The 72,089-nt window shown below is 47.4% G+C and overlaps 1 long non-coding RNA gene across 1 annotated transcript; it reads left to right on the top strand.

The window, feature by feature from the left end:
• Nucleotides 1-39,314: 39,314 nt before the first annotated feature.
• LOC118351030 (uncharacterized) lies at nucleotides 39,315-55,535 on the top strand. The gene is made up of 4 exons (XR_007402687.1): nucleotides 39,315-39,721; nucleotides 39,816-39,893; nucleotides 52,052-52,677; nucleotides 55,252-55,535. It is a non-coding gene; the product is annotated as an uncharacterized LOC118351030 (long non-coding RNA).
• Nucleotides 55,536-72,089: the final 16,554 nt, after the last annotated feature.

Here is a 72,089-nt window from a genome sequence, read left to right as displayed (position 1 = left end):
CTTACTTAAAAATGGAATTAAATCTGAAATAAACCACATGGAATCTTTGCTTTTGTTAGATGCCCAGCGTAGGCCTATCATGTTAGGGACCGCGTGGATGCTGGCGGATGGCTGGCCTGGCGGATTGCCCGATTGGGAGCAACCCTTGTTCAGGGTGGTCAGGTAGGGGAGGCCCATGCAGCTGCCCCTCCACCTGTCCTGTTTGCCACGAGGACGCCAAGGGTAGTGGCCAGGGCAGGGTGGGAGGAGAGAGCCGCTGCCTGTCCCTGGCACTGCAGCCGGGCCTTCTGAGGGTTTGTGGGTCTCGCTCCCCCACAGTCTCTGATGCTGTGGACCTGGGGCTGGAGAGGGGGACAGAAGAACCAGGCAGCCTGGCTCACTTTCTGCTGCGGCAGAAAGTGACTTGATGCTCTACTGGTGGTCCTCTGGTTCACGCTCCAGATGACCTTGAACGCCGCTCCTGGCCTGGCTGAGCCAACGGGGAAGGTCCCAACAGAGGCTGTGGCTCAGCTGGGAGCCGTCTATTTTTAGGTAGGCACCGTGAGTCAGGTGTTGACTTCACGGAAATGACGCCTTCACAGAGGTTGCCTAAAGATGGGCTCCTCCCAATCTAAACCCATTTCTTATTGACTGTGTCATACCCTCAGAGAAGGAAATCCTACCCTAATTTCTGACTGATTTCCCATCAGCCTCGGCTACCAGCACGCCAAATGTCTCTCTGCCTGATTTTGAGGACGAATGATTAACAAGCTCCAGCAAATGCTTACTGACGCTTAGAGTTATCTCAAGGGGAGCCTGAGAGACCCATCTGGCCAAGCAGAGGTCTCTGCCTATTTACTGGGGTGGCTGGAGGGGCAGCCGCAAGTATGGGACCTTGCAGGTTACATTAAATTGATGGATGATCATCAGGTTCCTGCTTTGTTCCTCTCTTTAGCCCTGGACTCTCCATCTTTGGTTTCACAGCCTCCGGGGGCCCATGGCCACTGTCCCCCAGTGTGAGTCTCTAACTCTTGTGTTGCAGGCTGGGCCCCCACAGAGCCCCCGTCCCCACCCCAGGGCAGAAGACCGCTTCAATTGCCCCACCTGCTGAGACAGGACCGGCTCCCCAGAGCCCGCCCGGGTGTCAGGGGCCTAGCATTTCTCTGCTGTTGGCTGTTTTGGCCACCTGGTCCATACGGTTACAAGCACCATATTCCCATTTTAAGTGTCCTCTCCTGCGCAGCTGGATCCCTCCTTCCCCCACGTTCAGCTGTTTCTTCTCTGCGATGCCCTCATCTCCACCACAGCATCACCCCACTCAAAGACAGCTTTATGAGTGTCTGCTCCCTCCTAGGACTGGAGCACGGGGCCTCTCTCACCTGCTGGTGCGAACCTGGGCAAATGTCTGGCACATAGTAGATTCTCGATAAAGATTTAAAAATCAGATGAGCTTCGATTGGTGCAGAAGATCCACATAGGTGCCCCTTTGCCCTTTGTTTCCAGAGGATGCGTCTTCACTTGCCTTGAATCTCAGATGCTGAAGGTATCTCTGTGACCCTTCTACACTGTACCGATATTCTTTTTATCTTAGCAATCTTAAGTGTAACCTCTGCTCATTTTAAGTAATAGACACATCTATCATTAAAGTCTAGCTGTGGATAATGAGCAGCCATTTATGGCACTAAGCCCTCCATTTTCAGATCTTAGGACTCATTACATTTGATGGTTATTAAATATGTCTCATAACAATATTTTAATATGATTAAAAGTGCCATGCTGCCTCCTCCAGGATCTCGAGAAAAAGCATAGGCAGATGTTAATGTGAAGCGAAAGGAGTCACTTCTCCACACTCCCTCACCCCTACATCAGCCCTCCCTGCTCTTGGGGCAAGTGTTCTGTCTTCCTTGTAGGGAGCCAGAAATTCAGGGGCAGCCCTGGGGATGCAGTGGGTGAGGAGGCTGCAGTGCAGGTCTCTTTCCACAAACATGGGTGGAAAGAAGGACAGGTGTCCTGTGTGGTCAGCTCCTCGCCCCAGTCAGGCCACTGCAGACCTCGCTCCAAACACCTGAGGTGCCCAGCTCACCCACCTGCTCCTCCCAGTCCCCAGTCTTCTCCGTTTTTGCAGGAGCTCTGACCAGATCTGTCTAAATGTGGACTGTCCCCGAGAACGTCAGAACTCAGATTTGTCCCGTCCAAGAACTGATTGTAAAATAAAATATAAAGCAATACCCACGTAGACTTCAATACAAAAAGAACAGTAGCTAAATCACAAGAGGTGATCCCTGAGACAATCTGAGGCACAAAAATATGGCAAAAGGAGAAATATGACTTTTTAAAAAAGAAATACTATTACCGCCAGTGCTCTAAAAACAATATATAAAAGAACATTGTACAAAAAATTGCTTTTGTCGTGAATGTGGGAAGAGTCCCCTAGATAAAAAGGTCATACTTCTAAGTGTCCTATTCATTTATTAATTGCAACAGGATCTGGTTGTACACCTGTTACAAGGAAGGCCGTGTGCTGGCCCTATAAAGGTGAAAAGCTACTGTCCCTTTTAGTCTGTGGGATTTTAGGTAAACTAGAAGTACGGGAAGGGGCACAACCAGCGTTGCATATGTAATGCCAGGTCATTTCAATGACAGCTCCAGTTAGTAGACATGTTTGCTTCCACCCCTCCTGTGATGGGCCCTGACTGCGTGCTCAGTGCATGTGTGACTTGCTTTATTATGCCGCCCTTGCTTACACTGTGCCAAAATGCGTGCTCCCTTATTTCTACTTACTGGTTCTTCCAGTTCTTTCTCTTAGAGCTACATGGAAGGCACCTCAGGATTTTGGAGAAAGGCATTATGACTCCATCCTCCCCAAGGGTCCTCTTTGCCATTTCCATCAGCCATTTCTGTTGGCGATGAGTATTTTTGCATGATGCGCCGTCACTATGAGCCTGGATTGTAGGCTCACCTGTAGAACAGTGATGGGAATGCTTTGTTGTAAGATTGTTCTGAAAATGGGCAAGGAACTCTATGTGAATATGCCAGCGCATGAGCCGTCCAGCGCGTGGCTGGACAGATGCCTGCCCCGTCTGTGGGGGCCTCTGTTGTCCCACACTAGACTCATCCTAGTTGCTCCCTGGCCTCTTCCAAATAAAATATTCAAATATGAGTGTGATTCTTTGAATATCAGTCTGGGAAAAAGCATGCTGGTTTATATCATGGTTTTATCTGAACTTTTTGCCAGTGGAACCTGATTGTGGGGATTTTAAGCAGCCTTCCGTTATGTTGTATGCATTGCAATGTAGGCTCTTTGAATTTGTCATTCTACCCAAAACCTCAAGTTTCTGTTTGTTTGTGGCAAAACTAGGTTTCCTGGCCCCAGAGTTTGGCAAATGATTTATAATTATAGCCCAGAAGCAAGATTTGTATGCTCTTTCAAGCTGGACTGCAGGCTTGCTCACAGGCACCCATCTCACATTTTTGAGATACGGTGGAGTCTTGATTCACCATTGATTTTATTGCGGCCTCTCCTAACTTTGTGTGTCAGTTGCAGTTTGGTTGAGCATATTTTATTTTAAAATTTGAGGCTTATCTGGCTGCAATTTCTTTGCTTCATCGATTACCAGGGTCGGATCAGCGTTTAAGGATTGCAAAGCAAGCATCCCACACCTCTCCTCAAATGTGCTTTCAGTTGAAGAACATGACCTTCCAGCTTGGAGGAGGCATTTTTTTTTTTTCAGTCAAAGACATGCCATCTATTTCTTCATCAGTCAATCCACAAATATACTAAAAGGGAACATGGATTAATGCAGAATCCTTCCTCCAGAATGGTGCAAATCCATGTACTCTTTGGAGTATGCTCACTGTTCAGTTCCCTGGGAATCCATGTAATTGTGCTATCGTCCATCACATCCCGTGTCAGCATTGTAAAGAGCTTCCCAAAGGCACCATATCTAGACATAAGGTATTAGCAGTAAGGACGGCAGTGAACATGCACTGAGAGCATTGTGCTAAGAGATGTCACTAAATTATCCTGAAGAACCTACGTGTAAAGAACAATTACTGCCCTTATTTTACAGTGGGGTAGAGTGAGGCTTACAGAAGTTTGAGAACTTTCCCCAAACCATAGCCTAGAAAGTGGAGGAACTGGGTTTGAGCACAGGCAGGCTAGCTTGAGCACCCATGGATATGACCATGACTTACTCTGGATCGGCTTCAGGTATCGGCAGTTATATAATTTGTTTCAACAATAATTCTTGGCCTTATCGTGGATAGTGGTCAGATGTTTTGTGGATTTTGAGTGGAGCATAGAGTGTATCTTTAGGGAATAGTTTGGAAATACTCTTGCTAAGAACAGAGGCAGAGACTAACCTGGCAATTTCACTTTTCTCCAGTTGTGAGTGCCACTTTCACGTACAGTAGTATCACCATTGTGACACATTCCCTCTGAAAATGAAGGAGAAGCAGAACACGCAGGCATCCATACCCACATTATAGGTAGGGATAGTTGTCCCTGAGCTTCGAAACAATGACCTCTAGTCACATTGCAGCATCTTCAACAAGAAAAGTCACTTAAAATCCACTTACCAAGCGGGAAGACAGAGGCTTCCTCTTCATTCTTACATAAACATTATATTTTGCTAATTAGAATTTTTTCTTCTCCGCTATCCTCGTTCAACATTTCTTACTTTCCTTCTTTATAGGTCTATGAATTGCTTATTATTTCAACATCTTCAAAAATATATAAGAATATGATCATGTTATATGAAAATCTAATTCAATAGAAAATATTGTTTTCTGTGGCCATCTCTCAATTATTCAGATCTCGATTACCCAAATTTCAATGCCTTCAAGTTGTATCCTGTTTTGAATCACATGCTGCATGAATTTTAAATTCTTCAACCAATTGGTTTTTATCAGAGAGAATGTCAAGTTGCTAAAGAGCTGGCATTTTCTTGAAATCTCTTAAATAGTTATGATCACCCAAGACACACAGTGAGACATCTGGCAGAGGGGACACTGTCCTCCAAAGAGACCAGGGAGAAGAGGCCAATGAGACAGAAAACCTTAAGGAGGAGGAAGTGAGCCTACGCACCCCAGGGAGGTGAGAAGCACACTGGGAGGCCCCGAGGACGAGCGCTCTGCGTGTAGGCCTCCAGCCCCGTTTGTATCATTGTCCTTCGTTATCAACGATGCCGCCGCCGCTGCTGACATGGTCATTTCCTGGGCCAAGATGTCCATTTAGCGTGTACTTAGAGTGCATCTCTGCTGTACCCGCTCGCATGGTCAGGCTGAAAGCTGGCTCATATTGCAAGCCATGCTCTGAGCTCGTGGATGATTCTGGGAAGGCTTTCTGAAAAGTGCACCACATGATCACTCGTCCAATGTCAACCAGAGGCGGTGGCAATAAGACTACGGGAAAATTCATTTTTCTTTTAGAGATCTCAAAATACTTGACCTTGCTCTTGAGTTTATCAACGTGGGCAAACTCTGTCTCACAGCTTTTAAAATCAACTGCACTATCTCTGGTTAGCTTGGAAGACAGCAGCTTATGGAAGAGTTCTATCATCTTATGCATGTGCCATAAATCTGTCCTCCAGAAATGTGCAGTAATCTGGCAAAAATAGTTTACAGCTCCAAGTTCAGCTGTACTACCCACACAGATGGGTACATGGTCTTTCTCCACAAGGATCAAAGTGCCTGGCCCAGCAGAGACTAGGGCTCCAGGTGTGGTGGCTGCAAGGCAGCATGTTTCTAGAGTAAATTCTCCAGAAGACACATGAAATACACGGTAGAGAAAATTCACATGTGGATGCCGGAGAGCAGTTTTGGAGTGATATAATTCAAAACTGATATGAGAAGCTATGGAGGAAAACTCACTGATTTATCACTGAATACCCTGGATTGACAATTAGATGAAGCAACAGGAAAGTCTTTGGCAGTGACTGAGTCTAGCTAAGGTCACCAGCATGAGGCTCAAGAGGCTGCATAGTATAGAATGTAAATAGGACAGGATGTGGAGGGCAGGCTCAGAGGGCACAGCATTGACTTGGAAGAAGACAATCTCAGCCACACAGCATCAGGGGCTTCAGCATGATCCGTACCAACCGAGGCATGGAAACAGCCTGCATCTCTCTGTGGTCAAACGGGTAGTGCAGTGTGGTACAGATAATCTGTGTGCACAGTAGTGCAGAGCCACAAAAAAAGGGAGGAAATTCTGTCGTTATCAACAGCATGGACGAACCTGGAGTGCGCTATGCTATGCTAGGTAAAATAAGCCAGACACAGACAGACATTGCATGAACTTGTGTATATGTGGAAAAAAAAAAAAAAACAACCCCTAGAAGCAGAGAGTAGGCTTGCAGCTACCAGGGGTCCTGGGGAGGTGGGGGAGATGGGGAGATGCCATGTAGGATGAGTGAGTCTGGAGGTCTGTAGTTAGCAGTTCTGTGCTGAACGTTGGGAATTTGCTGGGAGAGGACCTCAGGTGCTCCCACCACATGCACACGGAGATGGGCGTATTAGTTAGCTTGACCCGAAGGGATCATTGCACTGTGGGAGTTCAATCATCATGCGGTACTGTACACCTTGAATATATACACTCTTATTAAAAATAAAAAATAAAATAACATTGTTCTCAATTAAAAGAAAAGGGATTTTAGGCACACCAAACCTTCATATTCACAATCTCACACTGTTAAATATACATATGATAATGTTATATAATAGTATTTTTATCTTTATATGCTAATAGGTTATTTCAATTTGCATGGATTTATTATCAACATCATTGACTTCTAAGAGGAAAAAATAAGCCAGCGGGACTAAGGCTATTCAACAGTAAATATTTGCCAAGCACCTCTGGGGTGTAGGAATTGTATAAAGCAAGTCTAGCCCTTCCCCTCGATGCTTGAAGTTGAGCAGAGCTTATACATGGCGGCAGAGATTTTTGTGGATAGAGTGCGGTAACATAGAGAAAAATCTTTGAACAACGAAAAAAGCCAACTCTGAGCAGTTAATAGCTCACTCAAAACCGAACGCACACAGGTCAAGCACCTCCAGAAATTAAAGGGGCTTTAAAAGACTTACATCAGGGCAGCCCTGGTGGCGCAGTGGTTTAGTGCCGCCTGCAGACCAGGGCGTGATCCTGGAGACCCTGGATCGAGTCCCACGTCGGGCTCTCTGCGTGGAGCCTGCTTCTCCCTCTGCCTGTATCTTTGCCTCTCTCTCTCTCTCTGTGTGTCTCTATGAATAAATAAATCCTTAAAAAAATACTTAAATAATTTCTTTGGCACTTTGGCAAACACAGACAAAAAGTCCCAATATACCCTGTAAATGGTAATGATATTTTGAAAGGAACCAGGTAGGAAGGAACACGTAGATTTCTAGAATAACCGGAAGACAGTTATTGGTATCTCTAACACACAGTCATGATAAGGAGGTTGTTGGGATTCTGGACGTGTCCCCAAATGCTGCTTCACTGGAGCAGAGCAAATGTGAAAACCGAGAACATTGGAACAAACCCTCTCTGCAGCTGGAGCAGTAAAGGGTGCGCCGGCATCATTCATGGCCTTGGGCCTTGAGCCCTTTAGTGACAATGCAGAAGTCAGTACCTCTAGACACTTGTCATCTCACTCCCCTGCTTCCTGCAAAGGAGAATGAGGAACCAAAATAGGAGACCATACAACCCAAGGACACGGATGGGAGATCCCATCTGATTAAAGTCTATGCACGTTTCTACATATAATTGCCCAGTAAGGTCTTCAGTCTTTTAGGTCCTGCCTAATTTTTATGACATCTGGGAGGTCATGAAGAAACCGATTAAAGAGAGAAACCTGTGGCCGTCAAATGAGCAAAGACCTTGTTAGGGGAGGTTGAGTATTATGGAAACCTCTCACCACTGTGTATCTATGGCTCATCTATAAAGATCTGTTTATTTCCCAGATTCCTTGAAATTTCTTTTATGAAAACATTGCATGGGATACTTTGTACTTTAGTTCCAGTTAGTACAACGCTTCCTATTAGTCAGTCCTGTGGCTGGATTGGGAGGAGGGGTGGCCCCGTGATTGGTGGGTGTGTGGTGAGGTGTACTAGATGTATGCACACAGGGCAGGTGCCCGGCCTCTCTGCGGGCCACACGGAGGGTCCTGGAAAGACCACAGTGACCTTTGAGGGCCAGGAGATGTTAGCTGGGAGATGGGAGCGGGGTGTGTGTGTGTGTGTGTGTGTGTGTGTGAAATCGAGAGTGACGGGGTAAGGCTGAGGCCCAGGACTGTATGTGTACATGAGACTGGTACAGCGGTGAGCGACAGTGGGTGCTGAGACGTGAAGCCAGGAGGGTGCAGGATGGCCGAAGTTGGCCTTTGGGTGACCAGAAGGCTTTCAGGGTCAGTTTGTACACAGGAAACTGACAAGTTCAAGGAAGCAGTTTAGAAAGTTGGAGAAGGGGATCACTGGGTGGCGCAGCGGTTTGGCGCCTGCCTTTGGCCCAGGGCGCGATCCTGGAGACCTGGGATCGAATCCCACGTCGGGCTCCCAGTGCATGGAGCCTGCTTCTCCCTCTGCCTGTGTCTCTGCCTCTCTCTCTCTCTCTCTCTCTCTCACTGTATGACTATCATAAAAAAAAAAAGAAAAAAAAGTTGGAGAAGGAGACACAGGGAAAGAGGCACAGGCGGCAGGTCCATGGAGGCCAACTAGAAGGGGTGGGACGAGGTGTATATATAGGTGATGATGTTGGGGTGACCAGAAGGGCTCAGTTTACAAAACATGCTGGAAGGTCCAACGACCCCAACTTAATTGTCTGACTGGGTGGCAGCTGGAGACATTGTCCTCCAAAGTCTGAGTGTTGCTTTTCTCCGATTTGGGTGGTTCTTGAGTGCAGAGACTTCTCCTAACTTGTTAGGCTGGAAACATGTTTCTTTAAACCAGCCCTCCGAATGTTAGTTACTCCTTTTGTTCCTGTGACTTTAAAAAAGTACTTAAGGCGAAGTACTTTAAAAGCCTTGAAATCTCATCAAAAATGCAGGCTGACTTGTGCAGCTTCCAGGTGGGTCAGAGGTGTGATCAGTGAGACTCAGTTTCTTGACTTGTCCTCCCACGTTGCCCACAGCTCCAGAGAATGCTCAGGGTGCCTTCCCGGTTTTATAAAGTTTATTGATGTCCTTAATTAAGAAAAATGTCCAACGTATGCAATGTAAAGAGAACGGACGACTGTGATAAAATGACCTGTGGCTGGCGCTTAATGGAATGTTTCCGTGTTTTCTTGAGCTATTTTTCTGCAGAAACATTTTAGAGTAAATTGAGACATAATAATTTATTCCTCCTGCGATATGTGTTTCTAAACTGTAGGACCAGTTCTCCTGGGCCCTGCCGTGATAATAGCCGACGCGGTCACGCTGCATGACATCGGATGCTGACGGAGATCTGCCCGAAGGCCCCGGGGCTTCTGACGTGTGGATGACAGCTCGCGTCGGTCAGGGTGCTGGTGTCACCGCGTCAGCTTTGGGTTGCCGAGTGCCAGGGGTCTTCTGCTCTCTGTTTCTGCCACAGCAACGTGATAAGTGCGGTTCCGTGTGCAGAGATAAGGGACCATACTCGATAAGGCTTCCACTGCCATTGGTGCTCTAATCGGACCACTAGTAAACAGCAGCTGACTGATGAGTTTCCGGTACTTTCTCCTTCCCTCTGACGAGAGCCAGGCGGCTCTTCAGGGGACAGCAAGCAGCCAGGCGCCGTGGGCGGTGGGGTCTCCATGGCCTGAAGCACAGAGCACAGCTTTCACAGCCACTAGAATTTCTGTACTGAGGGTTCCCCTATAACCCACAGTGGCTCCCCAAATTGTTCAGAGATGGGCCAGGGCTTCAAGGACATGAAACGGGAAAAACCAAACACACCCAAAGTAGCACTGGTAACTTAGGATGGAAATAATATTTTAGTATATTTCTAAGAAATTGGCATAAATTTTAGAACTTGTGGAATCAATTCATAATTAATAATTAACTGATATTTTACATTAATTTCAGTTATTCATTCCTTATCAATGATTAATGACATTAAATAATTATTAAATTATTTTGATGACATTAAAATCAATTTAATGATGACTTTAATATTAAAGTTTAGAATTAATACTTCAGAAATAAGTTAGTAGAAATGTAGAAACTTGGCTTGAATTTTAGGAATTATAAAGGTTTTGTACTAGATGAACTATGTTTTTTAGTTAAAATGTTTAGTCTTAGCTGGACTGTCTTTGTTCCCAGCAGAAATTTTAGACGTTTTGGGGTGTTTTTTTTTTCTTGTCTGATTCACATGGCCCCTTTCATCAGACAAAGAATTTTTCAGACCTGATTGAATCATAGTCATTCTTTGAATATCAAGAAAGGAGAAAACAACAAGACTCCGTATTGTTAGGATGTCAGCTCTTCTCAGCTTGATCCGCAGATTGAACTCAATCCCAATCAAAACCCCAGCGTGTTATTTTGTGCAATCAACAAACTGATTTTAAAGTTGACATAGAGGCGAAAGAGCAGAATAACCGACAGTGTTAAAGAACAAAGTCGGAGGGCTGGCGCTGCCAGACTTACTAGGTATTACACAGTCTGAATTGTTATCTTTTTAGTAGTGATTTCAAAATCTCATACCCATGCGATGGGATCCTTACCGCCATCAACTCTATGGTTGTCTGGAGGTGAAATGCATTTATGTGTGTAGCTACATGTGATTAGCGTGTGTCTAATTCTATACTCAAGTTCCATTTGAAAAGTATGAGTTTTAAGACCAAAACCCCACTCCTGGCACATCTGGGAGCACACATCTATCCTGAGAAGTGAAGTGTTCTTTACAAAGCAGTGATGAGATGCAATTGACCTTGGTCTCGAGACTTGGCCTTTGGTTTTGAAAGCCCTGCTGTCCGAATGTTGGGGAGAACGGATGGTATAGTGCCTCATTGCCTTCCAGGGATGGGGCTCCGTGCTCAGGCCTCTGCTTCCTGGCCCTGCTTCTGCTGCTGGCAGGTGCACCTCAGGGGCGGCCACCGTCTCTCCAGGTTCAGACACCACTTGTACAAATGAGGGCTCACCAGGGAGCCAAAGGCCCCATCCTGATCTCTGCTTCTGTGTGTGAATACTTACAGATGGCCTAGGTTCACTTACACTTATTTTCTTCCCCCTCACGTGCCCCTTCCGTGTTTCCTTTCAGAGGGTTGGACACCCAAGTACAAAACTCTGCACTCTCCCGTCTGTTTGCACATAGGTAGACAAATAGTAAAGTCCCTACGCAGCCATGTAGAAAAGTGGTCAGCACACATGTCTTAATTTTACTAATCACTGCAGAGCAGTTCAGAGGGCATGACGCACACCCTGGCTATGGAGAATGTCAGCAAAGTGGGAGGAGGTACAAGCAGCCGGAGGACTGTGCAGCCCCGGGTGGGAGGTATGGAGAAAGGCCAGAAGCCCGATGCCTCCACCACCAAGTCCTGAACTGGGGTCAAGAGAAGTGGGTCGTGTGTTCTCCTGGAACTTGTCCTGTGGGGCCTTCATCTTGATGGAGAAATGACTGGAACCTTCTCTCCAGGATTAGTGAAGGTCAGAAGAAGGGTGTGTGGAGGCACCCGCTGGCCCCCAACATGGATGCTGCTAATAGTGCTCAGATGGACGGATGGACGGGCCCTGTCTCCCATTTGAAAACTAGCAGAGCAAAGGGGTCTTTCCTTAGACTTTTATTTGGGGCCCTTTTTAGCCTCTGGTTGAATCGTAGTCTTTCCAGGGATGGCCGTGGCTGTGGAGTCTCACCCCTCTGGGCCCGTGTCTTCATTTGAATCATCACTGGGTGAACTCAAAGCCAGAACCTGCGGGATCAAAGTGGCAGGAAATGTCCCACCGGAGCCTCGAGGCAGACGCGGCAGCACCGTGCCTGGGGAAGGCGTTTGAGTCATTGCCTGGCCTTTATGTTGTTGTTCCTGGAACAGAAACAGATACACGCTACCCAGCGTACCTGTGTGCCAGGACTTTCAAGCATCACTTTCTGTCAGCTGTGGCACGTTTAAACACCCCAAATATTTCAGGAGACAGTTAACTTGTGTGTTTTAATAAAGACGTGCATGTTGGGACTTGCTCTGTGGCACTCCTGGGTGCAGCCAGGGATTTTCTCTCCTTTGCTCGCCGGACCGTTTTAACTCTTCGCTCATTTCCTACTTTCTCAAATCACCTCCTCACGTTAGCACGTAGCCTACCATGTGGAGGCCCAGGCAGCCGATGGGGTAGGAGTCAATCACCTAAAAATGCCAGCTGACTCGGAGCAGGGCCCCCTGGCTCACGGCAGAGCAGCTGTGGCCCAGAGATGGCCAGTCCTGCCCTCTGCGAGGTGGGGCGGGGCAGGGCCAGGCACTTGTTGTTTTGTACCCGTCTCTGGGTCCTCAAAACGACCGCCACGGAAATACCCTTTGGTTCTGCAAGCAGTTGAGATCCTATCTCTGCCCCAAATCATCATTACAGAAGAGAGAAGTAATTTCAGTGAGACTATTAGCAGCGTGCCCGAAACATCCCTATTAACTTCTGCTTCTTTTGTGGTCCATCTTTTATCAGAGTCTATCTGCACTCCGCGTCGGGCCCGGCGCCAGTACATTTTAATAATAATACGTTGTACTTTTCGGGCACCCTTTCATCCAAGGAGCCCAGAGCGCTTTACAAACATTAATTAATTAAGCTCCGCACAACACCCCTTTGAGGTAGGGAGGTAGATATGCCCTGCTACGGTACAAGATGGTTCAAGTGGTTCTCCCTCAGGCTCGCCCACTCTCGAGCTCAAGCAAAAATCCCAACAAAGGCTCCCCTGCTCCAGGGTTCAACTGAGTCCTGGATGAAAGGAAAGCTTCCCCAGCTGAGGACCTTCTGGCGTGGACTGCCTGGCCCTTCTCTTTCTGCGTCAGCAGAGGAGACGTCGGCAGAGCCTGGCTCCATCCTCATGCTTCTTGTTGTTTGGGTCTCCTGACATGAACCTTGTCCCTGGGGAGAGGAGACCAGTGCTGATTCTGGAACCATCACCTGTTGTGGGAAAGTGAAAGGAGGAGGTGGCAGTGACCTCAGCATCATTAGTGGGCTCTAGTGATATCTTTTTCTTTGAATCCATTTGTAACAGTCCATGCAGAATTTAAACAGGATGACCAACTACCCATTACTTTTCATGGCTTATTGGGTAAAAATCTACCAATCTCTGGCAAGAAAATAACTACAAGGTCTGCTGTTCTTTGTTTTCTGTCAACTAGTGGAGGCATTTCTGTGTGACCTGCTCAGACCTCTTGTGGATGCAAACACAGGTCCCAAGAGGCAAAATGGCATGTCCCGAAAGGCCGATACGTGTGTGATGGGTGTGAGAGGGTGTTTGGGTGAGTGAGGGTTTTGTACATGAGTGTGTCTATAAGTGTGTGTGTAGGGGGGCAGTTCGGGGCTCCAACCAAGTAGCAGTCCAAGCAGCAGGTTGGGTGCAGAGCTGGCTTCTGGGCACCTGTGAGTGGGGTCCCCTGGGACAGTGGCTGGGTACTGCACTTGGTCCTCAAGTGCTGGGAGGGGCCTAGAGTTTGTCTGACCCTGTGACCAAACATGTCTGTGTTCTGAGAACATGGTAACCAAACTCAAGCCCCATCTCAACCTGTCATGGCTCCTATTGCCTGGTTGTTAATATTCCTGGATTTGCTCTGATTTCAACTTCTTGAAGAATCTTCCACATAGAGCAGCTCACAGTCCTGGCTTGTGCTGCTCAGTGGTTCCCAAGTCTTCTGTGTACTATGGCAGACCAGCTGGAGAGCTTTCACAAGTCCCCTACCCACACCTCAGCCCCCAACAATGCCATCAGGATCTTGGGGATGGGACCCTGGTATCCATGCTTTAAATTTTTTTATTTATTTATGATAGTCACAGAGAGAGAGAGAGAGAGAGAGAGAGAGAGGCAGAGACATAGGCAGAGGGAGAAGCAGGCTCCATGCACCGGGAGCCCGACATGGGATTCGATCCCAGGTCTCCAGGATCGAGCCCTGGGGCAAAGGCAGGCGCTAAACCACTGCGCCACCTAGGGTTCCCTCCATGCTTTAAAATCCCTTGAGTGATTCCAGTGAGTAGCTAAGTTGAGAGTCCACACTCTGGATGACTCGGTTTCCCTGACTGCTGCCTCTGAGAATGTCTGCTTTTCCAGCTTCAGCTGTACTCCCAGACTTTTCTGTATGACTCAGAAGTGACATGTGCGGCTTGTCTGGATTATCTAGGCTTGCTGGCATGCAGCAACTGCAAGTCCCCTGTAACTGGATCGGAAGGACCCTTCCCGATGCCGAGCTCCTTGATCCTTGGAAAATGGGCACATAGGCTACACCTTTTTTCTTTTCCAGGTATTCTTCTGTAGCATTCCCATAGCCAAATCTTGGTTCACACTGTTGGGTTGAGATCTGGGGATATTTTGACTATGTCCATTTCAAAATGGTGTTATCTTCACAGATCTTAGTCTGTTAGATTATCTATTGATAATTCACTGAAAGAGAATGGAGAAAAAAGATTCCCTTCCTGTTTTGGTCTAACACAAAGTCCCCTCCTACTTGAGCTTCATTGGTGGTTCTGTGTGTGGGCACCAGTACTTCACTGATCTCCTTGGAGACAGAAGCATTCCAGCTCTTCCCAAGAGCCAGTTCCTCTGCAGGGCCCACAGGTCTGCCATGCTGCAGCCAGGGTGGGGGATCAGCGCACACAGTGCCTTCCTCTACTCCAAGCTGCTGAGCTGATGCCTTTTGCAGGAAAGGCCCCCCTCACAACTCCTGGGAAGAGTGGTATGTGTTCTGGGCTTGCATATTAGGGTGGCCGTTCAGATATGACTCTAGTAGGGAGGTAGACACCTCCAGCTCATTCCTCTGAGAGTTCACACATGGATTGCAAACTTGGACTTACCTCCACCTGCCAATTCTGAGAGACCAGCCAGAATGTTCCCCACATTTACCACTTCCACTCCCTGGAAATTCCCTTGTTAGAGATTCTTTCCCTTCCCCAGATGGAGTAGGAAAACCAGAAAGCTCCTCCGAATGGATTAAAGCTTCTGGCCAGGACAGAGCATCTGATGACAGGCAATTGGAGGTGGGGCTAGAGCACTGGCCTCCCTGCAGGTTGCTCCTCACTCCAGGATCCACCTTCTCAGGTCACAGGATGCCAGTGTTGGGCCAAGAAAAGCACTAGATATCATGGAGTCTGGATTTGGGTGTTGACTTTGCCCCTAATGTAGTTGTATTGAACAAATCCCTTCCTTATATTTTACCTGAAATTCAGTTTCCTCATTTGTGAAATGAGAACTAAAAATTATCTCATCAGCTTATGGTCATGTCCAAATAAATTGATGGCTATTGAAGAGTTCTGAAGACTATTTGAAGGGAATCCTGACCTTCTAAAGCACATTATTCTTATATATTTGGCCTACTAGTCAAATAAAACAATGAATAGTTAAAACAAAATTAGCTTGTGATGCTTTTACAATTATAAGCAGGTTTGAGTGATAGAAAAGGCAGGTTTCAGATTTATTATTAATATATTTATTAATTTTAAAATAGATTTTTATGTGGGTCTTGGTATATGCCACCATACCTTAATTCTAAGGTATTCTAAGATTCATTTGTGATTTTGGTAGACACCATCTGTGAGCGCAGCACATCCCAGACTCCTCCCTCCCCCTCTCACAAAGCACTGTTTGCTCTTTAGAGGCTGTGTTTGGAAGGGCCTGTACCCTTCACAGGAAATAGGACATTTGGAACCCTTTTAGAAAGAGGTTCTAAAATGCTCTAATATCATTTGCTCCAAAAGAATAATACCATGCTGTTGGTTGTTAGGGCATCTCTTGCCTTCTCACCAGGGCAGCCTTCATGGTTTCTACAAAGGAGGGGCTAATCAGCCGGCCTGGACTGAGAGGGCTCCCCAGCGTCTGCATTCGGCAGCCTCCGAGACTGTCCTTTGTACAGTTGAAAACTGTCTCTAGCTTGTTTCAAGTGTTTCTGAGATGAAGAACAGCAGTAGAATATTCTGGCTTAACTATAACCCTTGATATTAAAGGATCTTTTAGATGGGACACCGAGAGGAGCCAAATTTTCCTGACCTGAGGGGTGGGAGGTAGCGAAGGGAGAGCATGTCTCTCAAGGGCCCCAGGCCCCTGCCATCACACACCCTGACATTTGATGAAACTGCTTCTGAGAAAAAGGTCAGAGAGAAGAAAATACCAAATTGTCTCTATTCTGTTCAGAAAAACTGTTTTTTCTCAGAGAAAGGAGACCTCTCTGATAAATTCCAGAGAATCTACTCTGTCTGGATGGAAGGTGGAGGAAACCCTTGGGAACAGGTCCACTGTTCTTTGAGCATCATGACTGTCTTATAGACATGGACATTTGTTCATTCCATGTGTGTCACATTGGCAGTGATCCTGTGATGACATTTTCACATGGTCAATGCTGCAATGGGGGTGGGAGGGGGTGTGAAGCCATAAAGAAAGCTTGGCTAATAGAAAGTTGGGAGGGAAGAGACCCCTGCCCTTGGGCTCTCAGGCGTCCATCCTCTCCTTCCTCCTGAGCACATCCCCAGGCCCCTAATTCCATCTGTCCAGCTTGTATGCACCCTGAGCCTACCCTCCCCAGATACACCTGTGACCCCACTAAGCTCTCCACATTCTGGAGTGTGGTTTTGTTCCATTTAGTTGAGATTATCGGACAGTTGAGGGGCCAGATGGCATTGATGATGGTGAAAACTTCACGCTTCTCACACAACAAAGGCATTTGCATTTTAATAAGGAGGAGACCTAAAGTCCTAGTCCAAAGGAGTAGATGGTTGATGGTACAATATTAAGGACAATATGGAGAAGTGGGGTTTTTTTGTCCGTTTGTTGGATTATATTTGGAATTTTGCTCTCATTTTTCCTTAGGCATGTTCATTGAGGTATAATTTATATACAGTAAAATGTACCCCTTAAACATGCAATTAGATGAGGTTTGACAAATGTATGCAGTCATATAATCATGATGACTGCAACCAATATTAAAAAAAATTGCACCACCTTCCAGACTTTAATTCCTTTGCAATAAATCCTTCTTCTGACCCCAAGACCCTGGAAACCACTGATCTGATTTCTGTCCCTATAGTTTATCTTTTGTAAAATGTACTATTAATAGAATCATATAATATGTAGGTTTTTTGTCTGGCTTCTGTCACTTAGCAGAATGCTTTTGAGGTTTACCCATGTTCCTGCATGTACAGTTGTAGCTGTTTTCCCTTAATTTCTGACTAGTATCCTGTTATATCATATTTGATGATTCACTTATCCATTCATTAGCAATAGACATTTAGATGTTTTCAGTTTGGGGCTATTATGAATGAAGCTAATATAAACATTCAAGTATGGGTTTTCATGTGAAGGTATACTTTTACTTATCTTGGGTATATATCTGGGATGGGCTTGAATAGTAAATTTATGTTTAAATTTATAAGACAAGGATAGCCCATTTCCCCAGGTAGCTGTACCATTTTACATTCCCACCAGAAAAGTGTGAGAGTCCCACTTCCCAGCTTTTGCCAGAAGTTTAATGCTTCTAGTAGGTCTGTAGTGATGTCTCATTATGATTTTAGTTGCATTATCCTGACAACAAATGGCATAGAGCATCTTTGCACAGGCTCGTTTGTCATCTGTACATCCTTTACAGTAGGACTTTTCTGTTCAAATCTTTTGCCCACTTTTTTAAAAAATGAGACTGTGTCACTGTTGTGGAATTTTAAGGGTTCCTTCCAGATTGTGACACAAGCATTCATCAGATATGTATTCTGCAAATATTTTCTCCCAATAGATGCTTTCCCTTTTCATTTTCTTAATGGACCTTTCAAAGAGTAGGCTGCTCATTTTGATGAATGCCAGTTTATATCTGTCCATTGGTTAGGATTTCTTCAATTTATCTCAGCAAGATCTCTTTCCCAAAGTGTGCATCATGAAGAGTGCCGCTTCCTCAGTCACTAGCATTACTGAGTATTCTTGTTTTATTTTGTCTGTTTAATTTTTTTTATTTAATAAATTTATTTTTTAATTGGTGTTCAATTTGTCAACATACAGAACACCCAGTGCTCATCCCGTCAAGTGCCCACCCCCGGCCCACCTCCCCTTCCACCACCCCTAGTTCATTTCCAAGAGTTAGGAGTTTTTCATGTTCTGTCTCCCTTTCTGATATTTCCCACTTATTTTTTCTCCTTTCCCCTTTATTCCCTTTCACTATTTTTTATATTCCCCAAAGAATGAGACCATATAATGTTTGTCCTTCTCCAATTGACTTATTTCACTCAGCGTAATACCCTCCAGTTCCATCCACGTTGAAGCAAATGGTGGGTATTTGTGTTTAATTGACTGGGAATGCCATCATATTGTTACCTTACTTGAATTTATTTTCTGATTTACAGAATGGAATATACTTCAAGTTTTAGGCCGTGTGTGTTTCTATCTTTCAGTGACTTCCTGTAGGGGCTCCAGTGACTTTTCTCATTGAATTGAAAAGAACTCCCCCAAAGTGCCAAGTATTAATGTTAATAAGGGACTACTTGTTTGGTCCTGATTTCAATGAAGGCACCTTTGTTATTTTCTTACTAAGTAGTTAGCATTAAAGTTCAAATATTAAATTTTGATGAAATGTTTAAAAAAATAAAATCAGGGATGATTATTAAAAGCTGCCCTTTGAATACACATGCAAATATTAACCCATCATATTCCTAGGGTAATTACACCTTGATCATGATGAGAGAGATACTCTTCATCGTCATACTCATGAAATACATATTTGGTTTGCTAAAAATTAAGAATTTCTATATGTCAACATCTGACATGCATCACAAAAAAAGGAAAAACCATACAGTCTTCTCACTGGAAGGAGTTTTGACAAAATTCAAGAGCCATTCCTGATTTAAAAAAAAAAAAAAAGATAGAAAGAAAGAAATTCTTGGCAAACTCTGAACAAAAAGCTGTGACTGGACCTGATAAGGGGCACCTCTGAAGAGCCTGCAACTGACCTCATACTCACTGGGGAAAGGTCTTTCCTTTTCTTTTCCTTTCCCCTGGATGGGGACGAGGGCCAGGGGGCTTTCCCACAGGGTCTACTCCACATCAGGCCTGAGGTTGTAATCAGTGGAGCAAGGAAATAAAAATCAAGACATACTGGAATGGAAGAAACAAAACTGTGTATTCACATGATATGATCATCTATGTAGAAAAACCAAAAAAGCATACGAAAAAAATACTAGAACTAATGAGTTGAGCAAGGTCAGAATGCAAACAATTGTATTTTTTATGCTAGCACTGAACAGCTGGAAGTTGAAATAAAAATAAAACCACTTGTAATAGTATCAAGATTTAGAGTTACATCAACAAAATAAGTACAGGAGTTGTATGCTGAAAATTATAAAACAAATTGTATATAAAATAATCATATAATTGTGCTCTCTGCTGATCAAACTATCAAAACTATTAAAAAATCCCCACAATAATGTCAAAGAGGTGACAAATTTGCCACTCTGGTATAAACTTTTGGAAATTAAATTTTGTAATATTTATCAAAAGTCTTGAGCTAATTTCCATGTGGAAGAGTCTAGGATTCTGCACAGTCATTATTAGTATACACAATTGGGCTTTATTTATAAAGTGAAAATTGTGAATAGTGCAAGTATGAAATGATAATGAGACAGTAAGTTATGCGCTCTGAACAAGGGATATAGGATTGGGGTTTTCAAGAGTGTTGGAGGTGCACCGCACACCCTGTTACTACCAAGGACACGCAGTTGTGCGCTCAATTACATAGCTTTTGGTGCCAGAAGGGAAAGAGTGAATTCTGGCTTCAATGGTTCACTTCTTGTGTGATTTTAACTAATCACAGATAAAAGTAACTAACAGGCTAATTAACCTGTCCAAGCCCCACCTTTTTGACCTATGAAATGGGAAGAATAGCACTTTATGCATGAGGGTATTATAAGGATTACATTTTTATACATTTTGAATTGCCTGGTAAGTATAAATATCAATAAATGTTAGCTGGCATTAATAATATCGTTTCAGTAGTATGAATATACCGTAAGAAATGTGCAAAATTCTCAACTGGCTGTCTCTTAAAGGCAAGGTGGGAACAGCATACAATTTTAATTTCCTTCTTTGTACATTCTCCTATGTATCAAGTTTTCCAATAATGACCATTTATCATTTTTGTAATAAAATTAGTTGTATTTAAAAACTGTTTTTAAAGAATATTTCATGGAGACAAGCTGATGAGATAAAGTGGAAAATGCAGGAAAAATTATACACGTACCATAAACCCTCTTTATTTAATTTCTATGTTAGAGTATAAGTCAAAGATTGAATTGAAGTAAAATGTGATGGTTGGTTTTTATTTTCTTTTCCATACTTTTAGTTGTTTAAAGAATTTTCTCAATGCAATATTTTATGAGAAAAGACCACGAAGGACAATCAGACCAATCTGTTCGCTGTAAAGATGGCAGACCCTCATTATTCATGGATTCCATATTTGCGAATTTACCTACTTGCTAAGATTCATCTGTAACTCCAGACTCAGTAGTCAGAGCGTGTTTGGGGGGGGTCGCTCGCGGACATGCAGAGGGCTGCACACGGCCAGGCTTCGTGGCCTCCTCTTCTCAGTTCTGTGTTCTGGTTTCACCTTGTGCTGTGAACAGGTGTCTCTTTTGGGGTCTAGTTAGTGTCACGTGTTTTCCGTTTTATGTTTTTGTTGGTGTTTCCCTGTTCGACAGCCCCCAGGCCTGGCTCTGGAGTGCCATCCGGGGTTCCTGCACCTGGGACGCTGTGTGTGTGCCACAGGGAAAACGTGTGTGTTAGGGAAGCTTCCTGAGGCTGAGTCACCGTGCTGTTGACATGAGTGCAGTGTTTAGTAGGCCAGCGGTATATAACACATAAAGTGTCTTAAGCAGAAACACACGTAAACAAGGTTCTGTGTTCACTGGCTGACGAAAATGTTGTGACCAGAGACTTAGACACCTAGCCCTGTGTTTCTCCTGGGAGCAACCATCTGGCTGTCCCTGATTCAGCAGCTCTGTAGAACATGACTAGGACCTGTGAATAGTGAGACCCAACCGTATATACTTTTGGTTTAATCTCATTGGCCCTGACAACCCAGAGGAGACTCATTAGGGTCTTGCCTAATGAGTCAGAGCTGTCTCACTGCAGCTCCCAACAGAGTCCCTTGCCTGGCCTCACCCATGTCCACCCTAGCCCTCTCTCTGAAAGAGCACTTGCTGCTCTTCACTACCCTCCACCAAGTTCTGCTAGGTCCTTACAATTCCTCTGCCCATCTTTCCCTGACCTGTGTCTTGTCTGCTCTACTGGATGGTCAGCTTCCTTCCCCCACTTTTGAGTGTTAGAGAGTGGAGCCACATGGGGGCTGAGCTGAGCTGGCATCTTCAGTACCCTGGTGGTCAGGCCAGGGCCAGAATCACCACCTGACACCTGCCACTGCCATGCTCCACCCACGGAGCCAGGCTGCAGGTGCCCTGGGACCCCAGTCTCCCCTTGCCCTCCCTCTGGTACCTGTCCCTGGGCTCACAAAGAGGCAGATGTGGGGGCTTGCTGCTTGGGAAACCTGTTTAGGGAAAATGAAACCCATGCTCCATTTTTCTTATAAAAGCATGTGCAAATTTATTCTTTTCTTTCCTTATCCACTCTAAATGTTCAAAAAGTGACACTCCACAGTGAGATTACCTCTGCGCCAACCCTCCGTGAATGGCAGGCCCCTCATGTGGCCACAGCATGTCTCTGGACCAACTTAGCTGGCACGTCACCCGAGTCCAGACTAGTAGCTTCCCCAGGGAGAAAGCTTCCCACAGCCACTATTGAGATTCAACCTTAGTTTCCCACCAACCCGTTCTGGCCCAGAAGATGGAGATGGGCGCTGTCTCACAGGGTTAAGGTGTGAACCTCATGTGTGCTTACACACTCGATAGTAATCACCATACATAAGGCTTTTTAAAAAAGAGTGAAATTATGTTAATATAGTCTATCAAAGTCAGTATATTATATAAAACATTGCATTTCAGCATGCAGTCATTGTAGAGACTATGAATGAGATATTGTCCATCCTTCTAATCCACATCCAAGTCTTTGGAATCTGTACCTGCAGCTCAGATGAGCCACGCTTGGGGCTTCAGCAGCTCCTCTGGCCTCAGCCACCATGTCGGACAGACCCTGGGATGGTCAGGTCGTGCTCTGCTGACTGTTCAGTCCTGAAGAATTCGCATCTGATGGAAGAGACAAACCTCCCTGATATTTGAGACCAGGAGACTAGGAAATCTGTGAGGCCGTCACACTATGGAGCCAAGGGAGGAAGGTTTCCTCTATAGGCAAGGAACTGTGCCCGAAACAGAGCCAAGAGCCTAGTCCTGGTCTATGCAGAGGAGGGTTTTGATGGCTGTAAAACAGTGTCAACATCTCCATTCTAGTGAAAACAGGGGACCTTGGAGCGGACTGTGATGGAGAAGACGGGCGGGTAGGGAGAGCCTGAAAGGAGGGCAGAGAGAAAAGCCTTTTCCCAACAACAGAATTACTCGTGCAAGAAAGCTTTGCACAGACATCATATGCTACAAAGCACTGTTTGGGCCTGTAGTACAGAGAGAAGGCGACGTGGTGGAGTGTCTAGCTTCAGTTCCTGCTGCTCAAATAGGTATACAAGGACACCCAGCTCATGGCATTTTGTAAGGACTGAGTCAGTTAACCTGTGTAAAGTGTTCAGACCAGTGCCTGGCACATGGACACATGGCGTGAGTACAATTGTCATCACGGTGTTGGTAGGACTGTGTACTCTGAGCTACAGGAACTGTGATCTCCATCGAGGCCTCCCTCCGGAGTGGCGTGTGGGAGCTTCACCCATTCACAGCTCTGCTCGTGAGCGCGGCCATACAGTTGTCATGCGGCCCGTTCTCACGGTGCCTTCCCATGCTGGCGAGTGCCCGCTGCAGTCCCGGCACAGCCCTTTATCCTGTGGACACTTTGGAGCACCCTTGGCCGCTCCCCTCGACTCCCCTCCTTGGAAACGCATCTCCGTATTGGGTTGAAGATATGTGGGAACACACTTGCAGATTTATTTTTACTGCTATTGCGTTCACCTTAACATTTGTTGTCCTCACAATGCTCTTTAAGAGTGTGAACAATGCAACAGGAGAATTACGGGGGAAAAACAATGATAAACCTCCAGTTTTACCAACAATACCATTATTTGTTCTTGCCTTCTCCAGCCAGGAAGAAGCAAGGAACAATTCATGCTCTTGCTAATTATTGCAGACATTTAATAATGGGTGACTCAGTGAACCCCAGCAGTTTTCCCATTGGGCTTCAATATTCTCTGAAATTGTGTGGTGACTGCAAGCATTTGGTTGAGGGCAACCACCCAACGACAAAAGGCTTTTCTTCCAGTCTCTGCTGCACCTTCCAGGCCCAAGCTGCTCCCACGCCCATCAAAGTGTCCTCAACTATTTCTTCAATTTGCTTTTTGCTTTCAAGACATTAAAGAACACTTTCAAGTCAAACTTATAGCAGGAGCCTGTGAAAAGGAGTCTCTAATGCCGTCCTTGCTAAGTTGACCCAAGGGATTGTGCGGAAAAGCTTCATGTTTTCCTTGTGGTCTGAAAGGAGTTGGGGAATCTCGCAGGGAGGGGAGCGTGGACCCCTCCTCACTCAAGCGCTTTGAGCTTTCATTGCTGCTGCCCCTCCCCACCCCCTGCCGATGTTCTTCCCCCAGTTCTGAGAGGCCTGAATTTTTCTTTAGCTCTTGTTTGCTGAAGGGAGGTCCAGGGCTTATGTAAAACTTGGTACCTAAATCTAAAATGGTTTCTCAAGCCTGTAAGAGCACAGGCGCTGAAGGAAGCAAGGTCAGCTTTCAGGGCCTTGCTGTGATTGTTGCTCTTGTCATCCCACGGGGTTGAATGCTTTTTTTATTGCAGACATAGGCCTGGAGACAAACCTTTTTACAAACTAAGTGCCCCGCTAAGCTTCCAAATGTTTGCACAAGACACCTCAGGGAATGCGGAGCTACAGTAGTAGCTTTAGCCACTCTGGATTTTGTGGAAATCTGGCTTTGTAAATCCCCTCTTTCTGTCCATGGGAGCTTACAGCTTGTTGTTGGGGGTTAGCCTCACAATGGGATGGAGTCCGTACGGGTGATCCCCAGGAATGGTGTCCTGGCTGAAAATCACGACACAGCAGTTAGGAAAGGGTGACCAGTTCTACATGAACATTCCAATACATGAATGCCATGTCTAGACTTGTTTGCCCCTTGGGACTGCAGCCCGGCCAGTCAGCTCTGCAGTTAAGGCCAATGCAGTTGGTGGCCTGTCCTTAGATCCTATAGGAGAGCTAGGAGTCCATCTTCCATCAAAGTAATATGGAATGCCAGCTCTTGGAGGAGATTTTTTGGTTAGGCAGAAGCACAAATACGGTGCCAGTACATGGGAGTCTGTTGATATCTGATGATATCTGACGGTATCTGATAGTATGTGATGGTATCTAACGGTATCTGTTGATATTTGGTGGTATGTGATGGTAGCTGACAGTATGTGTGCCAGTACCTGGCAGCATCTGATGGTATATCCTGGTATCTGATGAAATCTGGTGGTATCTGATGGTACATGTTGGCATCTGATGGCAGTATATGTTGGTATGTATTGGTGTCTGACAGTATACGTTGGTAAGGAGCTGAGAGTGGGACTTGCAATTTGTATATGCTGTAATTGAGGACATCTCTGTAGAAGATTCCTGGAGTCACTGTTCTTCTGGGCATTGCCACTCTATACTTCCATACAAAGAGGTTGGAGATGTCTGATTTAATGGGCAATCACGGATGGGAGGGTTTATAGCTGCGGAACATGGAGCTGATCTTTTGGGGGGGGGGACGTTTTGTACAAGAAACATCAGTGAGTTACAAACTGAATCAAATGCTGCTTTTCCACATTCTGGTTACTTGAAAAGAATTACTTAGTGTAATTTAATAAATGTTTATTAAACACTTACTTTGAGTAAACTGGTATATTGTCCACTTGGAGAAACAAAGATCAAGAAGACAATGGCTCCTCTCAGGAAATGCACAGTTGAAGGGAGGACACAGCTTATGGATAATGACTCAGATGGTGGTAGGTAGCATCCTAGGTGCATGGTTATGCAGTCTCACAGGGTTGGGAGAAGCTCTAACATGATCAAGTCTCGGAAGCATTTGGGAAGCACAGAAAAAGGAGTGATTCTGGCTAGAGGCTTTGCAGAAGGCTTCCCAGGGAAGAGTCCATTTAATTGGGTCTTTTTAATTTTTTTAAGATTTATTTTATTTATTTGAGAGAGAGTGTGTGTGTGTTCACATGCACGTATGCAACTGAACAGAGGAGGGGCAGAGGAAGAGAATCTTTTAAGAAGACTTCCCACCAAGTGCAGGGCTTGATCCTACGACCCTGGGACCATGACCTAAACCAAAATCAAGAGTCAACCACTTAACTGACTGAGCCACCCAGGCACCCCTGAATTGAGTCTTGAAGGGAGCATGGTGAATGATCTAAAGCAGTTGTCTAGCTAGACTGTGGGGGCACCAGGCAGGCACTCCCATTCTCCGGAGGAGAAATGGAGGCGCTGGCCTCATAGGTCCCAAGCTTTATTGCAGCTCACGTTTCCACACATCAGACAAGTATTTTCTGATGTAAGGGCACCTGGAGCATTCTCAGGCCAAGCCTTCAGGAAAGCTTTGGGGCTAGGACAAACACTGTTTGTATTAGAATACCTGCGTTGTTAAGACTTTGTCAAGATGAGGACTGCCATTCTGCTTTGGCAGCAGTATGCCTTGGCCAGCCTGCCACACTCAAGAGTTTACAATGCTGTCGGACTATGGCACCCATCTAAGATCATCGGTTCATCCCTTGAATAATGTGTTGGGAACATACTCTACACAGAATTGATTTCAAAGTTAAAGATAATACACATACATATTTGAAATTTAACTTGAAGATACAATAACTTGGCTTATCCTGCAGGCCATTTAGAGTCTAATTTCAGAGAGATCAGTCAATAATTACACAGAAAACCTATAGATCAAGAAAGACCTCTGCAGGCTGAGGGAAGCACTTGAGGAATGAGGTTCATGCTCTTCTAGCTGCCTTGATCCTGGCCTCTGTCCTCGCATGAAAGAACAAGTGACAAACTGTGGTTGCTTGGACCTTGGTATTTGGAAATCGTATTTGTTTGGAAAAGGAACAAAGTAAACCTGTCACTTCAAGGAAAGCAATGGGTAGTATATGTTGCCAATAATAAAATTAAAACTTTTAAGAGAAAGCTAGAATTTTGGGAAGATTTAATCTGCCACTGTGAACTTGACAAGTTCCCAACGCTAAAGACATTTCTGATGAGATCAGTGGAGACGTGAACAAATGTTTTTTTTTTTTTTTATATATATCAAATATAAGATGAGTCGACATTTGCAAGATCTGGATAACTCTGTAGGTGATCAATGCCTGAGGCTACAAACTCATGAGTGGGTTCAAGACCACTCGAGTCAGATGCTGAATTAGGAGATGTGATGGTAACACACTGCTTGTCAAGTTTTGGGGCAGTAAGAAAGAAACTGTCCTCTCTTTCCCTACCACATATCTGTGAAGGTGGTTGTCTTCATGATCAATCAATCAATCAATCAATCAATCAAAACACCGCATCACAACAGATCATACACAGAGGGGCATGAGAATCCCGTGTCCCCTAGGAAGCCGGGCATGACAGGTGGGTAGGAGCATCCAACAGTGCTGATCTTCTGGGTAGTCCTCTGAGTGATTTGCACCCCCCAGTTCTACTAAGACACAACTGACATGTGACACAGTATCGGTTTTGATGTACTCTGGTGATCTGGGTATTTACCCGTAATGCCGAATATATGGTGAACAGTCACCATGGTCACTCCAGTTCACGTCCATCACCTCACAAAGTTACACATGTGTTTTCTTGTGGTGAGAACTTTTAAGATCTACTTTCTTAGCAACTTTCAAGTAATGCAGTATGCTAACTGTAGTCACTGAGCTGTACATGACACCCCCAGGGCTTATTGATCTCATAACCTTGGCCCCCTTCACTTGTTCCCTGCCTCTTGCAACCACTAATCTGTTCTCTGTTTCTGTGAGTTAGATTTTTTTCAGATTCCACATGGAGGTGAGATCACACAGTATTTGTCTTTCTCTGCCTCCCTTATTTCACTGAGCATAGTGCCCTCAAGATCCACCCACGTTGTTGCAAATGGCAGGATTTCCTTCTTTTTTTTTATGGGTAAGTAATCCTACAGATATATTCATGTACATCTCACATCTTTATCTATTCATCCCCTGATTAACACTTAGGTTATGTCCATAACTTGGCTATTGTAAATAACACTGCAATAAATATGGGGATGCAAATATAGTTTTATCTCATTTGGATATATACCAGAAGCACAATTACTGCATCATAGGACAGTTTTAGTTTTAATTTTTTGAGGACCTTCCATACTGTTTTCCACGGTGGCTGCACCAGTTTGCCTTCCCACCAACAGTGCATGAGGAGTCCCCATTCCCCACATCCTCGCCAACACCTGTTTCTTGTCTTTTTGATACTAGCCATCCTGACAGGTGTAAGGTGCTATCTCACGGTGGCTTTGATTTGCATTTCCTGATCATTAGTGATGTTCAGCACCTTTCCATGCGTCTGTTGACCTGGATGTCTTCTCTGGAGAAATGTCTGTTCATGTCTTCTGCTCATTTTTAATCACATTGGTTGTTGTTGTTACTGAGTTGTGTGAGTTCTTTATAATATTTGGATACTAGCCCTTATCAGATATATGATTTGCAAATATGTTCTCCCATTCTGTAGGCTGCCTTTTCATTCTGTTGATGATTTCCTTTGCAGTGCAGAGACTTTTCAGTTTGATGAAGTCCCACTCAGTAGTTTTGTTTGCTTGTTTGTGTTGGAAAATGCAGCTATTTTCCAAAAGTATATGCTTTTTAAAGATATGCATACTTGAAATATTTGTGTGATTATTGTAAAATGAATTCACATATATTTGATATTCTGTTTTAATTCCTGACACAGCAAATACTGAACTGCATAACTGAACAGTGGTGCTCTGAGGTCCCTTGTAATTTGTAAGAATGGGAAGGAGTGCTGTGGCCAAATGCTGGAGGGCTGATGCTTCAGTGACCTGCTTGCAGTGATGCCCTGAGCCTGTGTGGGTGTGGACATTGCTCCTGTAGCTTCTGCACCTGAACACCTGGACCACATCTGTGCTTAATTAATAGTAGCAAGCATTTTCCCGATAGGTAGAGTGTTCCTTTCACTTTTAGTGGGAAAGTGGTTCAGGCCATGGAGCACATGAAGCTGGAGCTAAGCATGTGGGTACCGACTGCCAGGTACCCGGGCTGGGCCCTCCTTCACCACCTTCTCCCGTGAGCCCTCTCCAGACCCCAGGGACCTCCGTCTTGGTTTCAGACTGCTCTGAGCATTACTTATGGAATGAGCTTATGTAGTTGCAATGGTAACAAGGAGACATATGTTTGCATCTTAGCTTAATTTTTAGAGCATACCCAGGACCCTCTCCTGTGGGTTTGTCCTGCCTTTTTCCCATTACAGCAGCGGTTGCAGGGGAAAAAATTGTGTCCCTGTGTGCCACGTGCCTAATTCCCTTGGATTTTGTCTTTTCAACTGTATCCCATGAAACATCAGGCAAAAGAGCAAAGTTTGCATTAAAAAAAAAACAAAACAAAAAACCTTCCTTACTTTAGAAAACAATACTTTAGGGTTTTCTCTTTGACTTAAACATGTACTTTGTTTCTGACACTTTTAAAAGGGTCTTCAAGATCAAAGATTTTCATACAACACCTGTTCCAACATTATTTTCAATGGCTATTGACCCATTCTTTGAGATTTTTATTTTATGCAGGTGCTTTTTTATTTTTCAGTTAGATTATAGCATTAACCTGAACAAAACCAGGTTGTATGCATTCATGTGGATCTACGTGTGCATGTGCACACAAGTATATAACTTTGGATAGCACGCTTCCAGAGACCGGAGAGGTAAATCCGGGGCAGCTACCATGCTGAGCTATAAACGCTCTTTTGATAATCTTGTATTAACAGTAAACTGAATAACTCTGAGGGATTAACACAAAAAAGGGAAACAAATATATTAGGAAATGTCTGTTTCACATGGAAAATGCATCTAGTCATTGGTCATTGTCTCTACTGGTGTGTCCTTTGTATAGTCAAGGAAAAAAGCCAACTTTCAGAATCTTGATGCCTTTCTAGAGCCTTTGATAAAAATCAAACAGGTTAGCTACTCTGCAGCACAGAAGACATCCACATGTAGTTTACCCAAATAGGGCATAAATCCACATGTAATGACTAGAAACGTGAACCGACACAAAATTCATAGCTTCTCGTCCCGAGATGGAGAGTCTTGTTTATGCACTCATTTGTGTCCACACTGGCCCTCTTACGAACTTTTCCCACTTACAACCTATTTGGTTCCATCAAAACAAGGGCATCTGACTTGGCCATGGTCCGAAGCTGGTTCTCAGGCCCCTATGCCATCTTTAGAACCTGGCCCGTAAATCACGATTCTCTGACTGGTTGGTGGTTTTCATAGAAACCCAAGAGTGGCCATGCCATGCCGGACACAAAGTCCACTGCACCCAGTTTGGTAGCTTATGAGAAGGTAGGAGAGGCGCCGAAGGAAGACGGGGCTGCCCTTTGCCATGTTAACCAGCCCTCACCTCATCTGGGGCCCCCACACTCCATGGGGCCAAAACTTTTGGGTGTCCTCCCATGTTCTGAGGATATTGTCACTAAGCACAACGTGAAAGGCCATTTATATGTCGTGTTTCCTCATAGACTCAGCTTTCAGAGGTCAGACCTCTTTTGAAAATTTCTTCTTTTTTTGACATACAAAAAGCTGTGCGTCATTAATATATATATATAAATTATGATGTTTTGGGGATAAGTATACAGCTGTGAAGCTATCACTACAATCTGTGCTGTAAACCTACTATCCCCTCCAAACGTGTCCTCCTGCCCTCTATGTATTATTGTTATTCTGACTACGATTGTGAACAGTCTCTCCAAGGAGCACAGAAGTGCAGAAGTCTCTTGGAGGGCCTAGTCCCATTCCTTTGGGGAGATGCCCGGAGGTGGGGCTGCTGGGTCAGGGGCAGCTGTGGGCCGTTTGGATTCCGGGTTGATCTGAAGGATGTGGTTGTGTCAACTTAAGTTTGCCAGAACTCCCTTCGCTGTGTGGTTCTGGGCTGTGGGGCCCACTGAGACATTTTGGGCAATGTTTGGAGGTGAGGCCAGCTTGTGATGCTAGCCTGGGAAGGTCAGAGCAGCCCAGTGGCCCCTGGGCCTTGTTGGCGCTTAGCTCTAGGACAGAGGGCACCAGCACTCCTGCATGACCCCCTTATGAGCCACAAGGCGTCTGTCCTACTGATTCAGTTTAGATTTCTTGTTTCCCAAGCTTTGGCGTTTCTTAGCTCAAGAGCGCCCTGCTCCCAATCCTCCCTCCCTCCCACACTTTCTGACCCTCTGCTACCCCAATGATTCCGTTATTTCCTACGGACTATTCCCTGCCTCTGTCTTGAGGTCCAAGGGCCGAATTCCGTGCACAGACCTGCGTGTCCATCCCAGGTAGAGGAACGCATCTCCAGCAGCGCCATCTCGGCTCACTCCCTTCCCAAGGTTAGGGCGGGGCCTAGGGAAGCAGGGCAGTCGCCACGAAACCCCACCCTGTCCCACTCCTGGCCAGGAACCTGGGGGTCATTCAGATTTCCAGACGTTTATAGTAACAGGAAACAATTAATACTAAATACAGAAACAATCACTTCTTTCTTTTGTCAAACACCCCACAAGAGGCACATTTTCATGTCTTTTCCACGAACGGCTGAAGGTAGCAGGCAGGGCCGTTAGCCCCATTTTACAGATGTCTGTCCCTTGTTCATCAGGATGGAGATTTCCTGCAGCCCAAGGCAGCATTAGAGCTGGCCTGAATCCCTAGGCCGTGCTTCTACACCACCTGGATACCTGAGCTCACATAACCACGGTAGGAACTCCGACATTGCCATGGGTCTTCGTTCTTTCCCTGTTTGGGGGCACACCTGATGCTGTCACCCAAGCATTGTGGTGTTGGTGTAGGTACCTCTGCCATTGCTTGGGCCTATTTGATTGATGTTGGCACAGAGAGGTTGAGAGAGCTGCTGGTTGTCACACAGCTCACCGATGACCAGCCGGAGTAGAGCCTGGGCTCTCACACCCTTCTCTGCACCTTTCCCATGACATCACCTGTCCTTTGTCCCGAGGACTTTCCACCAACCTCCTTTCTGGAGCTGGCCGATTAAAGTATGAAAATAAGAGAATGTTTTTAACGTCCTGCAGAGCTCAGCAGTGCAGTGTACTCAAGACCGCCGAATACAATGACATCCTGAGGCACTTGTGCCTCACGTCTAAGTTTGTTTTTTTTTTTAAACTGCATCAAATAATATTTTATTTTATTTTATTATTATTATTATTTTTGACAAAGACTCATTTTTGGCGGCTTATGGCGGCAGCTGTGGGAGAGGGAGGGTGAGTTTAAACCCCAAGAAAAGGCGCTGAGTCAAAGAGACCAAAGGAGGGAGTGAGTGGAAAGGGCTTTTCTGGCAGCGCTAGTGCCAAAGTCCCTTGACGAGTCCCCATCCACCAGCAGTGCATGCCCCCGCCTGCTGTGGCCACAGACTTCCATGGGTGGGCTCCGTGCACACCGTGGTGGCCTGCCCGTGGTGCCGCTCATCCTGCGGTGGACCTAGCCGAGTTCTCCAGCCAGTAAGAGAGCCGATTGCACATATTCTTGGAAAGGAACGAGAGATTGGCCCAACATTCCAGTCAGTTCCAGCTGGTTCCAGCCCACAGCCAATCCAAAGGAGCGGATCGCTGGTGGCAGTGAGTCTGCGAGGGAGTGTGCTAGCCACTTCTTCCCCCACTGGCACCCCAGGGCTTTGGCCATGGAGCCCTGTGCCCACCTGCTGCTCTGCACCCACTGCTCTTTCTCCGAGTGATGCTTCCAACAGCTGGAGGTGGGCCTGCAGCACCTCCGGACCGCCTGGGAGCAGGAGTGCGCGTTTCAGGCTTTACCACTGGTTTGAGGCCGACAGGATTTCAATTCCTACTCCACAGATAAATATATTTTCTTTTCTGCTGCCAGAAAACATTTAGGGTTTCCTGCCAAAGTCAGTACAGCTTAATCAATTAGCAAACACTGAACACAGTCTGCATGCAAAACATCACGGTTGACATTTGGGGACATGAGAAGTGTGACAACAACATCTACATTTACAGCGTTTACCACCACGAAGCACCATCTCTATCCCGCGTCTCTTCCTGTCAGCTGCTCCTGGCTTCTTGGGGACAGAGTCTGCTTCAGCTTCGCCTGTTTCTCCCGAACAGATTTATGGGGCGGTTGGTTCCCAGCCTGCGGGGGAGGTGAAGCCAGGGAGGCTCTCTGGCCAGCCAGGGCCTGCATGGGAGGACCAGGCCTCTGCGGGAGGTGCCTAGAGGTTACCCTTCAGACGGATAGGGCCGTGATGGTCAGCAGTGGTGCTGAGGGACGGGACTGCATGCTGGGAGCACAGAGGAGACCTGCAGGGCCCTGGTTGCCTCCTTGCCACCGTAATGTCACCTTTTACACACTTTGTGCTCTAGCCCACTCTTCTGGAACAGAGGCATGTCCCCTAGGGGACAAAGCATGTGTCCCCCACTTCTCCCCCTACACGGGTGCTCAGCTAACACAAGCAGGGGAGGGGGAGCTCCAGCGGCCACAGGGCCCTTCTCCAGAGTCCAGCCAGAGCCAAGGTGCATGCAGCCTCTCAGGGACCCTGGGAGACCCCCCTGCCCCGCACCGGCCCTGGTCGGTGGCGTGGTTTCCTCCCAAGAGTTGGGTGGCCACTAGCTGACCAGCTCAGCGAGCAGGTCAGGAAGGACATGATGCTCCCCAGGGGGGCAGGGAACAGAGGAAGGGCCCCAGGATGGAGAACAGGGCCTGTGGGGACCCTCAGGAGATGGCGGGCAGGGGCGGCTGGCTCCTAGCTCCGGGTGACCTCTGACCTCACGGGCCCCACACATGATCAAGGTCTCCCCACACACACCGGGTGTCAGGAAGAGGGTGCTGTTTACAGGGGGTGACTGCTGGAGCACCGTCCTGCTGCTGATCTGGAAACAAGTTCTGCTGAGTGCTGGTGATATGAGGGTGTCCATCATACTTCCTCTCTGAATGCAACTCGCCTGTGCCTGCCCCGCAAGGGGTGCCCCTGCCCCGTGTGCGCCTCCCGCCCTGCTTCTTCCTGGGCTCTGCGCTGGACCTGGGCTGGAGGGTTTATGGGAGGAGGGGACCCTTCCTGGACCACCCCTGCCTCCTGTGAGCACCTGCCCTGCTCACTCCCGGGTTCTGCACTGAGTCTGGGTGTGGGTGCCAACCTCGAGGTTTGCTGGCTGGCTTGGGAGGCCCTGCAGTCAGCTCAGCCCCTGCTCTGGAGCTCTCAGACTGGCCACCAGGCTGTGCACCCCTGGCTCCCACTGTACGAGGGCCCCTCCTGCAAAGGTGGCCTGTCATATTCTTCCTCCACCTGTATTGTTCCCCTATCAATCATTTGAGATGGAGACTCATGTCAGAGGCTTCTCCCTACCCCGTGCCCACCTCTTTGCCTCCAGGCCTGATTTTTGCATCATGAGGAAAGGATGCTGGGCTTGTGAGATGCTCCAGGGTCTCCGGCGGTCAAACGGTCTGAGGCTGAGGGGCACCTGCGTCCCCTAAATTGTCGAGACCCTGAACTGGGGCCCTCAGATCTAGGGTTGCCCATGGTGCTTATCCCACCTACAGAGAAGGTCAAATAATCGGCGTGAAAGCACATTGAAGAAAGGCAGATTGTAAGCACAGGTACATCAGGGCTTCCTTATGGGGCTGATGGACCAAGGCCCCTGACACTGTGTGACTGTGCCCTCTCTCTCTATCTCCTTCTCCTTCACATCCTTATCACCAGGGATTATTTGTGGTAAGAGCACATACTATAGGATCGACCTTGAGGCCCACCTGAGGTCTACAGAAGTGTCGTGGCTGCCTGCAGACTCTGAGCTACTCAGCAGAGCTCTGCAACGTCCTTGTCTTGTATAGCAGAAATGTGTCCCCACAGGGGGGTCTTAGTCAAGGAGAGGCTGTCGGATGGTGGGCAGTGCGACGTGCATGCCTGCGGAAGTGCTAGAGGCAGGAGAGAAGCTTTATTCACTGTCCAGCAGCACAGCAGGGACGTGGGCCCTGCACAGAGGCCACCTGGGGCAGGAGAGACTTGGACAGGCGGGTCAAAGGACCATCTGGGCAGAGAGTAGATATAGTGGGGCACAGGAGGGGGCACAAATCCTGAAGTGTGGGCTGCACACCCACTTGTGATGCACGCATGCTCTGCGTGTACCTTCTTCCCTCTGTGCGTGCTCTCACCAGTTACTTGGCACCTTTCCTTACACCCCTAGCATTCTTGTGGCATGTTTCCCCGACCACCACTCTGCTTGCCTGTTGTTGCACCGCCTTCCGTCTCCAGTTCCTGACCTCCTGAGCGGGTCATCAGGGGTGCGTGTTCTCACGTGGCTTGGTTATGAAGGACTCTCCTTCTTGCATGCCCTTGGTTCTGTGGGCTTAGGCCAGCTCTTGACACGTTCTTATATCAAATAGTATCTCAAAGGTTGAGTGGTTTCTTTTAAAAATTGTCTATAAAGCCTGCAGTATTGAATCGGGATTGGAGGCAATGGTACAAATGCATGGTGTTTAATATACCTGGGTGGGTAGCTCTCTCGCTAGGTAGAGGGATACATACAGATGGGTGAATCTGTGTTGATGGCTCAGTTTTTTTTTTTTAATTGTTTGTGTTGATTTCTATTTAGAGCAATCTGAAGTTCACAGAAAAATTGCACAGTCTAGAGAGTTCCCATGTAGATCCTACCCCACCCACGCGGAGTCTCCTTCCTTACCATCACCTCCCAGCTCTGTAGTACATTAGCTACGATTGATGAACCTACAGTGAGATGTAATTACCACCCAAAGTCTGGAGTCTACATTAGGGGCACTGTTGGTGTTGTACATTCTCTGGGTTTGGACAAAAGGATAATGACATGTTTCTGCCATTATCCTAGAGATCAGTTTCACTGACTTAAAAGCCCTCTCTATTCCCCATTTTCAGCCCTCCCACCTCATCAGAACCCCTCGTAGCCACTGATTTTCTTTCTGTCTGTAGCATCATCTTCTCTGGAATGTCCTAGGGTTGGGATCACACCACAAGTACCCCTTTTCACACTTGGCTTCTTTCACATCCTGATACACATCCAAGGCTCCTCCATATCTCTGGATGGCTCATTTCAAGGGCTGGTTAGTATCTCAGTGTCTGGGTGGACCACAGTTCATGTATCCATTCAAGGGCACCCTAGTTGCTTCCAAGTTTTGACAAATAGGAATAGAGCTTTATAAATGCCCATGTGTAGATTTGTATGTGGTCATAAGTTCTCGACTCTTTTGGGTAAACACCAAGGAACTCGATCGCTGGATCATATGGTATGGGTATGTTTAGTTTTGTAAGAGAAGAGACTGCCAAACTGTCTTCCAAGGCAGCAGCATCATTTTGCGTTCCCACAAGCAGTGAGTGAGAGCTCCTGCTGCTCCACATCCTCACCAGCATTTGGCGTCTGTTTTGGGATTTTAGCCACTCTAAAGCTTTGGAGGTGGTTCCTTCCCTGACCACATGATAGATCTGTCACATGGCTGAGATGATGATCAGTAGTCAACTGAAACCTTTGATGAAGACCCTCTGCGGATGTCAGCATTCTCTTTCCTCAAGGCATTCCGCCATCCAGGCTTCTGCCCTGTGAACTGTGGCCAGCTGGGCTTCCCCACACTCTAGCTCTGGTTCCTCCTTTCGGAGAGACCACCAACTTCTGCCTGGGTTCCTTCCTCCTGCACCATAGCCTGGAGCTTCTCGGATGCGGCAAGCTGCAGCAATAGTAGGTGTTGCCTCATCTGTGGCTCATCTCTGAGGGATCCCTGCCTCTGCCGTCTGAGCTCCAATGTTTCAAGTACTGTCATCTCCTATATTCCATTCAGTTTCTTCATTGTTCATGCAGAAAAGCAAATCCAGTCCTTGTTACTCTATCCTGACCAGAGGGAGATGTTTTAAAATTAATTTTTAAAAAGGTTTTATTAGAGAGAAAGAGAGAGAGGGAGAGAAGAGAGCACAAGCAGAGGGAGAGGGAGAAACAGACTCCCCACTGAGCAGAGAGACCAATGTGGGGCTCAATCCCAGGACCCTGAGATCACGACCTGAGCCGATGGCAGACACTTCACCAACAGCAGACGTTTCACCAATGGAGCCACCCAGGCTCCTCTTAAAATTAATTTTTATAGAATTAATTGTGGTTCTAAAAAATGAATTAAAATGGTGGGTTTTGGTTACTTTTTCTGAATCTCAGGTGATCCTTCCCTACCTGTGTGTAAGATCTATGTGTAAGAATAGAATAGATGTAGCCAGGGGATAAGAGCCGGAGGAGAACCAGCTCTGCCTCAGGGTGTCACAGACTGTCAGTCCAATAAATACTCCATGAAACAAGGAGCAGGAGTAGAGGAACTCAGGCTCTCTTCAACTCTAAGCCTCCATGGTTTTATTGAGAATTTTGCCCAGACTATTCAAAAGCGAACATTTAATAGGTACTTATTAAGAGTCTGGTATGTGCCCAGCATAATGCTAAGCACTACATGTTACCAGATACATATATAATGTGGCCTCTGCCCAGAAAGACAGACTAAAGTTAGAGATATAAAGCTAGTTCATGAGAAATAGAAAATCATCTCATTTTGGACAAAGACCGTAAGAGTTTAGAAGATAGGTCATTTTGAATCAGGAAAGTTGTGATAATGTCACAGAGGACGTGGAATTTATCCCTCAAGACTGTCAAGAATCATGAGTGGTGGACAGTGTCTGCATAGGGGAAAAAAGCACAGGGTGAGAGCAAAGGGGCAGTGATGGGAGGTGACAGGAACCAGATACACTGGGACAATGACTGTCTACCAAAGGCATGTCATGCCCAGTGTGCATTTATGTCATTTTTTAAAAATAAGAGTTTAAGTGCCTTCATCAATTGCTCGTTATTTGTCTTTGTTCAAAGATTATTTTTTTTTTAGAAGTCCCAAGCAGCACATTGTAGGACCATCTAACTCAGGCAGAGAGGGAACCAGGGAAGGCTTCCTGGTAGAAGAAGTAACATAGACAATAAAACCTGAAGAATGAATGGGAATTCAATAGAGGGGAGGAGAGATGTATGTTGGAGAAATGGAGCAGCATATACAGTTACACAGGGCTTAAGAGTTTCCGATTCAGGTGAAAGCTGACAGGAATTCAGTGGGTTCCATATCACGGCACGCAAGGGAACATACACTAACGATCGAGGTCAAACCTCTGGGGCCTTGTAGTCATCATGGTTTTGTTTTGAAAGGATGGCGAGCCATTGGAAAGTCAGATTTGTGCTTGAAGAAGAGAATTCTGGCTTCGATGACGTGGATGAGCCAGCTGGGAGGCTGAGGCCTTGGTCCAGGAGGAAGCTAGTGGAGCTGGGCTGAGCTGGCAGCCAATGGATGCACGGCAGTGAAGGGCTGGGAGGTGTGTTGAGGTGGGAAAGGTGACAGAATCATATGGTTGGAGGGAGGCAGGGAGACAACGGGGGAGGGCCAGGAATGGGGCCACGTTTCTGGCTAGAAACTTAGGAGCTGCCATCCAGCCAGAGGAAGAATGATGGAGATCGAGAGGCTTGAACCTCGGGATGCTGACTGTCTGGGACTGGTGGAGCTTGAGGCGCATGGGCCAAGGCTGGGGGCAGGGGATGTGGGCTGCGGGGCATCTCCTCAGGGTGCCTGGGGGCAGGAGGGCAGAGGCGGTTTATTGGTGCAGGGGTGGAGCTCAGGGTGGCTTTGTCAGACCCAGGGTGGGGCTGTGAAAAGACTAATGGGGGAGGGAGGAGGCATGGGAGGGATGGGGTGCTAGGCCGAGGGTGGGGCTCCAGCACACAAATCACACATGTGTTTACAGCTAGTGGCTCTGTCCTTATGTGAGTCAACTTCCCTGTCGCAGGGCCCCCACCTGGGCTCAGCCAGTGGGGTACGGGACCCAGAGCTGGCCAGAGCAGACGGGGACCCAGAAGGGCTGTCCTCCACCCCAGCCTGTAGTGGTTGATGAGGTGGACTGGGTTAGGAACTGTCGGGATGGTGAGTGGCCACAACCCCTGGCCCCCACTCTTCCTTTGGAATGTCAGGGTGAAGGGGTGGCGACCACAGCTTTGGCTTCCAGAGTTTGCCAGGCCAACCACCCAGTCTGGGTGACCTTAGGCAGTAACCCTACCTCTCGGGACCTTAACTTCTTCAGATCTGGGAAGAGACAGTAAGGGTAACATACTGCATTTAGGCATGAGGATCCATTATGGGTTTATGTAGAGAGCTCATCACGGTGTTTGTCAGGGGCGAGTGTGCAGTAGCGGAAGCTGTCATACCTCAAGCACAATGTGCCCGAGTCACAGGAACCTTTCTCTAAAATCATCCCCACTCCCAGCAGGCCTGCAAAGTGGTCTCAGTGACCCAGCATGAGCCCAGAGCTCCCTGTGCAGAGTGTGGGGATGGGGTGATGTCATGGGGGATGTGGGACAAGGACCACCACTGGGTCAGGCCAGATGTAAAACTCAGATGTCTAAGGGATGGGCGAGGGGTGAGAAGCCTTCAGAGGCATTTGACAGAGCCTGGAAGGTTCAGAGGAAATCAGACCCAATGCGGAGCTATAGGGCAGAGGGCGTTTCAAGGGCTGCTCTAACAAATTGTCATAAATTTAGTGGTTTAGGACAACACAGAATTTAGCGTCTCATAGTTCTGTAGTTAAACGTCCAGCACAAGACTCATGGGACTAAAGTCAAGATGTTGGGACAGACTTGGTGGGAAGGCTATTGGAGAGAAGGCTGCTTCCTGGCCTCTCCTGGCTCCTGGAGGATACCACACTCCTCGGTACCTGGCTCTCCCCCTCCATCTCTCCACCTCTCCACTTAGGAGGATTGTTGGGATCTCATTGGGCCCCTCAGATATTCTGGGACAATCTTACCAAGTTAAGGTCATGCGGCTAACAACCTGCCACTTTAAATTGTCTTTGCTGTGGAATGCACCATATTCACAGATTTCAGAAGCTGGAATTCACAGACTCTTTGAGGAGGATGGGGGTGTTTTTTTGCCTATTGGGAGGAAAAATGCTGCCAGGTCAAGTGGAGTAAATACTGAGAGGTTCCCCTAAATTGAGGAGGAAGGAGGCAATGGGGGAACCACAGTAGCAACAGGCCAGTGGGAAGGGGATAGAGACCTGCTCTGGTTCACCTGTGAGGCCCCAGCCGTGTAGGAAAGGGGACAGAAAGGCTGGCCTTACTGCCGAGCTGACTGGGCAGGCCAGTGACAGGGAATGAAAGTGCTCCGTGGAATATAAGGTCCCAGGAGAGTAGAAGGTGGGGTTTGGGGGCCTTGCCAGCCTCCTTGTTTCATATTTAGGTGTCCTGGGAGCTCCCAGGCCTTCGGCTCACATGGAGTGAGAGCAAGAGCTTCTTGTCAGCTGTTCCATCCTTGGCACTTCTGTCAAAGGTGCTTTTTCCTAAGGGAGGATCAGGGTTACAAGAGTGTGAATGTCCCTTCTCTTACTAACATTTGGGAATCTTATCCTATATTTATTTCTCAGTCTCCACCGTCAACAAAATCCAGCTCTTAGTGTCTTTCAGCATTCACCCTGAGACCATTCCAAGACTCACCAACTCAGGTACAATAGCACCCTGGTTTCCTTATGAGGTCTCTGCAAAGCCCCAAAGTTATTTCACATTCCTTTTCTGGTCTTTTTTTTTTAATTTTTATTTTTTTTAAATTTATTTTTTATTGGAGTTCAATTTGCCAACATATAGCATAACACCCAGTGCTCATCCGCTCATCCCATCAAGTGCCCCCCTCAGTGGCCGCCACCCAGTCACCACCACCCCCCGCCCTCCTCCCCTTCCACCATCCCTAGTTCGTTTCGCAGAGTTAGGAGTCTTCCATGTCTGTCTCCCTTTCTGATATTTCCTACCCATTTCTTCTCCCTTCCCCTCTATTCCTTTTCACTATTATTTATATTCCCCAAATGAGTGAGACCATATAATGTTTGTCCTTCTCCGATTGACTTTTCTGGTTTTAATGGAACTACCAGCTCTAACTTGTTACAACTCTGTTCTTTCCTCATCTTGGAGTTATCTTGGGTTGTCATGATTGGTAATCCTGTTTTCTTATTTGTGCTACCAAGGCCTTTCCTTGCTGTGCCCCCTCCCTGGCCCTGGGAGAATGACAGTGCTGAGTGCCTGGCTTCCCATGTCCCCAGAGATCACTGTCGCCTGGGAGACTGGGTTGCCATGTTGCCCCAACCGTGGCTCAGAGGATTCTTTCCAGATGGAATAATGAATGATTCAGGATTTATCGTGTTTTAAAAACACAGCACAGTGTCTTAGTTTCACATGGTAAATCATTAGATGTTTCGATGGGAGTGCATTGTTGGCAGCCAAGCCTAAAACGGGTTCACAAAACATTCACCAAAACGGCGATGTCCATGAAGTGTTCATCTGGGACAGTGTTGACTGCAGACGTGAGGACTCAGGGACAGGAGGCTGATGAGGAATCAGCATTAGGAAACCACAGCTGAGAATCCTTTAAAAGGACATTTGTCCTCACTGATGGTCTGGGAGGAAGGCCAGAGCTCAGCCCCTCCCCCAGTGGTTTCAGTCCTGAATGTGGCTGTGAAGTTGAAGAAAATGACCTTTGAGGTCCAGGACATCTTGATTGAACTAATTATAATTCTGCTTGGTTCTATAGTAGCTCATCTTTGAGAAGAATCACAGGATTTTGTTGGACACATTCTGCTATAATGGGTCCCTGGTTGGGGGCGGGGGCAGCACTGGGATGAGGCCCCAGCGGGGCAGAAGCTTGGAGAGCGGTGAGGCCATCGAGAGCAGGCTGTCCCCTCTTCACCCTGCCACAGGCCATGGCCGAACACAAGACCAGTCAGAGCAGAGGCGTCATCTCTACCCCCAAAGTGTCCAATACCAATTTCCCAACTTACAGTCTTCAAACTCTTATCTAGAAGCTGTGCCAGAGTCAGATTTATGGCAGAAATCCAGATGGGGTGTAATATGAGGAATGATTACCTCCCCTAGTAATTTCTTGGGCTTTGGGGAGCAGAGAACACGGGGGAGAAAAGAGAGAAAGAATATGGGATAAATGAGGGAAATATAATCATCTCTTTCATTTTAAGAATTCCACCTAATTTCTACTTCCCAGGAGTATAGAATAAGTAGTTTTCCTCCTTATTTAAAAAAAGAATTAATTTGATTTTTCTAATTGGAACACTTTCTACCTGCTGATTACCAACTGGAATCATGAATAAAAGTTTAGAATTACAATTCAAGAGAATCATATAGCTAAATAATTAAGTCATCTGCTGAAGGAAAAAGCTAGTCTGGATAAGATGAAGACCACACCGGAGCCACTGGCCTTTCTCGTGCCTGGGGGCTCCACAGGAACTGTGGGTGATGGCCTGTCAGGGGACGAGTAGGAGGGTCCAGGTGTTTGGGACCAGGTTGTGAGCATCAGGAGCTAAGGGGGAGATGGGACTGGAAGTATTTCTAGTTTTCCTTCCCTCTCCCCACCTAGGTCTGTGTGGGCCTCGTCTAGCATGTGCCATCGTGTTGAGAAAACTGAAGTACCAGCCAAAGGGATCTAGGCATCACTGGGCCGAGTGGAAGCTGGCTGTGAGTCAAATAGTCGGCAGTAGAATGACCTGGTGGCTGGCTCACTCCCAGTGGGCTCCCCTACCCCTTGTCTGATATAAGAGTTAGATGCACCTGTTCCTCAGAGGAATAGGAGGAGCAGTGCCTCCGGGGGTCTACCCCTGGGAAAAATGAGGGAGGAGGGATCCCAGGGTAAAAACCAGGGCTCTCTTGCCTGAGGCCCTTCCCATTTCCCTGGAGAAGCACACCTTAGGCCTCAATTGCTTACCTCCCCACTGTTGGATAGTAATGGACAGTTCCAGAGGATACAGATAAGCCAAAGGGGAAATTGCCAGATGTATGAGGAGAGAGACACAACGAGGGAAGGGTGGCAGCCCTTGCCAGAGGAAAGCAGAAATAATGGAAGAGCCAGGATGGCAACTCACCACAAATGGAAATGCTCTGGTGAAAAAACAGACTCTGAGGATGAACAAGGACACTGGACGCGAAAAAATAGCTACTCATAAAAAGCGCTTGGGCTTCCACTGGGGCCATTATCAAGGTCAGTTCTAACTCCCTGTCTGAAAGCACACACACAAAAAGTAATTAATTAAATAAAAAACAGACAATAATAATAAAACAACAATAATAAATAATAAAATAAATAATAAAACAATGGTTTTTAAGAAACTGGGCTTCAGTGATGAAGGATTGATCCTCAAAAGCAGCCTGGAGAGAGCTCCCTGCATGGAGGCCCGAGGTGGCCCAGGTGAGACAGAGCCAAGAGTCCACGGACACAGGTGACTGGAGGTCTCAGACGAACTCCGAGGGGAGGGCTGCCTGGGGAGTCCAGAACAGGGGCTGGTCCCATGTGAGGATGCTGCCAGATCTTGGAGGGCGGCTGTGCTCATAGAGGCTCCAGAACAATGCTGGCGCCCACTGGCCAAAAGAGGAAAGCACACAGTTCATGGGAAGTCAGAGTATTCAGGAAGGTGTGGCCTTGGTGGATGGAAATTATTTACTTACCTTGGGCTCTACTCCAAGCAACACATCTATAAACAAGCAAGAACGTCCATAATATCCAAACTATGAAAAGAGCCCAGATCTCCATCGATAGGTGAATGGATAAAGACAATGTGGTGTACTCACAAATACACACACACACACACACACACACACACACACACACTGGAATATTACTCAGTCATCAAAAAGAATGAAATCTTCCCATTTGCAATGACATGGCTGGAACTAGAGGGTATTATGCTCAGTGAAATAAGTCAGCCAGAGAAAGACAAATACGATATGATCTCACTCATATGTGGAATTTAAGAACCAAAACAGATGAACAAAGGGGAAGGGAAGGAAAAGTAAGATAAGATGAAATCAGAGCGGGAGATAAATCATGAGATCCTAAACTATAGGAAACAAATTGAGGGTTGCTGGAAGAGAGGTGGGTGGGAGGATGGGTAACTGGGTGATGAGTATGAAGGAGGACATGAGTTGTGATGAGCACTGGGTGTTATACGTAACTGATGAATCACTGAACTCTACCTGTGAAACTAAAAAAAGAAGCAAGAAAAGAAGCAGATTGTAGTGAAGAGAATACAATCTAATCCAGTACAATCTAATCCAGAACTCACAAGTCTCAGCATAACAGAGGACACAGAAGCAGCTATGGTACTTGTATTCTAGAGTTAAGTAGAGGCCTTGAAGATTTAAACATTGTGGAAAAATAGAATTTCCAGAGGTGAAAGCTACGTCCTACAACGTCCAAGATGAAAAATGCTCTGGAGGAGATGCGTGGTAGATCAGATGTTGCTGAAGGAAAGACCAGTGAAGAGTAAGGTGTTAACAGTAGCAACTATCCAAGAGGAAAAGGGGAGAAACAAGAATTGTTACAAATTGAAAGCGCATTTGTGAGCTGTGGGGCAAGTTTGAGCAACTTAATAAATGGGCGTTTGAAGTTCCCAAAGGATGCAGGCACAGAAAAAAAAAATATTTGGAGGAATGATGCCCACCTCTTCTGAACGTGAGGTCAGCTATAGCCCACAGGTCTGAGAAGCCCAATGAATGCCAGCAGCATCTTAAAAATGATACAGAGGCAAATTTTATTCAAATTGCCCAAAATCATTGATGAGAAAATAATATGAGCCACCAAAAGAGGGGCTGGGGAGAGAGCGAATGCTATTACATTCAGAGGAACAAGGTCTTAAATATGGGGAGGGGTATTGCTTGTCTATGGCCCAGAGTGACTGGTGCATGAGATATGATGCCCCAGAGCACCCCACTCTGCCTCCTGCTAAGTCACGCTCATGTCTTCTTGTGTTGCACCTAGTGATCCACTTCTAGTGAATAAGTCTGGTGCGCATGGTGAACTGTCACTTGAAAAAGTATCTTGAGCTCCCTCTCTCTCAGCCACGCGTTCTGTGGGACTTGTGCTGCCCCACTGTGTGAATGGTCCTGGGGACAAGGAAGGGACTCTCTCCTCGGCAGCTGGTAAGGCCGTGCAGCCTGCTTGGGTGGCCTGCTGGAGCTTGGAGCCCAGTCTTCAAGTCGTGAGATGGTAGCAGCAGCTGACAGCCCTCAGCTAAGCCCCTCGGCACTCCTGGTCCTCAGATGCCCATGAGACAAAATATTGGTCATTTTAATCTGCTAAAGTTTGGGATAAATTGTCATGTAACCGTAGGTAACTGACATACCACGCCAAGTGTAAGTGTGTGTTGAAGAACGGGACGTTGCTCGTCTTCTACTGGGAAAGACCATAAAAGATAAAGCTGTGGACAAGCTGCAAACATCTTACAGGGAAAATCAGCAGATGTTAGGTACTAGCAATTTGTGGGGAGCAACAACAAAGATAAAAATAGAATAAATAACTTTCAAACCAGTAGAATAAATGTCTATATTCAAGGTAAGAGAGAAAAAGAAAGAAAATGTGATGTTTTATAAATGGAAAATGTGCAATAAGATGAAATAAATTGCTTAATATCCCAGTATTTACATAAGTTTAAATGGTTTAAACTCATTGATCAAAAGAAAAAAGATTCTCAGATTCTAAAACAGGAAACCCAGAGATATGTCATTAGTAAGATTTACATTTAAAAGGGTCCAGAAGGCGGCCATTTCTAAGTCTTCTTTGGAGAAATGTCTGTTCATGTCCTTTGCTCATTTCTTAACTGGATTTTTTGTTTTTTGGGTACTGAGTTTGATAAGTTCTCTATAGAATAATTTTGGATACTAGTCCTTTATTTGATAAGACACTTGCAATATCTTCCCTTAACTTCTCTTATTCTGCAGGTGGCTTTTAGTTTTATTGACTGTTTCCTTTGCTGTGCAAAAAAGCTTTTTATTTTGATGTAGTTCCATTTGCAATGATGTGGATGGAATGAGAGGGTATTATGTGAAGTAAAATGAGTCAGTCAAAGAAAGACAAATACCACATGATTTTTTAAAAAAAGATTTATTTATTTATTTATTTATTTATTTACTTATTTATTTATGATAGAGAGAGAGAGAGAGAGAGAGGCAGAGACACAGACAGAGGGAGAAGCAGGCTCCATGCTGGGAGCCCGACGCGGGACTCGATCCTGGGACTCCAGGATCGTGCCCTGGGCCAAAGGCAGGCGCTAAACCACTGAGCCACCCAGGGATCCCCCATCACATGATTCTTAAAAAATATTTTATTTATTTATTCATAAGAGACACAGAGAGAGGCAGAAACACAGGCAGAGGGAGAAGCAGGCTCCATGCAGGGAGCCTGACGTGGAACTCAATCCCAGGTCTCCAGGATCACACCCTGGGCTGAAGGCAGTGCTAAACCACTGAGCAACCCAGGCTGCCCACCACATGATTTTTAAAAATTTTTTTTTACTCATGAGAGAGAGCAGGTGAGGGGGAGCACAAGAGAGCAGAAGCGGGGGAGTGGTAGAGGGAGAGGGAGAAGCAGACTACCCACTAAGCAGGGAGCCCAAAGTGGGGCTCAATCCCAGGACCCTGAGATCATGACTTGAGCTGAAGGCAGATGCTTAACCAATTGAGCCTCCCAGGAGTCCCCATATACTGTATGATCTCATTTATATGTGGAATTTAAGAAACAAAATAGATGAACAAAGGGGGAGGGAAAGAAAAATAAGATGAAAACAGAAAAGGAGACAAACCATAAGAGGCTCTAAACTCTAGGAAACAAACTGAGGGTCGTTGAAGGGAAGGGGGTAGAAGGATGGGGTTACTGGGTGATGGGCATGAAGGAGGGCCCATCATGATGGGATGAGCTCTGGGTGGGATATCAGACTGATGAGTCCCTGACCTCTAACTCTGAAACCAAGAAAGAAAAAAGAACTAAAAATTCCAAAAAAAAAAAAAAAAAAATCTAGAAGGGCTGGAAATATAGCAAAAAGAGATGATATATACCACAGAAATGTGAAGCTGACGGAAGCCAGAGGAGCAATTTTAAATTTTCATAAAGTATAACTTAATGGGAATTGTAAAAAAAGCACAAAGATGGATGTACTCATAAAAGTCACTTGGCCTTCGCCGGGCCGCAGTGAAGGGCAGGGTGAGACGAAGAGTGTGCTTTGAAGGGTCGGTCCTTAGTCACGGGCACAGAAGGCGTGGAGAAAAGACAGTTTTGTCACCAAACACCAAGGGACGGTGTGGGGGAGACAAGGGGTAGGTCCAGCCATAGGCGTCAGATTGCAGGGCGGCCTCTCAGACATAGCTGCGTCCAGGAAAGGGGCACAGGGTCATTCAGCCCAACACCTCTGCTGGGAACAAGCGCAGGTCCACACACACCCACATGTCCACCATGTATACAGACACCACAGACATACACTTGTCTTGGAGCAGTGGGACAGTTCACACATGGTGAAAGAGCCCTGGATGGGGACTGAGGGGTGCCTGACAGGTGGTCCCCAAGCTGGATGGTTGCCGTCATAGGTGTGCACATGTGTGCTGGGAGCCAGGCTGGCCCGGGAGACCCTGGGACCCACCCCCTGTCTGGGCTCTGGAGAGCCTGCACCTTGGCTGCAATCTAGCAACGACGAATTTATTTCAACTTAATTGTTGGGTATTGGGTGAGGCAAGGTTTGAAGTTTATTATGATCTTTTTGCACATGATACCTGGCCCCACTTGTTGAAAAGACAATTCTTGCCTCCACGGAGTTATCTTGGAAATTTTGTGTGAAACCAGTGGGCCACATACGTGTGGGCTAATTTCTGACTCTATGCAGTTCCATTGCTTTATGTGCCTATTCTTAAGCCTGAACTACACTATGTTGTTCACTGTGATGAGTAGTCTTGGGGTCAGCTGGTTAAGTCTCTCACCTTCGTTGTTTTTCAAAATTATTTTGGCTCTTCTAAGTCCTCTGCAGTGCCACACAAATTTTAAAATCAACATGTCAACATGCCGTGTAAAAGCTTGCAGGGATTGTTATTGGGATCCCATTAAATCTATAGATCAGTTTGGGGAGAATGGACATCTCAACAGCTTTGAGTCTTTTGGCACAGAAATATGGTGTGTCTCCCCATTATTTAGGCTTTAAAAAAGATTCAGCAATATTTTGTACTTCCTAAGGTCCATGTCTTGTATGTACATATGTGTGCACATGTATATCCCTCAGTATTTCATATTTGTAAGCCATTAGAATGGTTTTAAATTTCAATTTCCAATTGTTCACTAAGTGGGTGATTGTATCTTCATATCATGAAAACTTGCTTAACTCACTTATTCATTTCAGAACCTTTTTTGGGAGGAATGTAAATTCCTCAGGATGTTCTATGTAGACAATCCTGTCATCTTCAGATAGATAGTTTTTCCTATTCTTTTCCAAATTGTATGCCTTTTATTTCTTGCCCTCTTGCTATTGTAAGGTATTCAAACACAATGTTGACTAAAAGCAGCAAAAAAATTTATTTTTACAGGTTTCTAGTCACGGGAAAGATTTTCATCTTTTACTAGTAAGATTGATAGTAGCTCTGGGAGTGTTTAATGCTATGCACTTCCCTGAAATTTTTGCTTTAATTTCATCCCACAGATTTTGATATGTTGTGCCTTCATTTTTCAGTTCAAACTATTTTCTAATTTTCCCTGCTAATTCTTTTTTGGCACATACATCATTTAGAATTATGTTGTTTAATTTCCAAATATTTCAGTAAACACCCAAATCTTTCTGTTAATATTCTTTTTTTCTGTTAATATTCTAAGTTTAATTCTGTTATAGTCAGAAGAGTTATTATATTGTAATCCTATTCAATTTGATGAGGTTTGTTTTATGTCCCAGGACATGTTCTATTCAGTAAATATGCCATGTGCCCTGGAAAAGAATGTTATTCTGCGGTTGTTGAGGGGAGCATCCTATAAATGTCAGTTGAGTCAAGATGGTTGGCAAGGCTATTTAAATCTTCTTTATCTAAGTACTATGACATGGGGTTTAGGATTTCAACATACAGATTTGTGGGGGACGTAAATATTCAGTCAACTGCAAACTTCAATTAAAAAGCAAAGGTTGAGTAATATTCCATTGTATACATAAACCACATTTTCTTTATCCATTCATCTTTCGGTGGACACTGAGGCTCCTTCCACAGTTTGGCTATTGTGGACATTGCTGCTGTATTACTCAGCCATTAGAAACGACAAATACCCACCATTTGCTTCAACGTGGATGGAACTGGAGGGTATTATGCTGAGTGAAATAAGTCAATCGGAGAAGGACAAACATTATATGGTCTCATTCATTTGGGGAATATAAATAATAGTGAAAGGGAATAGAAGGGAAGGGAGAAGAAATGGGTAGGAAACATCAGAAAGGGAGACAGAACATGAAGACTCCTAACTCTGGGAAACGAACTAGGGGTGGTGGAAGGGGAGGAGGGCGGGGGGTGGGGGTGAATGGGTGATGGGCACTGAGGGGGGCACTTGACGGGATGAGCACTGGGTGTTATTCTGTATGTTGGCAAATTGAACACCAATAAAAATAAATTTATTATTAAAAAAAACAAAATAAAATAAAATAAAAAGCAAAGGTCGTCTGAAGGGATTAAAAAATAAAATAACAGCCAACTACATGCTGCTTTTTAGTGACATATTCATACACAAGGAGGAAGAAAGGTTTGAAAGTACAATGATGGAAATGATCTATTTTGCAAGTAGCAACCCTACAATTTCCAAGAGGTGCACTGAGGTAGCCTATAAGCAGGGCAAGCTTAGAGGATTGACATGGGCCATTTTAAATTTTTTGAAGGAACAGAGGAAATCTGTTGGGCCTGCACAAATTACCAGCACAAAGTAGTCTTGGGCTCTGCATTCGATCTGTGTGTTCCTTGTGATGAGGCTGATGGTCTCTACTTACTTGTGATGATGCTGATGGTCTCTGCTTACCTGTGATGATGTTGATGGTCTCTACTTACCTGTGATGATGCTGATGGTCTCTACTTACCTGTGATGTGGCTGATGGTCTCTACTTACCTGTGATGATGCTGATGGTCTCTACTTGCCTGTGATGTGGCTAATAGTCTCTACTTACCTGTGATGTGGCTGATGGTCTCTATCTTACCTGTGATGTGGCTGATGGTCTCTACTTCTTGTGATGTGGCTGATGGTCTCTACCTTACTTGTGATCATGCTGATGTTCTCTGTGTTCCTTATTATGATGCTGATATGATCTACAGTCCCTGATCACATGTCCTGAGTTCTGTGGTGCCAGACAGGTACGAAGTTCCTAGGACATAAATCCTCAACAATTTGTTTGGACCTAACTATTCAATCAGTGGAACAATTGTGTCTTATTTTTGTCTAAGGGCCATCCTGACACAGTTCCTCAGGGTCTCTGGGGACCATAAGCAGAGAAGTTTGGGAATTTAAACAAAACAAAGTATAGCTATATTATTAATATCAAAGTAAGTATTACTAGAGATACACAGGTTGCTTCATAATAATAAAAAGTTCAAATCATCTGGAAGATAAAAACATTTTGACATAGCCCCAATTATATAGTAAGCATGAACTGACAGAATGAAGTCAAAATCTCAACCATTTGGGGATTTAAAAAAATCTTTACTATTACCTGATAAAACAACTCACTAATTATGAAAAATATTTATTCAAGTTTTAAGATCAGTGATGATTAAAGCATCTAAGTGGCTCGCAAACCTGATCCTATGGATATATCTTAAACAGTACACCCATGACTGAAGAGCACATATTATTTTCAGACACATGTAAAAAGAAGAGCTCACCATATCCTGGCCATAAAGCCAGCATGTCTCAACATATTTCAATGAATTAAAATTGCACAGAGTGTATATTTTGATCATAATTAAACCAAAAAACCAGCAATAGCAGATAATAAAAAACACTCCACAAATTCATTTGAAACTTCAGAAATAAAAATTATATGATCTGTAGGTCCAAAGAAAAGTCGTGGTGCAAATGAGAAAATACTTTGAGAGGAATGATAACAAAGACGTAATATGTTAACACCTGTGGGGCTCAGACAATGCCTTGCTTGCAGGGAAAGTTATGGTTTTTTTTTTTTTAATTTATTTTTTATTGGTGTTCAATTTACTAACATACAGAATAACCCCCAGTGCCCGTCACCCATTCACTCCCACCCCCCGCCCTCCTCCCCTTCTACCACCCCTAGTTCGTTTCCCAGAGTTAGCAGTCTTTACATTCTGTCTCCCTTTCTGATATTTCCCACACATTTCTTCTCCCTTCCCTTATATTCCCTTTCACTATTATTTATATTCCCCAAATGAATGAGAACATATAATGTTTGTCCTTCTCCGACTGACTTACTTCACTCAGCATAATACCCTCCAGTTCCATCCACGTTGAAGCAAATGGTGGGTATTTGTCATTTCTAATAGCTGAGTAATATTCCATTGTATACATAAACCACATCTTCTTTATCCATTCATCTTTCGTTGGACACCGAGGCTCCTTCCACAGTTTGGCTATCGTGGCCATAGCTGCTATAAACATTGGGGTGCAGGTGTCCCGGCGTTTCATTGCATTTGTATCTTTGGGGTAAATCCCCAGCAGTGCAATTGCTGGGTCGTAGGGCAGGTCTATTTTTAACTCTTTGAGGAACCTCCACACAGTTTTCCAGAGTGGCTGCACCAGTTCACATTCCCACCAACAGTGTGAGAGGGTTCCCTTTTCTCCGCATCCCCTCCAACATTTGTGGTTTCCTGCCATGTTAATGTTCCCCATTCTCACTGGTGTGAGGTGGTATCTCATTGTGGTTTTGATTTGTATTTCCCTGATGGCCAGTGATGCAGAGCATTTTCTCATGTGCGTGTTGGCCATGTCTATGTCTTCCTCTGTGAGATTTCTCTTCATGTCTTTTGCCCATTTCATGATTGGATTGTTTGTTTCTTTGGTGTTGAGTTTAATAAGTTCTTTATAGATCTTGGAAACTAGCCCTTTATCTGATATGTCATTTGCAAATATCTTCTCCCATTCTGTAGGTTGTCTTTGAGTTTTGTTGACTGTATCCTTTGCTGTGCAAAAGCTTCTTATCTTGATGAAGTCCCAATAGTTCATTTTTGCTTTTGTTTCTTTTGCCTTCGTGGATGTATCTTGCAAGAAGTTACTGTGGCCGAGTTCAAAAAGGGTGTTGCCTGTGTTCTCCTCTAGGATTTTGATGGACTCTTGTCTCACATTTAGATCTTTCATCCATTTTGAGTTTAGCTTTGTGTATGGTGCAAGAGAGTGGTCTAGTTTCATTCTTCTGCATGTGGATGTCCAATTTTCCCAGCACCATTTATTGAAGAGAGTGTCTTTCTTCCAATGGATAGTCTTTCCTCCTTTATCGAATATTAGTTGAAAAGTTATGGTTTTATAGGTGTTTTTAACAGGAAAAAAAGACTTGAAATCTATCAGTTGAATATCTCTCTTGGGCACTTGGAACATGACAGCAGCTTAAACTCAGAGGAAGTGGAGGGTGGATGAAATTAAAAGTATACATTGATAAACTTTGAGATGTGCAATGGAGATGACCAAAAAGATCACAAGCTGGATCTTTGTAAAGACAAGAAAATCAGTAAACCTCTAGTGAGTTTAGTCAGAGAAGAAAGAGGAAGAATAATTAATGATGTCTAGAATGAAGAATTCTAGAACACATTCCTACATTTGTCCTACATCAAATACAAAACACCTTTTCCTATTCTATATCGTCCACTTTAGGTGCCAGCTTTCGTGTCTGCAGAGTGATCGGTTATGGAGTGCCACCATCATTCTTCATGGGGAAGCTTCTGGCGTCCAAGTTAATATTCTGTTTCCCTACAAACTGTATATCCTAGAGATATAGATGACAGGCTTGAATGAAAATAGGTCAACAGTACTTAAGATAAGTAATACTTTAATCAATTTTAAGATAATTTCTGATGGCTAGTGCATAATGGTAATATACTACTCCTTAAATTTCCCTTTAAAGCAGTGTAGACATTTAAAAACCCTATTGTATAAATTGCTTTTGAAAGACACAATTACCCATTTTATCTCCCCTGAATAGATACATCTATTAAAATAGGCCATAGTAGAGTTTTTATATTTACTATAATCATTGTTGCTCTGCAGAGGCCTTGTGAATTCATGCATCCTGGGGAATTTATAGGTGACTTAGATGGTCTTCATGGATCTCGTGCTACAGAAGTAGACTGGTTTCACGACTGACAGTTCTGAAATTGCCAATTCACTTCTGCCCAGCAAATAGTCTATTTAAATTCACCAACTTTCCAACCAACACCAACTTTCCTTAAGTTCACATTGTACCATCCCAAAAGGAGGAAGAGGCATGGAACCAAAAAGAAGTAAGTGAAATGAGTCACAGGACTCCAGAGCTGATCTCGGAAGTTAGTTGTGCAGTTGGGCAGCCTGGGGTGCCCAGGTGAGGGTGACAGCCCTGCTACTCTGGCACTGAGGCCTGCAGAGAGCTAATGTTCTGGAAGAGCTTCTGCAGAATCATGGGGACCCTGGGGATGTGTGGCCCTGGCCTGGAAAACAGGTTTCATCTCCATGTCACTCGGTGTGGAGTGTGCTGTGGAACTAGATGCAAGGGCTCAGTTAGCACCTGTCCCCTGCTCCAGGCGAGCCATGGTGCCTCAGAGCAGACACCTCAGTCGAATGCACACTGTCCATAGAAGAGGAGACAGACCCCAGTGGGTGACTCACTCCAGGCCACGCTGGCTCTTAGTTCAGGCTTCTCCACTGTCGTCATGTGTGTTTCTCCTCATACACTTCTCCTGGAACCCGTGCTCATCATTTTCGCCTGCCATTGCGGGTCGTCTTCCCGAGGATCTCACCTCCCACTCCCCCTGTCCAAGCCCGCCCTCCTGGCTCTGCCTTCCCAGGCACCTCTCCAACAAGAGAACTGCATCTCTACCAACTCTGCCACTCTTTTCCCTGAATGTCAAAGACAGTAGTTGGATACCTATCATAAACTGCATGGTATTGCTTTTAAATTTGCGTATCTGTTCTCTCTCATTGGGTCATGGGTTTCCAAAAGTTGTGCATTATTTCTTTTTATTTTTTGTTTCCTGAGTAGCTCCTTGCTATGCATCATTTAGGCACTCGAAAATAAACGAATAAGTGAAAGTAAAATTTTATGAATGTGAAAAAACTTCTCGTTTCAATAACTATAAATGATCATATCAAAACCCTGTCAGTGTTGCTTCCAGGATGTATTTCCTTTTATTGCAATAATGTTTGATAATATTATCAAAGGGAAGGAAATGGAGCCTGCATTCTGGTTATACTTGAGAAGTAGGCTTAGAAATGAATTGGTTAAGTTATTCAAAGCAGATGTGAATGTGACTATCACACTATTGAAACTGAAATACTCATCAAATTGGTTCCTCCTCATGCTGCCTTCAAACACGGAAACCACCGAGTCCTTTCAGGGACTCTGTAGACATGTATGGGCCTGTGTGGCATGTGGAAATGTGTGCATGTTGTACATGTGATGTGTGTGCATGTGTGTGTCTGTGTGGTGTGTGGACATGTGTGATGCATGTGCATGTAGATGTGTGTGCCTGTAGATGCATGTGCATGTGTGTGTATGTTGCATTGGACATGTGTGATGTGTGTGCATGCATGTGCCTGTGTGGCATGTGGACATGTGTGCCTGTGATGTGTGTGCATGTGTGTATGTGCCTGCATGGTGTGTGGATATGTGTGCATGTGTGATGTGTGTGCATGCATGTGTGTGCATGTAGATGTGTGTGCACACAGATTCATGTGCACGCATGTGTCTGTTTGGCATGTGGACACGTGGACATGCATTTGTCTGTGTGCCTGTGTGGCATATGGACATGTATGTGTGTGGTGTGTGTGCATGTGTGTCTGTGTGCCTGTGTGGTATGTGGATATGTGTGCATGTGTGATGTATGTGCTTGTATGTGTGTGTGCACAGAGGCATGTGCATGCGTGTGGTGTGTGTACATGGGTACATGTGTGATGTGTGTGTGTGCACGTGCCTGTGTGGTGTGTGGACATGTGTGTGTGATGTGTGTGCATGTATGTGTGTACACACAGATGCATGTGCATGCACGTGTTTGTGTGGCATGTGGACATGTATGCATGTATGATGTGTATGCATGCATGTCTGTGTGTCCATGTGAGCGTGAGTGTGGTAATCTTGTACATTCATTTTGATTGCCATGTAACCTCAGTACAATGAATTAGTCTATAATAATCGTAAAGAATTTGTGACCGACAAAGCTGTCGAGTATGAAACTAAAGATATCCTGGGAGCAGCATTAGTTTGAATGTGGTCGACACAGTATCCGTGGTGGATTTCATATTAACTGTGATGATTGAAGACTTAAATTAAGTATCAAGACAGAATAACCTAAAAGATCATGATCTTCACGTTTCCTAATACGTAGATTAATTACAGTTTTCTTTCAAGTGTTCAAGTTCTGATAATGGAAGGCAGATTATTTCCCAGTGAATGAGGGTGCATTATATGATGCCAGCAGATTTGGTCAGTGTTTCCAACACGTAGCCCCACCAGATCAAACGGCTTTAGGGACAGTCACGTGACCCGCTGTTTGTGTGTGTCTCTGCGTGTTTTTCAGTTGAGTGTGAATGTGGCTGAAGGACAACGCAGGGTCTTAGAGAATCTTTAATTTCATATTCTAACTAGTTAGCCCCATTTGTTTGCTTTGAATCCCTCGTTTCAATAAGGTGAAAACTTGTGTTAATCCTCCATTGAGCAGTTGCCTGGATGCGTGTGAAATGGATCATGTGGACAAAATAAAGCCCCACCAGACGCAATCTGCATTGTCTCCTAAGCTTCTTCGAGGGGACTCTTCACAGGTACCAAGAAACCACTCTAGCCACTTCACATAGTTCTGAAGACCCTCTCCTTTTCTTGTACACAGTGTAGTGCTCAGCACAGAAGAAAGGCCACAACCAGGCATCAGATGAAGGGAAAAGCTGAAGGCGCCGAGCCCGCTCTCCGCACACACAGAGATAATTGGCACGGCAGTAATTTTGGACAGCTGAATGAAATGAATAAATTGTGGCATGGGAAAACTGAAAAGGACAACAGTTTCCTGGCTCACACGGGATCATTACCTTAGGCTGGCATTTTTCTTGAAGACCAATTGATAAAATGGGACAAAAATGTTTTTCCCCATTAATTGCTTTCAAACACTGTCCCGTTAAACACCCAATTAAAAGGTAGAAGTGTGGTCCTCTGTTTGCCTCTAACAACCATATGGGGGGGGAGGGGGGGCGGATGGCGAGAAGAGACGAGGGAGGGACGGCAGGAAGAATGGAGGAGTCTGGACTTTCTTTCATGGCTTGTAGAATAAAGACATCAATGGAGAAGGTTCATCACGTCCTTGGCCTACAGCAGCTTTGCTGAAAGGCCGGAGCCTCGGGAGCACGGCACAGGCCGCAGAAGCCTCTGAAAGGGGGTTCTTCCCTGGGCCTTGGGCAGAACCGGCCCCACAGCCTGGCGGCGGCCCTGGGCCGCTCGGAACCTCGTCGACCCGCCGCTTATGTCAAACGTGATATAGGAAGCACAGCTGCTTGTGCTGTGAGCACAGTGGGGAGACCGGTGCTTCTCTGCGGTTGCTGTGGCTCGTCGGGGGGCACAGGAGTGAGGGAGGGGAGTCGGGAGGCCCCATGTTGAGAGCACTGACTCTGCTCTCTCTCTCTCTCTCTCTCTCTCTCTCTCTCGCCCATTTCTCACTCTCTCCTCTTCTCGCCCCCCCTCCCCGGCCCGATTCCCACCCACCTTCTAGCCTGTGGAGGTTAGTGAGTGAAGGCAGTAAAAAGTGTTGCTAGCTTTGTGCGGCGTCAGGCACATGGGGGCAGGAAACACAGAGACGACTCTTAGAACACATCAGCCTCTGTTGATGAGGATGCCTTTCGGTCGGCATTCAAAAGTTTGATCAGAGCACAAGTTATACCGTCTGGGGCATCGAGGGGGCTCAGTTGGGGAAGCGTCCATCGCTTAGTTTCGGCTCGGGTCGTGATCTCAGGGTTGTGGGACTGAGCCCTGCAGCGGGCTCTGCATTGCCCGTGATTCTCTCCTCCCCACCCCCTGCCCTGCTCTGTCTCTAATATCAATCAATCAATCAATCAATCAATCTTTTAAAGAAACAAAGTTACCGTGTGCAGCTCGCACACAGCTTCCTGGTGAGGCAAGTCCCTGAGTCGGCGGGAACTGGCTGGGCCCGAGCGCCAGGGGCCTACTAGGTTCTTTTGACATTGTCGCCGTTGGAATGCAGTACTGCCCGGAGGCTTTGTATCTTCATTTAGCCGGTAAATAACAACTATAATAACCAACATTTCCGGAGCACCTACTATGAGCCAGGATTCATCTATAAGCGCATTGATCTATGAGAAATTCGGGTGCAAGTGCAAATATTATTCTGGAACCTGAGAAACCAGAATGCAGAGCATGCTCACGCATGTGCAGGTGAGAGCACTGGGTCAGAAGATGAGCACATTCGCTTCTATTTCCTTTGGAAACCCTCACCCCCTGCCGAGAGTTCCTGTGAGGCAATTGCCAGCTCAGCAGTTTACTCCTTGGGGAACTGACCCACGAGGCTGCCCGCCAAAATGATGTTACAAGGGAGCACAGAGAGCCAGTCAGTTCGGGGTTTCGCGGTGCTGGACGTACAGGGGTGACCCCCTCCCCTTACAGGTAGGATGGCTTTTCCTCAACAAAAGCCCTGAGCCCCTTATGAGTTCTTGCAGCCTAGGTGAGGCTGGTTGTACTTCCTGCTCAGATTCACCTAATTCAGGGTGTCGTAGAAGTAATCGGACAGTTGACGGCAGCATCCGTAGAATGGGACAAACTGGCACTGGTCTTGGTTGTACCCACTGATCTTCCCAAGAACCAGATCCGTGAGCCAGGGCCGTGTAGTCAGCTGCGAGTGAAGTTTAATCACGAGGGCACAACTTCCCGCTCACGCCCTAGATCCTCGGCCAGAACCTACCTGCAGAAATACACCTCGAAGTGCTGAGGTGAGCATGATCCACCCCTAGCCTTGGGAAGAGAATGTGGCCCAGGGAGCTGCTCTCCTACGGACCGCTTCCTGCTGTGGGGCCCCCTCCTGTCCTGCCACCTTGGCTTCCTTTGGAGTTCCCTTCCAAGTGTGCTTTTAAGGTCCCCCCTTTTGCCTTTTCTTTTACGAAATGGGATGACAAAATAAGCAAAATTCTGCTCAGAAGACTGATGTTCAGGTGGCCTCTGTGCCAGCCATGGTGGGGAGACAGGTGGCCCACGTGTAAGGGTGCAGGAAGGGCAGGGAAGGCTGCATTCAGGTTTCCACATGCTCACCTGTTGGTCTGGGGTGAGGGTGGCTGAATCTCTGGGATGCTGGTAAGCGAGGTGGGAAGGGGAGCAAGCGGCTCTGGCTGCCACCCGCCCCCAGCCAGTCAGCACTTGTGGAAATCTGCTGTGTTGGATTGCTGAGGTCGGAGCTGAGGTTGCCACAAGGGCTCCCCCGGGAGAACCCTGCCTGCCAAGACTTCCCAGGAGGGCGGTTCAGGGGGCTGGGAAGCCCGCTGGACCCTCCTGTCCCCTCTCAGCTGTAACCCTAGCAGAGGCCATGTGACTGATGGTTGCTACTGCTGATGACATTTTGGTACCCCTGGCTGCTCCCATCTCACCCAACACTTTCATCGCGGGCCAAGGGAAGTTCCCGGTGCACCTCGGATGCAAGTCACCTCACTCTTTAAGGTGATGATTGGGGGCAAAGGCAGGATTCATCCCTCTGGACAGATAATTTAGTTTCTAACTAAAGAGTAAGTAAAAACGTGCTGGCTCTGGATTTACTATCGAAACTGGGACAGTCCTCAAAAGACAAGTGTGCCGTCGAAGGACAAGTGTGAAATGAGGTGCCCATGGAAGCAAGTCTGTGGCTGTAAGTAAGACGTGGGCTCCCAGGGGAGGGTGACACTTCCTGGAATGTGGCGGGCACTTCATTTCCCCTCTTTGTGCAAAGCGCCATGGCTGATTCCTGTGGTCAGCAAGGCCCCACGGAGTCTGAGAAGTGAGAAGAACATGAGTGGGCATGAAAGCCTACAGCCCATGGATCCGCAGCTCCCCTGGGTGGGGTGGGGCAAGGAAGGAAGGCTGTGCCGGGGGCCCCTAGCTGCAGAGATATTCTCCATCTTGACAGAACATGAGATATTCCTAACTCTGGGAAACGAACTAGGGGGGGCGGAAGGGGAGGTGTGGGGGTGACGGGCACTGAGGGGGGCACTTGATGGGATGAGCACTGGGTGTTATTCTATACGTTGTCAAATTGAACACCAATAAAAAAATAAATTTATATAAAAAAGTTAAATCACACACACTCACACATGCACGCACACACACACACACACACACACACAAAGAAATATTCTCCATCTCCACCTGGATGGCAGGGGCTGGGGTGTTGACAGAGGGAGGATCCACTGAGCTGGACACATCAGATGTGTCCCGGTGTGCAGCGTGGAGCTGACTTCCAGAGAGGGGATGGCCCGCTGACAATTCCACCGAGGGCTAGGGCCCTGGGCCCTTCACATGGGCTTGCTTCCAAAGAGATGAGGGGCTCTCTTCTGGAGGAGGGGGACATGGTAGACGTAACCTAGAAGGGTTGAGGGAGTGCGGTGACATTCTGCACGGGATGCTGGACATGCAGACGGAGCCTAAAGGCAAAGCAGCCATCGGATTGGCTGATGGACTTGGTCAGCAAGGGGCACATCCTGGAGCCTCTCAACCTGCATGACAGGGAGATGGGTGCTAGCCAGCATGCTCCGTCGTAGGCTCTGAGTATACATCAGACATCGAGATGTGTTTTCAATGTTTGATTTCTTCTGGGAAATGGAAATTACAGATTCAAAATAGTGTCCCCCTTGGGGCTCCTGGGGGGGCTCAGTGGTTGAGCTCTTGGGCTCAGGGTGTGAACCCCGGGATCCCGGGATCGAGTCCCACATCAGGCTCCCCACAAGGAGCCTGCTTCTCCCTCTGCCTGTGTCTCTGCCTCTCTGTGTGTCTCTCATGAATAAATAAATAAAATCTTTACAAAAAAAAACAAAAAAGACCCCCAAAACCCCAAAATAGTGTCCCCTTATTTCTTCTAAATTAAGATGTCCTTCTGTTTTGTTCTATGTATAAACACACACACATCCTGGTCTATAGAATCCTGTGGAAACTCCTGCCATTTGAGTTGTGGGCTGATGGTGCTCTGGTGTGAGAGAGGGTGAGGTCCTCTCCTGGGGCACAGTGTGGCCAGAGGGGGATGTGAGACCAGGATGCCGAGTCCCTGGAGAAGGTTCGTGTGCTTCAGGGGCAGCACCACCACAGAATGAAGTTCCCTGACGTCCCTAACTGGTCTTGGGGTCATTCCTGTCCTGTGCTGAGCTCAGGACAATGAGCATTTCAGACTCACAAAGCAGGGGTGCCTGGGCAGCTCTGTGGATTCAGCGTCCCACTCTTGGTTTCGGCTCAGGTTGTGATCTCGGGGTCGTGGGGTCCAGCCCCATGTTGGGCTCTGCGTGCATGTGGGTCTGCTTCAGAGTCCCCTTCCCTCTCAACCACACTCTTGCTGTATATCTGCCAAATAGATAAATAAGATCTCATTTTTTAAAAAGATTTTATTTATTCATGAGAGACATACAGAGAGAGGCAGAGACACAGGCAGAGGGAAAAGTATGCTCCATGTGGGGACTCCAATGTGGGACTCGATCCTAGGACCCTGGGATCACACCCTAGCCAAAGGCAGACACTCAACCCCTGAGCACCCAGGTGTCCCAATAAATATGATCTTAAAAAAAAAAAAAAAAAAAAAAGGCTCTCACAAGGCATTTGGATCATAGCTGGGGGATCAGACTCGGGGCAAGACCGAAACCAAATCAGGTAAGATCACAGTGGTGGAGAAACCAGTATGTAAAGGAAATTTGCTGAGGCGTGGATGGCTTCTAAACTACACACACCAGTTCCATTTCTTCCACAATTATTGACCAAGAAATGCGGGCATTCCTTTAAATCACCTTTAAATTACCTGAAATCTATGTCACGTTCGAAATGAATCTTGAGAGCAAGCTTATCAACAACACATGCATTCTTAAAGACCTCATTAAAATAACTATCTATTAAAGTCCATAGTTCAGAAATAAATTTAGGAACTAAATTAACAGGAAAAGCAGACAGAGGGGATGGGAGATAATTATCATGACGTGTCACAGAGAGTGTTATTTAATTAACCATAATAATAAGAATTATGTGCTGTTCCACATTTGCAATTTCTTAGCTATTTAGTTTGCTGCCAAAACATTAAAAAGGAAATAGAAGAGTAACAAAAAGAATAACTGAGCATGGAGCTTTCTAACAAATGAATGTGTTGGTGCTTTGTCCCCACGACCAGGCCAGTTGATCCTGGAGTTTATCGTTCTGGTGTTTGCTTTATGTGCCGTGACAGTGTCCTAGTGCTCGTGGCTTGGAAATCTCGGAAGACTGCCTGCTAGGGGGGCAAGGGGGCCTGCACGCCCTGGCCAGTTGGGTCCCCACCACTCCCTGTGCCCACTCGTAGGTACGACATGGTGAGTGGCAGACACATGGATGTGAGTTCCCGGGCCTTCCCGCCTCATAGACTGGCTGGTGGGGCTGGGCTGGGCCCCTCTGTCGGCCCCGCAGCTCCCAGAGACTGGTCCCCGACCATCCGATGGAATATTTACATGTCAGTGTCATTTAGAAGCCACTGGCCAAAAAGTCTCCAAATGCTCTTTATTGAACAAAAAGGTGCTCAAATAAACATGAAATCCCTGAGAATGGTTTTTGTCTTCACACTTTCTGTGTAATTCGATTGCTTTAATTTATGTGCACCTTTCCCAACAGCATCACAGGTGGTGCTGAGGCCCCTAGACAAGCCCACGCGGCCGTAATCAGACACCCCAGTCACTGGGACGAATCCAGAAATTGGGGCGAGAGCATCACCATTACTTTTTTAAAGTCCCCTGAAAGTTGAGACTCAGGCACTCACTGTTTCTTCTACCACGGCCTAGAAAGAGACGCGTTCCTGGAAGGAGGGGGAAGCTGAGGACTCACGGTAGGGAATTTCTGAAACCGCAAGTTCCTTTAGAGATGGGAAGCTCTCCACGTTTGCTCCCTACAACATCCTTAAAATGTGTGGCTCCCTTTCGCCTCCATCTGGTTGCATCACCACGCCCGGGGAGTTCCGTGCGGCAAGAATCTCCCATCAGTCCCCCTGCTCTCTGCCCTGCAGATGGGTCCCCTCGGGTACAGCACCTGCTCCCACCCTTTCTGTCGGGCTCTGCTCTGCCCAGCACGTGTCATGTGCCCTCGAGTGGCCTGGCTTCGGCCACCTTCCAGAGGACACCTCCATGCCCCAGATCTACTGCCACCAGAGCACCCCGCCAGCGTCTGGCGCCAGGCTCCCCGGACCCTCCCACCCACCCAGCCAGGACCCTGGAACCTTCCATGGAGATTTTTGTTCGTTTGTCGAATCGTATTTCTAATTCATCACATATTTGCTAAGTGGTTTTTCCTATCAGCCGCCCTATTTGTATGCGCGGAGCGTCCTCTGCAATCCCTCAGAATGTGTTCACTGTCCGTGTTTTGTTTCACTTTCTTCCATTTCTCATAAAAGCACTTTTTCCTTAAAGAGATATTTCTGTTTCTGTATTGAACTTGGCACCTTCCCTCCTTCCCACTGTTGGTTTTCCCAGACACAGCGTGGTCCTGCCCTTGAGGCGAGGAGGCTCTCTGCACTAGGGTGCAGATGCAGAGGATGGAGAGTGGGGGTGCGTTTCTGCAACAAGGCGGGGATCCGTGTTCCTGCAGAGAGTGAGGGGCTCTGGCCTTTCAGGGAGCGGCAGTGGGACTGGGGACAGAGCATTGTCCCATGGAGAGTGGATTCCTCTCGGACTCCTGTCCCCACCACGGCTGTGGCTTTCCCCCGGGCACGGCTCACTTCTCTGGGCCCAGCACCTGCTGGATGGGGGTCCTGGCTGTCGGAGCACCTGCTGAGTGGGGGTCCTGGCTGCCCAAGCACCTGCTGGGTGGGAGTCCTGGCTGCTGGAGCACCTGCTGGGTGGGGGTCTTGGCTGTTAGAGCACCAGCTGGGTGGGGGTCCTGGCTGCTGGAGTGCCTGCTGGGGATCCTGGCTGCTGGAACACCTGCTGGGTGGGGGTCTTGGCTGCCAGAGCACCTGCTGGGGCTCCTGGCTGCCAGAGCCCACCCTCTGCACACTGTGTGTCACATGGTGCTCCCCGCTTTTCCATGGCTCACCCCGTCTTCTCCCAGCCTCCAGGTCTGTGGCTTTTCTGAGCCCTGCTAGGAATCCTACCTTTCAAACCATCCTCTCTTTCCCTGCACGGGATCACTGATTCCAGCTGATTTACTTTTTTTTTTTTAATTGAAATTCAATTTGCCAACATATAGCATAACACCCAGTGCTCATCCCACCAAGTGCCCCCCTCAGTGCCCGTCACCCAGTCACCCCATCCCCCCACCCACCTCCCCTTCCACTACCCTTTGTTCATTTCCCAGAGTTAGGTGTCTCTCATATTTTGTCACCCTCACTGATATTTCCCACTCATTTTCTCTCCTTTCCCTTATAATCCCTTTCACTATTTCTTATATTCCACATATGAGTGAAACTATATAATGTTTGTCCTTCTCTGATTGACTTATTTCACTCAGCATAATACCCTCCAGTTCCATCCACGTTGAAGCAAATGGTTTCTAATGGCTGAGTAATATTCCATTGTATATATAAACCACATCTTCTTTATCCACTCATCTTCCGATGGACACCGAGGCTCCTTCCACAGTTTGGCTATTGTGGCCATTGCTGCTATAAACATCGGGGTGCAGGTGTCCCAGCGTTTCATTGCATCTGTATCTTTGGGGTAAATCCCCAGCAGTGCAATTGCTGGGTCGTAGGGCAGGTCTATTTTTAACTCTTTGAGGAACCTCCACACATTTTCCAGAGTGGCTGCACCAGTTCACATTCCCACCAACAGTGTGAGAGGGTTCCCCTTTCTCTACATCCTCTCCAACATTTGTTGTTTCCTGTCTTGTTAATGTTCCCCATTCTCACTGGTGTGAGGTGGTATCTCATTGTGGTTTTGATTTGTAATTCCCTGATGGCCAGTGACACGGAGCATTTTTCTCATGTGTGTGTTGGCCTTGACTATGTCTTCCTCTGTGAGATTTCTGTTCATGTCTTTTGCCCATTTCATGATTGGATTGTTTGTTTCTTTGCTGTTGAGTTGAATAAGTTCTTTATAGAACTTTATAGATCTTGGAAACTAGCCCTTTATCTGATACGTCATTTGCAAATATCTTCTCCCATTCTATAGGTTGTCTTTTAGTTTTGTTGACTGTATCCTTTGCTGTGCAAAAGCTTCTTATCTTGATGAAGTCCCAATAGTTCATTTTTGCTTTTATTTCCCTTGCCTTCATAGATGTATTTTGCAAGAAGTTGCTGTGGCCAAATTCAAAAAGGGTGTTGCCTGTGTTCTCCTCTAGGATTTTGATGGAATCTTGTCTCACAATTAGATCTTTCATCCATTTTGAATTTATCTTTGTGTATAATTTTCATCCTCAATCTGGTTCCATCTGCTAGAAACCCCCCAGTTGCTGCCGACTCTTCAGGTCTCCTGGTGGAAACCCTCCTACCCTCTATTTTGTATTTCTGTTGTTGTGGTGGTGCTGGAGGAAGCAGGCAAAGAGCACATGTGCTAAAGCACCCACTTCTAAAAGGGCTTCTCTTTTATTTTCCTTCATATCAACTTGTCTCGGGCCAAATTTGGCTTTAAGACCAACTCCTGGAAAAACATGTCATGTCATACCTGGGGTCATTGCCGCCACCTCCAGCTGGGGCCTGTGTGCGAAGGAGGCTCCCCGCTTGGCTCAAAGAGCCTTTAAACTAACCGCCCACCTCACACACCCTGCGGCTCTGAGGAGTCTGGGCCTGTCCTTGTTTGCTGACATCTGTCGGGAAGGACGGTCCAATGGTTTTCCTTTGCTGGCTTGTGGTCCTCACAGAGGGGGTGCGTGCCATGTGCTGGGACAGGTGTCCCTACGTTCAGAGAGGCTGTGGGGCCACTCAGGGGGGTGAGTGTAAGAGCCAAGAGTCACCAGCAAGGCCAGGAGCAGAGAGAGGTGAGGAGGGACCCCTCCAGTCTTCAGAGGGAGCCCAGCCCTGTGGACGCCTTGATCTCAGGCTTCCCACTGCCAGATGGTGAGATGAAGCATTTCTGTTGCATGAGCCCCCATTTGCACCATTTCCAGTTCTGTGTCATGGCAGCCTCCATACACTGCACTTGTCAAGGCCTTAATCCCAGCTCAGGTGGCATATTGTCTACAGGAAGGGGTGTGTGTGCAGAAGTCACCCGGTGCTGGGCCTCCTTCCATCCATGGCTCTGCTGTGTGGAGGGCCCCACTCCCTTTGCTGCTCAGACAGCAAAGAGGAAAGGGGAAAGGGCAGAGGGAGTCTTAGAAGATTTTGGGAGCCAGGCCTGGACCTGGAAGCCATGGCATTCATCCCTCTCTAAGGAAAAGCACATATACAGGAAGTCCGTGTGTGGTAGGACACTTGTGGTCTCCGGTCGTCTTCCTGCCCTTCCTGCTCCATGTGTGTAAGGACAGGCTTCCATCCTCATGGAGTAAAGGTGGCTGCCACGTTCCAGCCATCACAGTTGCACTGCAAGCCACAGAGAGGAGCAAAAGCAGAACACCAAACAGGCTGTTCCGCCTGCTGGGTCAGCTCCTTGCATTCATCTTTCTAGAAGTTTCTCTCCACATTTATACTCACCTCCCACTGGACTTACCCAGAGAGCTACCCCAGTGCCAGAGGGGGCTGGGAAAGGTGCTTACCCCAAGTGGCTGCCGGTCTTGGTGAAGTTAGCAGCAGTGGGAAGCAGGGGGGAGGCAACCAGCAACCTGAGCTTCTGCGGCAAGCAGTTCTCACTTTTGTGGGAAATGAGGTGAGTTATTTTTTTGGATATACCAGCATCTCTTCACTGATTCATTCTGAGGCAGCACATACCTCGGAGTCGGTAGGAGTAACTCATGTGATGATTTTTTTAATAAGCTGGAACGACCAGAATGCTCCTGTTATTAGTCAAGGTCATCAATCAGCCTTGAACCTGCGTGAATTCTTCTCTCAGGGAGCAGATGGTATAGTGTCCAACAGCCACCGACTGCTCCTCTACACCCTGAGCTCACAGAAAAGCCTCAGTTATCAAAAAGGGATTTTTAAAATTCTTTGAAAGTTTATTAAATAAAGTCAGTTAATTATAAACATAAAAAAGAAGAAAAACCCAGCATTTGGGGGTTCAAGGTCTAATTTGATTTTATTCCTTTTTCATGTTGCCCTTCATTAGAACTTTTCCAAAATGTCACTAAAGGTTTAGCACGTGTGGATTTTTTTATGAGTTCTTTTAATACATAAGTGAATGAATTTTATCTACATAAAAGTAGAAGAATAAGTAAGAACTTAAGGTCCACAGGGCAAGTCCTGGCTTTCTCCCAGCCCTCCTGCTCCCGTTGGCGCGTCTCCGACTGCGTCCTGGGCGTTGTGTGGAGCTAGCCTGCGCCACACTTGCTGTCTTTTCCCCAGGGGTAAGGGCTCCTCTGAAGTTTGCTTCCTCTGGTTCATGAGGCACAACCGCACACAGGTTGCCGCCCCTGTCAGATGGGCGCAGGACGTGGCGATGCCGGGCGACATCTCGTGGAATGTTCCAACCCTGTGGAGGGAGGACAGGCACTTCCCATATCCGGTGGTGGCGCGGGGGCCTCGGCAACCAGCGTCCCACATGTCTTTGCCTGTTTGCCCGAGTGTATCTGTAGGCTGAATTCTTGGTGATGGAAGTGTTGGGTCAAGTGCTGTGCGCATTTCAGATGTTTAAAAATAATGTGGACATTCCCGCCCGATGCTCTCTGCATATAAACGATTCCTTTCCGCCACAGTGAGTGGGAGTCTACCCCACATTCTTATCAGGGCTGTGTATGACCAATTTTTAACCTTGGTCTGCCTGACAGGGAGAAATTTTTGGTTTTGTTGAAAGAATATACTTAACTAACTTTAGAAAAATAGACAAAAGGGACGTGGATAAAGCTTTCAAAAATAAATAAATAAATAAACGCAAAAAGCCATGCACCAAAATTCTTAAGGTCAAAAATGGGCTTTAACATGCATCTGGTGCAATTTCTTGTTGCATCAAGTCGTGCTGATAAGTCCCCAACACGGCCCATCCCCTGACACATATGTACAGTTGGGTATGTGTGCCCGCGTCTGCAGAGACGAAGAGGTCTCCATCACCAACTAACTCTGACAGTGAATCAAGTTGTTGCTTATATTTTTTACAGCAGAACAGAACAGGGCATCGATATTACACAACATAGACCTATTTCATGGATGGTTTGGCTGACCCTGGGTTCTTCCGGCGAAACGAACACATGTCCCCTGGGAAGAGAAAGCTTTGTTCCTGTTTCTCCTTCAGCTGAGCACCGGGCCTGCAGAAGAACTGGGTACCTGGAACAACCCGGGGGTGCCAGCAGGGGCGGCAGTGGGACAGGGAGGGCCGTGGGGCTGTGGGCCGGCCGAGGACAGCCCTGCCTCCTCTCCTGTCACCCGCTCTGCCATCGAAGCCACTGCTATCTGGGCATTCCATCGTGGGCAGCCAAGACTATTCCTAGTGGACTCCCAGGGCTTCCTTCGCTGTTAACTTCCAAGTCGGGGGTGGGGGCGTGGGGAGGTTGGACCCCTGGGCACTGGAAACAAGGGCTCTTTGCTTGCTCTCCCGACACAACCTCACAGATAACATCCCCCTGTTGTAGACTGTCATCCGCAGCTGAAAAGTTCTACTTTTAAGAGCAATTTTAGGTCTCCTACGAGGACAGGGAGGCTTCAGTAGCCAAGGTCAATGTCTCCTAAGGCCTGGCAAGGTATCTGTCTTACTCTCCAGGGTGTATGTGAGCACGTGTGGGCGAATGACCCTGCAGCTGAGCTGAAGGCACCTGTCCCCACGCCCACGGGGTACTCGCGGAGGCACCTGCTTTCTCCCTGCCCCTGCCTGTGTGTGAGCTCCCTTCCCTGGGCTTCTCCTGCTGGCCTGCCTAGTTCTCACTGTGGTCGCTGAAGCCACGCTGGAAGGACCTTGTGGCTGCCTGAGGCCACACAGCTGCCAGGGGGGAGGGGAGTTATGGGACACACGCACATGCCTTGGTGACTTGCCTATCTCCTATCTGCCCCCATGTCACCCATCCTCGCCAGTGCAGGTCTCTCCATCGGGACATGTGTCCCACATGGTTCATTGGGTGGTGTGTCCCAGTTGCTCTGAGTGAGGCAGGGCGACCTCAGCTCTCAGGGAGTCTGGTTGACAGGCCTGCCCCACGAGGACCCCCCTGGGATCTCGACCCCTGCGCTCTGGTGGGTGACGGCACACCAGTTCACGGCCCCGGGCGCTCCAGCCTCCCTGAGCAGCTAGATGCACACCGTGGGGGTGGACGGCTCCAGGATGGGCCTCTGGTCAGTGCACTTGTGCCTCTGCGCCCAGAGAGCATGAGCACCTATGTGGGTGGCACCAATCCATCAGGGCAGCTGTCTTCTTCTGTCAGCGATGGAGGGTGGGGGGCCTCAATTACTCCGTGGCCGCGGCCCACATGGGGACCCAGTGTGGTGTCTGGGGAGGATTCCTGCTCCACCTCCGCCCTGCCTGCATACGTGGTGAACCGGACTGCCTGCCCAGCATCTTTACACTCTGAGCTTATTTCCGGTTTGCAGATAACCTACCTCTTATGGAGACTGCCCAGGAATCCCCCGTCCCGCATCCCCGGTCCTGATACAGACGCACTCGTAATTTCTACATGAATAGAAGCCTAAGTGCTGGTTAGCTTTCACGGAACGCAACGGGAGTGAGACAGAAATTCGCCTGGCAGCACATGAATATCAATCACTTCTATTATGATCCCTGCACTTGTGAAGAATGTCTTGACAAATCAACAAAAGCTGGCTCCTCCGCTCACGGAACTGGCATGGAGCTGGAAACCAGAGCAAGTGGCAAATGCATTTCGTAGTGCACTGAGCACAGAATAGCTTTGTTACCGTGGTTCTAATTTCTGGTGGTTTCTTTTTTTCAAGTTGTCATGATATGTGTCTTCTTCAGATAAAAAAAATCATGGTCTTGAAGGAGGTGCCGTGTGGGCTGGGCCCGTTGCTGTCTGGAGGCGCATGGCACTTCTCTGGAGAAGCCCTTCCCCGGTTCCGGTGGCCCTGGGCACCACCGTTTCTACCTCGAGTGGTGGGTTCCCTTTCTTTATCTCGATCACCAAAATCTCCCTACCTCTTGCCCACAGCCACCGAGAACCCTTCTGGAGGCTGGGCACCCGCCGATGACTATCAGGCACTTATCACAAACCCATGCCTTACTGGAAGGCACGGACTGACAGTCGGACGTGCTTGAGTCAGTCCCTCGTTGGCACTTTCCTAGGGACAATGGTGGGTAAGTAGCAGAAAGGTCAGACGGCAAGGGCTTTACCAGTTTGGATTTCGGGGGGTGGAGGGAGACAGAGCTGAAAGCAACAGCCACATAGGCAGGGTCCGCTTTCCCGTTTTGGACATTCACACAACCTCTTGCGCTGTATTTGTGATTAGTGGGGCTGCAGTGACGACCTCAGGATGGGCCCCACCCCAGGCTGGTGTCATTGTCGAGGGGCGTGTGTGAGTACAGGCATGGGTACCAGGAGTGGGAGGAAGAGCGGAGCCATGTCTCTGCGATCAGGAGTCATCAGAGATGCAGTGCCTGCAGTCAGGGGACAGGCAGGAGGGAAAGGACCGCAGATTAACTCCTGGCCCCTCTGCGCCTGGGACGGTGGCTGCTGTCGCTTTAAGCCATGCAGGCCATAGGGCTTTGTCACAGCTCCCCTAGGAGACCACGCGGCCCGTGTACTGGGTCACGGATGGCGGGTGCTGGGGTCTTCAGTGGGAGCTGAGTTTCGCCCAGACACCTGCTGCCCAGCCCCCCTCCCCGCCCCCCTGGGCCGTGCTCCAGGGACAGCACATGACACACAGAGCCCTGAGCAGGACAACCATCGGTTCCGCCACAGTGCCTCCACCCCTGCTCTGACCTAACATGACCGTGTCTGCTACTGAAATGCCCACGTTTAGGGCACTTTCCTGCAAATCCTCCACGGCTCCAGCCGAGAGCTCCTGCCTCCTTTCCTCATGGGCATGCTGGTCCCTGCTCCAGCAGCTGCGGCACTCGCTCAACTTCCCCTCAGAGCTTCCTCCCCAGCCCTCGTCTCCTCACCAGCGTGTGTCTTTGGGGAGACGGGACCCTTGTGTGCACATCACCATGCTTCCTGGTTGTTGCATTTGCAGGATCCACGCGGCACCTCCTGGCATGCCCAGCACCCCCTCTTTGGGGAAATGGTCTGATTCCAGGCTAAGAACATCCCCATTCTTGGGGTGTCTGAGGCTCCATCGGTGAAGCATCTGCCCTCAGCTCAGGTCGTGACCCCAGGGTCCTGGGATCGAGCCCCCATGTCAGGCTCCCCGCTCAACGGGGAGCCTGCTTCTCCCTCTCCCACTCCTGTTCCCCCTGCTTGTCCGTGCTCACTCTTTCTCTCTCTCTCTCAAATAAATAAATAAAATCTCAAAAAAAAAAAAAAATAGAACCATCCCTGCTCTCTGCATCTGGGATGAAGCTGATCTTTGAGGTTGGCGTAAGAGGCCTGGTTGACTCAATGTGTTCAGGGACAGCAGCATCGAGCCAATGACATCCTGCATCCTCTGCCACAGTGGTGCCGGAATCGGATCTGGGACGCAGCCCCTCAGAGTCCCACACACCCAGACACCAGATACAACAGAGGGGGCGCAGGCCGGTGATGCACTAATGGTACGCAGGGCTTCCCTCCTGGGAGCTGGGGTGGGCAGGTGGCTTGCTGCAGGGGTTGGTGGTCCTGCTGGGCTGGGTGGCTGCAGCAGGGGAGGGCGTGGGAGGTCCCTGAGGGCTGTGCGACTCCTCTCCCCCTGACACCACTGACTCACACCCTCGAATGGACGACTCTTTTTTCCAAGGCCCCTCTGGGTGTCCTCTCTATTCAAATATCTGTGTGTTCAAGCTTGGGGCGATGCCAGCTCTCCTCAATTCCAAACTCGAGCTTTTCTTCTGCTGCAGGCGTCAGTGTGAATGACCCACGGCCTCTACAGCGAAGCCTCACTAAGCCTGAATTCGCTGTCCTCTCCCAAATCTCATGGGACCTCCTGGGTCCTTGGCACAGCCAAGAGTGGTGTGTGAAGCACCCAGCAGCCCGTCCTGTCCTGTCCCCCCACACTCTGGGTCCGAAACTGTTGACGCAGGTGGAGTCCCACTTTGCCCACAACGCTGGTAACAGAGCTGACCCCCAACGGTGAATCAGGTTATGCCACCCTTACGCTGGAACCCCCAGGGACCCAGGCGGCCCCCTGCAGGCAGCACCCTCCAGCTCCTGGCCTTTCCCACGCTGCCCCTTATTCCCCAAATGCCTCCATTCTTCAACACCCTAAGATCTGCCCTTCTCTGGGTCTCATTCAGGTCCTCCAGCCTCGATGCCAGCTGCTTCTGCTGATCTGAAATCCTCTGGAAAAGACTGGCGTGTGCCCACCTCCTGGAGAAACCGAGGCAGCACCCATCGCACAGAGCACATGGCTAAGGGTCCGCAGCAAGTCTGGACCCGTGGAGCCCAGGTGCCATGTTCTTCACGCGCGTCCGCGGAAACGGGCACAGGCCGCGCGCTCCGAGGGAGGCCGGGTTCGCCCGGTGTGGAATCTTCCCGAGCTCTCCGTGTTCTGAGCATCTAAATCTGCCTCCAGGACCCGCTCCTCATCTCTTCCTGTTAGCCTGTCAGCAGATGGTCTGTTAGGCTCTGCCCGCCGAGGCCCGCCGCCGTCTTTTCGGACTCACTGTGACCTGTTGCGCCGGGGAAATGAGAGGGTAGGACGTGTAACATTTCTCAGTAAAAGGAAGCTACGGAGAGGCTGAATGAAGGCCCAGGAACCTTCTCTCAACGGCCAAGGGTGGACGCAGAAGGCGCGGCCTCCCGACCTCAGCTCTGCCGCCGGGAAGCCGTCCTGTCCCCTGGCGCCCTCCTCCCCGGCGGTGGGTGGTCGAGGCCTCTGGCTAACGGCCCCCTCCGGAGGCGGGGTGCTGTGACCGGGCGCTTCCCTAAAGCCTCCAAATTAGCGCTGGGACCACGTTTGAGTTCCGAGGGAGCCCCGATGTCCCCAGGTCTTGGCGAGTGCGAGAAGGCAAATATAAAGTATTCTTCATCAACCTTCGAGTCAGCGTATCGCCGGCAGCGACTGTGAATGGAAGTCATGGAATGATTGGCAAAGAATGTTTGGAATCAAATGGAAAGCGCTGCCAGGGAAGCCTAGTCAGTGAATTAATGATTTTAATTAATGTCTTGAATTCGCTTTATTATTTTTTTCAGCAGCGTGTTCCCCAGGCAGCCCCGCCCTCCTCGTGCTGGAGGAGTTTGTATCTCCTGGAGACCTGCAGAGCCCTTCTGCCGCCAGGCCAAAGGCCTCTGCCCCGCTGGGCCCAGGGCAGGTGGGTGGGGTTTGCGGGGTTTGGGCCGTCCGGCTCGTGCCCCGGGGCCTGAGCACCACATGTCCTCAGGGGAGCTCTCCTTCACATCGGATCCCAGAAAGAAAAGACATAGACACAAGGCGCAGCAGCCAACCCAGAAGCCCATGTG

This window comes from Canis lupus, chromosome 16 (assembly GCF_003254725.2).
Source record: "Canis lupus dingo isolate Sandy chromosome 16, ASM325472v2, whole genome shotgun sequence".
Taxonomy (NCBI): domain Eukaryota; kingdom Metazoa; phylum Chordata; class Mammalia; order Carnivora; family Canidae; genus Canis; species Canis lupus.
This window is presented reverse-complemented; position numbering and strand designations above follow the sequence as displayed.